Consider the following 72,089-nt stretch of genomic DNA (forward strand, 5'->3'; position numbering starts at 1 on the left):
AATGGGCAAAGGATCTGACTAGGCATTTTTCAAAGAAAGCATGTGTTGCTAACAGATACAGGAAAAGGTGCAGCCCCAAGTTCATAGCACTATTTACAACAGCTGATGAGACATGAAAACATCCTAAATGTTCAACAACAGATGAATGGATAAATAAGTTGTGGTACTCACTGGTACACACACCCCTACACGATGGACTATTACTCAGCCATAAAAAAGGGAAACTCTATCATTTGTAATATGGGTGGACATTGAGGGCATCATGCTAATGGAAATAGTCAGCAGACAAATACTATATTATCTCACTTACTAAGTAGAATCAAAAAAAAATAAGAAAAAAAGAAAAAAATGCATAGAAAAGAGATCAGATTTGTGGTTGGCAGAGGATGGGGGGAATGGATAAAGGTGGATAAAAGGTACAAACTTACGGTTATATGGTAATGAAGTATGAAGGTCTAAAGTACTACACGATGACTACAGTTAACTTTCATATATGCCTTATAATAGTGTTGACAGTAAATCCTAAGAGTTCTCACCACAAAGGGGGAAAAAAAGGTGGGTTTTTTTTGTAGCTATATAAGATTATGGATGTTAACTAAACTTACTGTGGTATTCATTTTAAAATTTAAGTCCTTATCTTATTCTCCTTAAACTTACACTGTGCTGTATGTCAATTATATTTCAAAACTAGAAAAAGACTCTTTAATTAAGGACTAAATGCCTTTAAAAATTAAAGTTATAAATAGGTATAAAAACCCTGATATCACACACAAAAATAATCATATCATTTCACCATTTTAGTTCTCCTATGTAATCAGCTTTAACAATAACTAATTTATTTAATATTAAATTGCCAAGTGTGAAGCACAGTGTCAAGTGAACATTACTAACTACATTCTAGAGATTAAGACACTAACGAGTTATTTTTCCATACTCATACAACTAACAAGTGGCAGAGTCTAAATTCACGCCACTCTTCTCCACACGCAAAGCATCTTAACCACAAAACGTCAGCACCTCTTAGAACCACATCACCCTCCATGGATGACTGGAGTGTTAAATCTAGCTCAGGGTCCTGCCAAAAATAGATCCCCATCTATGTGACCCACCACACACACACACACACACACACACACACAGCTGCCCATCTGCCGGACACACCGTCAGTTCATCATGGGAAAGCAGCAGCATTGTGTAATCGGTGTCAGCAGTCCGTGCCTTACTGCCACTTGAAGGCTGGCTTTCTCCCACAAGAAAGCACATTCCTTCAACTTGGAAATGTGGCTACCTAGAATGTCTTCAAAAGAAAGAAACAGGAGCTACAGAGCATTTTGGAGGATAGGGTGAAAATAATACCTTATTTCACAATTTTGCTATAAACCAGTCCAACTTTGGAAGGCAAGGAAAGGAATGCAGTTTCCCCAAGCCCCAGAGTTCCCTACTCAAGAGTCTTGGCTTCCTTCCTAACCTCTCTTTACCAGCCTCTCAAGTCCTGGAGCCTGACCAGTCTCACCCTTAGCTGATGGCCTCGCTGGAGACATTAGTCCACTTGTGATCATAAAATTTATCATGCAGATGAGGACACTTAGAATCAAGGGGCATAAATATGCTGGAACATCATATATAAAACTATCCTAGATCCCCTCAATGAATGGTCAGACTATCCATCTCCCAGTTGCCCTCCCTGCAAGACAGGTTTTTAATGGGCTGTGGAGACAGTGGCCCATCCGCAGAAGCAGTGCGGTGCAGGGCAAAGTCAGTGAGGACTCTGTCCACAGTTCGTTCTTCGGTGGCACCTCCCTAGGTGTCTGCTATCCCTAGCACACAGAACATACAACTGGCAAGGCAGGCTGGCTCATTTTCAATCAGATTTGATTCCTTCTACCAAAATCTAATTCCCCTCTGAAAGGGTAATTAATTGAGGATAATTTTTATGGAGGTGACTTTCTTAGTAAACTAGATCCAAAAGGCATCAAATGGGAAAGGCAGGACTCATGTAAGCCCCTAGAATTTGGCTGACATTTTCATTCCACCCAGGAGAGGAGCAAAAGCTAAGGTTTGCTGCCACCTGCTGGTGACAGTGAGTCCCTGCTAACAGGAGGACAGCAGCGGGGCTCAAGACACTGGATTGCTTCAGGATGTCTCCAGGAGCGCAGACTCAACTAACTCAGAGCAGAGGTGATCCACAGGGCTAGCATCTTAAGCATTTATTCAACAACTATTTGCTGTGAACCTGCTGCACCCTAAGCCAGAAGGGAGAGAGAAAGATGATCAAAATGAGACTCCTTCCCTTGATGAGATTAACTCTATTTCACTGAGGGACTAGAAGCAAACATTATCTCGAACATCTTCGTAGCTTCAACAAGACTTTTTTTAAAAGATACTGCAAATAAAATTAAAACAATTTTAAAAATATTAAAAATAAGCATTTCCCAAGGAAGATGCATATTCTAGTAACTTCTCTGTCCATTCTGATTACAAAACAATGAATGCGGCACAGAGGAAATCATCCTAGAAACATATAGAAAGTAGGGCTTATCGTTACTCCTACTTCTTGCTTCAACTTTCCTTATGAGCTATACCTTTTCTACTATTTCTATCATATCTACCTACGCCATGGCCTCAGAATAAGAGGGTGAAATTGAACTTCTAAAGTTACTTCTAAGTTCCAGTATCAAGTTCTTTCCAAGTGTGTTTATATTAAAGGACTTAGAGGAAGAAAGAAAACAACCAGAAGTACAAAATGAACACAACATTTATGAACTAGTTAAACAGACAAATGAGGTATCAAATAAGGTAACTGGTTTTGGGGGGTTGTTGGTGGTTTTGTTTTGTTTTTTACCTCAACTGTTGATGCCAGGGTAAAATCGGGCTTCCCAAATCTCCCTATCTTCCAGTTACCCTCCCTGCAAGATAGGTTTTTAATGGGCAGTGGAGGCACTGTAGATGATCAGTGTAGTCTTTTAGGCAGGAACTTGAATTTGACTATTTGAGCTTTACCTTTTAATAATTATGTAGCTTTGGGCAAATGATTTAACTTTTCTGTGCCTGTTTCTTCCTTTGTTATAAAATTATAACATAACCTACCTCATTGTGAAGGACATTTTGGAAGTAAGTGTAGGGGTATGGGATGACTGGGTGGCTGGTTAAGCATATGAATCTTGATTTCAGCTACGGTCATGATTTCAAGGTCGTGAGATCAAGCCCCACATCTGGCTCTGCAATGGGCACAGAGCCTACTTGAGATTCTCTCCTCCTCTCTCTCTGGCTCTCCCTCCTCCCCAAGAAAAAAGCAAAGGAGGCTGAATTAGTATTGTTATTATTCTAAAGGAAGTAATCAGAATTAGAGAAATTCAAATAGATCAAGCAGTTAGAACAGTGTCTGGAACACAGTAAGCACTCAGAGTGTGCACATAGATGCCTCTATGCTTGTGTTTACATTACACCCATTCTGTCACGTACCTATCGTCACATAACCAAGGAAGAAACCACAACTTCTACTGAGGGTTCAAGGACTTTATCTTAACCAATGCACAGGTGGAGGAGGCTGGAACCCACAAGAGCTGTCAGAGTAGCACAGTCCACAGACTAACTCCCACGCTACTGCTCACCACGTTCCTCTTAGCAGGTCTTCATCTGGAGAGGTGGTGAGTACCAAACAAAGGATACATAAACAAGTAAAAGAGCAAAACCCTATGAACTAGCAAATGATTCACTTTAACTACTGGTGTCAGTTGGAGAAACCGATAGAGTGAAACAAAGCCAGTGTCAGGCTTTCAGCAGTGGCAAGAGATCATTTGAGAGGTACTCGGGCTGAAAGACATTTCCTCCTTTTCCAAAAGAAAAAAGAACAAAAAACAGAGGCCTATAAAGCCTGTCCACTTCTGTAACATATGTATTTTATAAGCAGTAGCAGCTACCACCAGCCTTTTATATAATCAGAGAGGAGGTACCTTGAAATCCCCAGCTTTATGTCCTAATACTGAATTTAAAGTTTAAGCCTTGAACATCTGCAGAAAGAGAAACTAAGGACACTCTGGAATTGGCAAGCTGCAGTGATCCCAGCAGGTGACCTGTTGAATGTGAGTGATCACGGATTGGAAGGCAAAGCAGGAGAGAATCAGGGCAGCAACAGAATGGCCATGACATGAAAGGAAGAGGATACACATGGAACCAGGAATGAGACATGTCCTTCGGGCAAGGATTTTCCCAGAGCTTAACGAGGAAGGATCATATTGCAGTTGTAGCTGTGTGATTTATAAGGTCTCTTCTGAGTGCCTTCTTAGCGCAGTAGGCAGCGCATCAGTCTCATAAGGTCTCTTCTGGGGGTATTTCAACCTGCTAAGCAAAATGAACACTAATCTTTCCAAGGTCTCTTCAATTTCAAACCATCTCTTACTTGGTCTTCATAAAATGCCAAGTTTAAAATAATCTTTAAAAAGATACCTAGGGATGCCTGAGTGGCTCAGTTGCTTAAGCAGCTGCCTTCAGCTTGGGTCATGATCCCAGCATCCTGGGATAGAGCCCCATGACTGGCCCCCTGCTCAGCAGGGAACCTGCTTCTTCTTCTCTCCCTCCCTCTGCCTGACACTCTGCCTATTTGTGCGCTCTCTCTCTCTGTCAAATAAATAAATAAAATCTTTAAAAATAAATAAATAAAAATAAAAAGATACCCAAAACAAGTCCATTCCTGTTTGAGTATGTGGTTTGTTACACTTGCCTTTTGTTGGCTATTTTTATGCCCCAAATAAGGCTATGAGATGATAAACCTTAATGACCCTGTAAGAAATGGTGGAATTCTAAGCCCGTGAGCATCCTAGAAATTGATCAGAATGACATGAGATTAAAAGTGGTGCCTAAAAACATCAACTCCATAGTTTCAGACTCCATATTAATGGCTTGACATACTGCTTTTGATACAAAATAAAGGCATAAGCCCCTTCTCAGCACACTGGAAATAGGATGACCAAGTTTTCGTTACTAATTACATTGATGTTACCCACGTAATAGTTGTTAGAGTCACCTACCACTGTATTGCCTTCATCCTGAATTCTGATTATTTAATTTTATATCAGAATATATTTTTTATGGCCCTAGCGATGTTTCCAATGAAGGCAATTACTAGAAATGGGGGTGAGGGGAATGCCAGAGTCTGAGTTAGCATACAGAGAGACTGATGTGGCATTGAGAGGACAGGTCATCCTACTTCATGTTAATTTAAATTAATGCAGAAAAAGGAAATATCTGGTATATCAGTTTTGACTGAGCAAGAATTTCAATTTGATAGTATAAGGTTGACAGTGTCCACTAATGAACTGCTCACATTTGGCTGGTGAATACTCTTGACCTGTGACAGGACCAAAGAAATCTCAGGCTAGCATTTCTTTACTGACCTACATAGCCTAGTCACTCACCTGAATGACTGTCCTGCACATCACAGATGAAGGACTCGGAAGCTGTCCTTCAGCACCTATACATCAGTGATGAGACACCACATGTCACCGTGTGGGTGTTAAAGTTAAGACAAAGAGACACTCAGAATCTCAGATCCAACACTGTGTTCTTTCCGATAACACAGAAGATGGGAGGAGAAAAATATTTCAGTGGAAGAAGAACTTTGTTAACTTCTCTCTCCATCGCATTAATTAGTAGAGACATTACCTCTATTAGTAAAGTCCTTATCTCCTGCCAGGCTTCCTACTGTGACACCATAGTGATGGCCAGGGGAGATGTGACTCTGTTAAGTCCCCTGAGGTTTCTTCTACTTGAATCCATTTTTTAAAAAGTCTTTCCATTGAACTGTTCTTTCTCATCTTCCAGTTACTGCTTTTTATAGAAAAATTTAGAGTAGGGATAATCTAACCACATGAGAGATTAGAGGAAGGATATGCACTGATTTTCCTTTGAAACCATACAATTCAAGGGCCTGAAAGGTCAGCCTAAGTTGCTCCTTCTCCTAGTGAGCGTGTGTTTAATAGAAGGAAAAGAATATGCATATAGCTATTACAGGAGCCTAAAAGTGGAATTAAAGGAGTGCAAGAAAGCAGGTAAGAACTTTTCTGCTCTCTTCAACAGTTGGTGGTAAATGAATTCTACAATGAGGTGGCATTTCAAAGTTCACAGTGACATTAATGCAGTCAACCAACCGGGGAGGTCGCTGATTACTGAGGGACAAACTAGCTGTTTGGTATCTTGTTTATGTGAACCACTAGAGAAAAGATTCCCATTCCAATCCAGAGAACAAGTGTCAAAAGCCTGCAAGCCCTCCTTCCTGAGATAGGAAGAATTTATTGATGGCATATCCAGTTTATGTGCATTCGTAACTAAGCCACATGCCCTATATTTTTATCTTGAGGTGGCTATTTTTGCCTAAATATCTGCTCAGTCCTAGTATTCTGAACTTTTATCTATTCTTACATTTATTCAGTCAACCAATGACTGTACAGGTTACCAGAACACACTCTTAAGTAGTTCATAATCTAATGCACACTTCACAGGTAAGAGCTCATGTGTGTGTGTGTGTGTAGGGGGAGAGGGAGGGGGGTATAACCAAGAACACAGGCAAGTGCCTCTGTCAGCCTGGGAAATGAAAAAGGTGTCACGCAGAGGAAGGAATGTCTGGATAAAACTACATAACGGTATCTTCTCACCTTCACTAACAGAATGGGCCAGGAGAGCCGTATTCAGCAATGTGAAGGAATAAGAGAGCAGAACTCTTCAGGCAACTACAAATTCTGCGACCATCTTCAATACTTTCCTATTTCTTCTTGGGTTGAATCTTGATGGACAACTATCAGTTTCCTAGAATTCACCAACTGAATTCACCTGGTGTGAAGGAGTAAAACCCTTAGACTTAGAAGGCACTTTTCATGACTGCTATTGGTGGTGATTGGTGGTGGGTTCAGAGAGCTGATCTGAGGAACAGTAGCCCTGACCAAACCAAACACCTGTGCCATTGGAAGGGGACATGGGCCAGAAGCAAGGAAGGAGGGCTCTGGAGTGGCGATGCCTAGAAGCACAATGCAGGACGATGACACTATATTTAACATAATGTGTGGCACATAAGAAACTCTTAACTATCGGATGCTTTTACTATATTATTAAAATTATCACTTGGAAGTTTATAGGTATACTGTAATATTTATGAATCTTGGGCTCCTTTAAAGACATTTAAATCTACAGGTCAAGAGTAGGAGTTAACAAGATGAGAAATATGAAACTACCTGACAATGTTTCAAAAGAACTTGAATCTACACATCTCTGAAAATTGTCTGGACATTAACAGACCATAAATTATATATTTTATAAAATTCATATTCATATATATTTCTATCTGCAGCAATTATTAACATAAAAGAAATGGGGAATAAATGATGTGTGTGATTCTTGTTAAGTGACAGATACTTGTGAACAGATTTTTAAAAATATTTTATTTATTTATTAGAGAGAGACTGTGCAAGGGGGTAGGGGAAGAGGGAGAAGCAGACTCCCCAGCGAGCAGGGATCCCAGTGTGGGGCTCAATCCTAGGACTCTGGGATCATGACCTGAGCCAAATGTTTAATCAACTAAGCCACCCAGGAGGCACCCAGGAGCCCCAGATATCTTTTTAAAATGTTGCTTCCTAAGGAATGTTCACTTTTTACATTTCCTTATTGACATTTTACATTTCCTTATTTACATTTCCTTATTGACAATGTCTACCACGGAAAGATATTCCATATCAACCTGTGTATTTGTCCTCTCTTTATGGTAAATGAGTGTTACTATTTGGTTGTCTCACTTGTAAAAAAAAAAAATCTGAAGAGGTCAGATACTTTAAAGCTAAAACAAAATTCTGAAGAAGTCAGATACTTTAAAGCTAAAACAAAGTTACATTTTTAAGTGTGGGTGCACCATTAGCTCTAAGAAACAAAAGAAAACCACATGAATATAAATGAATTTTAAGTTGCCCAATAACTTAAAAATATGTGAGTCAAGAATTATACTGACTCAATCAACTAAGTCTCAGAAAGTGGAGAAAATACCATATTTTCCCCCATTTTAACATGAGTTGATAAATACTAACTCACTAACATCAATGAACAATGGACTGAAACTGATGATTAGCCTATAGCAATGAAAACATAGTATCGTATTTAGAAGAAACAGTTGTGATGAAAGGGGTGGGAAGGCACACTACATCTCTGTTGGCATCAAAGAGTGACAAGAGTTTGTTCAACAATTACTTTTGGAGCCCATGCTCCAGGCCAGGCAATGTTCCACGAGCTAGGAAGAGAGCAATGCACAAAAGGGACAGAAATTATTGCCCTCATGTTGCTTACATCCCAAGGTTTTTTCATCCCAGTTTAAGCTTGTTTACCTTGACAGTTAGTATATATGGTATATACAGTGGAGTATCATTCAGCCACATCCTGTCCAACCAAATGGACATAGAGAGGGTATTATGCTAAATGAAATATCCGCAGATTTCACTTACATGTGAAATCTAAATCAAAACAATCAAACAAACAAAACAGACTTGGATCAGGTAATAAATTTGTTTACCAGAGGGGCAGGGAATATGGGGGCAAAAGTAGGTGAAGGGGTAAAAGGCACAAACTTCCAGTTTTAAAGTAAATAAGTCATGGGACATAATGCATAGCATAGAGAATATATGTCAAAATATAGTCGATAATATTTGGATAACTTTGTAAGGTGACAGATGGTAGCTAGATTGATCATGGGGATCATTTCACAATGTATAAAAATACCAAACTATGATGTACACCTGAAAGTCATAGGATACTGTATGTCAACTATATATCAATTAAAAAAAAAAAAAGAATGAAAGGATGGATGGTCAAAGTGTCCAAACTTTCACTTAATGAGTAAGTTCTAGGGACCTAATGTTCAGCATGATGATTATAGTAAATAATACTGTATTATATACCTGAAATTTGCTAAGAGATCTTAAATGTTCTCACCACAAAAAAATAAATGGTAGCTATGTGACGTGATGGAGGCATCAGTTAATGCTCTGGTAGTAATCATTTTGCAATATCTCAGTGTATCAAATTAACACACCACATACTTTAAACTTTCACAATGTTGTATGCTGATTATAATTCAAAGCTGAAAACAAATAATGGACTTATTCTCCAGCTGCTGTGATTGCAGCTGTCAATACTCCGGAGATTTGAACTGGCTGAATGAAACTGCTTTCACCTAAAATCAGACCTCCTTCTGGGCTAGCCAAAAGACTAATGAACTACAACTTAGGACAAGGGACACGTCAGCCTCGGAGGTCCCTGTGGGGTCAGCAGAGGTTTTTATTGGCTCTATATTGAGGCTTAACTTCCCTTTCTGCTTCCTTTCCGGGGAAAGGAAGGGCAATGCAAGAGCATTATCAAGAACAATCTCCACCAAGCTTCCCAATGCCTCTCTCTATTTTACAGGTGGCTTCCCAGGAACCCAAATGGAAGGACTGTGTATCAAGAGAAAACAAATGTCAAGATGAGATTTTCAAACTGGATCAATGCCCACCCGCTGGCAATGAGGACCAATCTCTAATGACAGGAAGAGCACAGATAGTCCCTGGCACGTGGTAACAGTGCAACTTTGAAACTTTTACAGGTGATAAACAAGAACTGGTAGAAAGAAGGGAATGCATTAGCTCAACCGCAAGGGAAAATAGAAGACTTAGTAACTGTTAGGACAGTGGAAAACGGATGCTGCTGCCACCTGTTGATGCTCTGAATAAGGAAAACAAAATGCAGAGATTAATAAACTGGCAAGTAAAAGGCAGAGTACTTCCTTGGTAGGGAATAAAGTGGTTCTTAGCTCCTCAGTAGGAGGGAAGATAAAGCTGGGAACACTTCCTGGGAACAAGGTTTCATAGCTTACACTCCCAACCAAGAAAGACCAACTGTGCCAGCAGAGCTCTGATGTGAAAAGAACAGGATGTTGACATATGGGCTGCAGACATCTAGGTTGATGGACTCAAAAATCCTGAATCACCAGACTGCCTAAACTCTCTAAGCTTGTGGAAATAGTCCAATCCTCCCAGTGAAGGGTTAACCCTGTTCTTCTGCTTGAAGATGATGCAGCGAGCTCTTCCATACAAAGGAACGTGTGGCCCACTCAGTGTCCGCTCTCCTACATGGTCACTTGACCAATTAAAGTTAAAGTACAACGTAACTCATTCAGAGACATGCTAGGAGGAACGTTATCCCCAAGGGACTGCATGGTGCATCCAGAGAGTGTAAGAAAGACTGGATTCTGAGAGTGCTGGACCCAGGTGGGTACCTCTTATGATGCAGCATTAACACTCTGACAAACACCTTTGAGAGTGGTACACACAGCTAAGATGGACTCCAGAAGCATGAAAAGGATGATGGCCCATACTAAGTGAAGTAGAAATAGCAGAGGTCCTGTGCCAGACAACGGAACAAGGGGTTAAGAGATGCAGAGAAACGATTATGTCCATAGGTATATACTAGGGAAAGCCAGAAAAGCCATCAGATCACTTTGCTTCACAGGAGAGCTAGAGGATATACCATTTACCAAAGCAATGAGAACTGTCTGGTGAGAGGGGTAAAAACATCATGAAGTCGTTTGGTGGTGGCTCTCCTGCATATGCCAGTGCAGATGAGAGATGCAGAAACAGTGTCACGCCTGATAACGATGGGCATGGTAAATCTCCAACACCATCAAGGCCCTATGTTAGCACTTAACCAGAAGCCAGATGGACGAACTATGGTAATGAGTAGCAAGGTCAAAGTGTCAGCAAAAGGACACTTGACCAGCGGGGGGTTATAGAGATGGTTGATAGAAAAAAGCTTCTTCAGGGCTGAAATAGATGGGTAATCAACAAAGGTGCTTTTAATCTATATTAAAGAAATCCAAGATTGCTAGTGAAGAATCTGAAGGCAGTTACCCTGATATGAAGTCATGATTCCTTTTTTTTTTTTTAAGATTTTATTTATCTATTTGACAGAGAGAGATCACAAGAAGGCAGAGAGGCAGGCAGAGAGAGAGGAGGAAGCAGGCTCCCTGCTGAGCAGAGAGCCCGATGCGGGACTTGATCCCAGGACCCTGAGATCATGACCTGAGCCGAAGGCAGCAGCCTAACCCACTGAGCCACCCAGGCACCCCTGAAGTCATGATTCCTTTATCAGTCTCCGTATCTGGGCCATGTTTCAGACTCAGAACCCATTGAATGAAAAAGCCAGGTGTCGAGGAGGAAAAACCCAGCAATATCAAGGCAAGTATACAAGGAATGATCCCCCCAATACTTCCCCCAAAGAGATGTCATTTCTTTGTTCAAGAAACTGTACACTTGAGGGACGCCTGGGTGGCGCAGTTGGTTAAACGACTGCCTCCGGCTCAGGGCGTGATCCTGGAGTCCCGGGATCGAGTCCCACATCAGGCTCCCAGCTCCATGGGGAGTCTGCTTCGCTCTCTGACCTTCTCCTCGCTCATTCTCTCTCTCACTGTCTCTCTCTCTCAAATAAATAAAATAAAATCTTTAAAAAAAAAAAAAAAAGAAACTGTACACTTGAGAAAGGGATATCCAAACACTGAAAGGTTTGTTGAGAAAGGGTCTGAGTTCCCAGTGACCTTTGGATACTCAGAGTCTACATTCAATGGCTGAACATCTCAGGGCTACAGAAGGCCCAGATCCCTTACCCCAAACCCGGGACATTTCTGAAGTGCCACCCAGGCCCCATGTCTAGCTGAGGCTTTCTTCAGAACTGCACCGTGCTTCATCTCCCCTCTGCCCCTCCCCCATGGAGGCTGATTAAAAAAACAAAACAAAACAAAAACAAAGCCAAACAAAACAAAAACATTCATACTGAATATCCGGCCAGCCACTTTATTGAGTCAATTCTCAGCTTAACCAATCCACAACACTGGATGAACCTGAGAAACTGGTGGGAAGTGAGGCTCCTTCTGTGGAGTACTTTCCATTTGTTCATCCAAGTCTTTTTTTTCCACCTCTTCCAGCCCTATTCCCTGGTTGTATGGACCATATCACCCAAGTCCTTTGCCCACTAATTCCCCAAAGGAGCCAACAGGAGACTAAAGAGTGGAAAAAGAAAGCAATCAGAATATCTGTCACCCAGCTCTCTCCAGGTTCCCCTAATTGTCTCCCATCTCCTCACTTGATCCTTGCCCCTTTAAATCTAGGGGTATAAATGACTCTTGTCTCTTGCTAGCTTCCTGGTACCTCATTTACCTATTTTTGGTTTTCTTTAATCCTGCTCACGCCTTTGTGAAGGGCCTCCTTATAAAACTCTGCTTAATTACTCAACTTCACGATGCAGTTTTTTTTTTAAGATTTTATTTATTCACTTGACAGAGAGAGATTACAAGTAGGCAGAGAGGCAGGCAGAGAGAGAGAGGAGGAAGCAGGCTCCCTGCTGAGCAGAGAGCCCGATGCGGGACTCGATCCCAGGACCCCAAGACCATGACCTGAGCCGAAGGCAGCGGCTTAACCCACTGAGCCACCCAGGCGCCCGACGATGCAGTTTTCTGCTGTGTGTCTGGTAAACAGAGACCAGCTGGAACCACACTGCACGGGAGCTTATAAATCTAACAGGCCTGGGTTCAAATATCTAGCTCCAAGACCAAAGACAAGTGAGTCCACCTCTGGGTCTCCGTTTCCTTATCTAGTAGTCAAGAGAGCAACGACACCTACCTGCTGTGGAATACCTTCAGCTCTAAGCAACAGAAAACCACCAGAACCACAGAGGTTGAATTAATAATCTCATGTACCTCCTGTAGCAGGAAAGTCACAGGTTTCGCGAACAGAGAACAAAGTACAGCCAGGGCTTCGGCACGATTTCTCCACAGTTTTCTTGTTCTTCCCTTCTTTGTGCGTTGGCTTTGCCTTCTGGCTGGCTGACTACACTATTGAAAGAAGACCATGGACAGCTACATCGGCAACACACACCCGGCTCCGTGCAGGGAAAGACCATGAAGGTCATGCGCCTGGACAGCGAAGTTAAAGCCTTTTGTTCCATCTGATTGGATCAACTCAGTTTGCTTGTCCAAACCTTTACCAGCAAAAATTGCTCTGATTGACCAAGGCCTAGGTACCGAACCAATCATTGGCAAGAAGAATGAGATCACTGTGATTAACTTAAGCCAATGAGTATCCACCCCTGGAGCTGAATTCCGTCAGGCTGCCTGAGTTTTATAGGCTGCGTGGACCGAGGGTCGGTACCGCCCAGGCACTGGGCTCAGGTGATCACCATCTCACGGAGAGCGGGCTCCGGCGGCTGTAGTTGTACGCGGAGCACAGCTGTGCTCCCGGGAAAGGCGATCGTTCCCTATCGTTTTCCATGTCTATGATAAAAAACAATTCAGTCTGGTAGAGTGATCGATGTTAACCAGACTTACTATGTCGATCACTTCACAATATACACAAATAATGAATCTATCTGTACACCTGAAATTAATATAATGCTATATGTCAATTAGATCTCAGTAACTTTTTTCCTAATAATAATTGAATTTCCTAATAATTGGTCACCAACTTTGTCTGATTGTTATATAATTGTGATTTATGCATTTTTCTATATGTATGCTAAAACACAATTAAAAAAAAACCCTCACATTCCCCATTAACTATTACCCATCTTTCATTTCCTGTTCTAAAGCAAGCTTATCAAAGAGTAATGGGCCACCCCCACTTTTCCATCTTCCACTCATTCCTTAACCCACATTTATCAGGCTACTCACCCCACCATTCTCTCATAATTGTTCCAGGTACAACCACCAGTGAGATTCATGCTGTTAAACAAATGGACCCATTTCAGTCTTCACTTTGGCTTCTGAGAAGCACTCCACAGAGCTGACCTCTCCTTCATTTCACGTCTGACTCCATACTTCCCCAGTTTTCTTGCCACAACTTTCATCATTCCTTGGGGTCCTCTGCTTACTCATCCTCCTCTACAAAACTTCTAAATGTTGGAGATATATCCTAGCAGTTCTCAAACTTCAGCTGAATCAGAATCACCTGAGGATCTTGTTAAAACAAATTTCTGGACCCCAGTCCCAGATTTTCTGATTCACTAGGTTCAGAACAGAGTGTAAGAATTTGCATTTCTAATAAGTTTCCAGGTGATGTTGCTGTCTAGAGATCATACTCTGAAGATCACTGAACTACCTGACTCTCTTCTGAACCCCAGATCTATATATGTGACAATACTACTTGGATACTTCTTAGGCGTTATAGATGCTACTTGTTTAAAGCTGACCTCATAACCTTGTGTCCACATCTGTTTGTCTTTCAGTTATCCACATTTTAATAAACTCAGCTACTTGTTGAAGCCAGACATTGGGACACCATCCTTGATTATCCCCTCCCCCTCACTTCCCATATAATGAGTTACTAATTCCTGGTTCTTCCACCGCCTGTATCTTTCTCAAATCCATCCTCTTCATCTCCACCACCAAACCTTTTGGCTGGAAGACGATTCCCAAATATGCTCCCAGCAACCATGCACTGGGTCATTCTCCATATATCTGCCGGTGATCTTCTCTAAATCAAGCTGGATACCATTACTTACTATTTTCTCATCTGAAACTTTTACATAGATTTCTAGATGTTTTTATTTATTTTTTATGTAAATTCAATTAGCCAACATATAGTAAGTACATCATTAGTTTTTGATGTAGTGTTCAATGATTCATTAGTTGCATGTAACACCCAGTGCTCATCACACACCATGGCCTCCTGAATACCCATCCCCCGAACACCTCAACCCCCACCCACCTCCCTTTCCACGACCTTCAGTTTGTTTCCTGGAGTCAAGTGTCTCTCATGGTTTGTCTCCCTCTCTGATTTCTTACCATTCGGTTTTCTCTCCCCTCCCCTATGATCCTCTGCACTATTCCTTATATTCCACATGTGAGTGAAACCACATCCGGATTGACTTATTTCCCTTAGTATAATACCCTCCACCCATGTCCAAATGCTTTGAGATACATTCAGAGTCCACAGCATGGCCTATAAGCTGTGGAAGAGCCTCTCCGTCTTCATCTCTTGCCACTCTCCACCAGGCATCAGCTATCCCGGACACACCCTCAGCTCCTTATCCATATTACGTCCCTCCCTGCAGGGTTCTGTGCACCGCTTCCTTCCTGCCTGGTTCCCTCAGCCTTCTCCCTTCACTAAACTAACTCCTAGTCTTCCTTGGCTTCCCAAAATAGAGTGTTTTAAATTCTGTAAGATTATACTTGTAATTCTTAGGAGAAATGTATTTGTCCTTTATGATACTTTTGAAAATATTATTAATCATTACATGATATTTCATTTACTACTGAGCTCTGAAAAGAAGAAACCCTGTGTGTCTTATTTGTCATGAACCTCAAGTGTAGTTAGCACTCAATAAACATTTTTGAAAGAAGAATGAATGGATGTGTTTGGGAGCACAAAGGGAGTAGCTACTCTCTCTGGGCCTAGAGGGACCAAGAGACACTTGTGCAGAGAATGAGATATTTGAGTAGAGTCATGTATTGGAAGATGCACAGGAGTTTACTAAGTGAACAAGGACTAACATAAGAACAAGTACTAGACCAAGGACCGCATGATTGTCACATAGAGTGACAAGATTCTTACACATCTCTCCCATCCAACGCATTTTTTCAATAACTATAAAGAGGCCTCAGGCTGTCTTGGAAGAGGACCATTCATCCAGAAAAGCATGTGCTAAAATTCGAGTTCTGTTTATGCAGGAGATAGGCTGGCCACAGAGAGGCAAGAGAGAAACAGGTGCATAAGTGACTTGCAGGACACACAACCATTCTTGTCCTCAGAAAAGTGAAGATTTTCATGCCTGCAGATCAGGAAGAACCTAGAGATAGAAGATCTACTAGAGAATCATAATTGGGCATAAGGAGAAAATTTTCAGATGGTCCACTGCCACGTTGTCTTGAGAAACAGACAGAAAATGTGCTAGAAAAAGCATTAAAACAAAAACTTAGTGAAGGGAAGTATATTTTTATCTTTTTAAGTTGTAAGATCTGCAACCTCACCCTTGTAAATATCCACCCATTTCTTTAGAGGCATGTCACAAACAGCTAATGCCAAGAAAGAACTTGTAGCTTCTTGGCTTTGGATAAACAATGCTTTATAGGCAAAAGTTATGAAATCACTTCTCCATTGTTATCTCTTTTGTTTTAGTAGATCCACCCACAATTGTGAAAACAGTCCCTATCCATGCCAGGCCTGTGGCAGAGCAGGCTCTTTTAACATGATGCAACATCGCCATCTAGGGGAGAAGAGCATTGCTGCAGCTTGTCACACAAAAGATCACCTGCCCCTGGAATCTTAGAATCACAGTTCACTAGCCTGCAGGGAGCAAAGTGGCAGTGACCCAGTGGAGTAACATGAACAGCCTTATCATTTTGGATACCCTTTGAGCTGGCAATTCCCCCTTTCAGGTATTTACTCAAAGGAATTTATTCTCAAGCTGATGTCAACAAACCATCAGAAATCATGAGGGGGGGTGCACCTGGGTGGCTCAGTGGGTTAAGCCTCTGCCTTCAGCTCGGGTCATGATCTCAGGGTCCTGGGATCGAGCCCCACATCAGGCTCTCTGCTCAGCGGGGAGCCTGCTATCCCCCCCATCTCTGCCTGCTGCTCTGTCTACTTGTGACCTCTCTCTCTGTGTCAAATAAATAAATGAAATCTTTTTAAAAAGGAAATCATGAGGGGTATTTCAGGCCTATAAATTCTAAAGTTTGTGAAATGATCTTAAATGTTAAGTAATGGATGCATCCAAAGATTTATTCATTTCTTATTAGAGGGATGTGTGTAACAGCAAAAGTCCTGATGTAATAACAATGTCCGGCAATTGAGGTGTCATTAAATAAACTGTAGAGTATATTTCATTCACTAAAAATAACATTATGGAAAAATATTCAATGACTTAAAAACGTTTTCCCAGAACACAATGTGTGTATAAGCTAGTGTGTGTCTATGTGTAAAAGCCAGGTTAAAAGAAATCTGGATGTCCAGATGGATATCCATATCATCCTACTCTTGGAAGTGAGGGACAGAGAAGAGGAAAAACAGAGACAGAGAAGAAGAAGTGAGAGACAATGTATCAGTATACAGAGTAATTATCTCCAACTGGTGGATTAAAAGTTTTTTTATTTATTCTTTTATCTTTATAATTTTCAGGTTTTCTTTTCTTTTTTTTTAATTTTTTTAAAGATTTTATTCATTTATTTGACAGACAGAGATCACAAGTAGGCAGAGAGGCAGGCAGAGAGAGAGAGAGAGAGAGGAGGAAGCAGGCTCCCCGCCAAGCAGGGAGCCCAATGCTGGACTCGATCCCAGGACCCCGAGATCATGACCTGAGCTGAAGGCAGCGGCTTAACCCACTGAGCCACCCAGGCGCCCCAATTTTCAGGTTTTCTATCATAAACATCAACGTTATCACTGAGGGGTTTTTGTTTTTCTAACAAAAACAAAACTGCTACTCTGACAAAGAGTTTATGAATGCAAACAAGTTCACAACTCTAAATATTCATCTATACCAAAAATGACACTATAGGGAGAAGAATTCAATCTCTGTCATCAGTGGAAACACACACACACACACACACACAGAGTTGTACCAGAGTAGTCCTGGGTCTAGCAGTAACAAGACGTGAGGATACCCACTCTGGTTACAGCAGAGATGAGCATCATCCCAGCCTGGGTAACCCCTCCAGACCCAGCAGTTGCAAGCTGTGGCAATATTTGGTCGCCAAAGGCTCCCTCCCCATGGTGGCCATCTTGACTCCAACACACTATACCCAAACACTGTGCACCTGACTACCCTTTTCTGAGTTATATAGGCCTCTATTCCCCTTCCAAGTTCAAGAAACCTCTCCTCACCACAGCTTTCTGAACATTTGTCCACCACTTTATCCTAACTGAATATATGGATTGGAGATATTTATGCTTCCCTATTCTTCTATGCCAGACATATTGGCTGCATACACGTGGAAAGGCCAACAGAGCAGGGAACCTGGGCCATCATTTCTCTCACGTTACATGCTGCCTGCAGTTGTTTCATATTTCTACTAGGAAGTGACCATTGTGTGCCTATCTCACTTTGAGATGAAAAATAAAAAAGTTTCAAAATTCCTGAATAGCCCCATCATGCTTACTAAACGAGAAAGTATAAGAAGTCTGCATGGTAAAGAAGGAAACCCAAAAAAGATATGAAAGAAATCAAAAGAAAGTCACACAGAAAACTTGCACCTACCAGACTCCCTCTGTGGAGTTCCTTTTCCACACTCAGTAACAGATAGGCAAACACACTCTTACCACACTTATGCACTTGTGTGCATATTCCAATGATGCTTTTAATAGTGGTAACTTATTATGCCATCTTTCATAGAAAGATCTAGAAACAGTGTTGCTGAGCTGTTGTGATCTGAGTACTCTCAGATGCTACAATATAACTATTCTGAAAAATAATTTGAGGATACATATGAAGAGTCTTAAAAATATCAACTTAATTTAGATGTAGTGATTCCACTCCTGGAAATCTACTATAAGAAAACTGGAAAAGGCTTTACATATGATCTTGATGATATCACCATTTATAAAATCAAAAAGTTAAAATAATTTAAATTTCTAACAAATAGGTAACATTATTGTTCTTCTAACTGAATAAGTATTTTATATCAAAGCATGCTTATCAAAAATCAGTAATCACAGAAGAACACATTTTGGTATAAGGATAAGCGAAAAGAGCAGGAAACAAATTTGCATGTATACCATAATCTCAACCCTGGAAAACAAACTATGTTCATTTCAATTTCTTTGTTGTTCACCTCTTAATTTGTAGGAATAAATGAGAAATTGATTAAATGTATTTCCCAGTGAGACTAATCTTAGCTTTCCAGTATGATCAAAGCAGTCAGCTCAATTTTCTCCTCAGTGTTCTGGATGCTCAATGTGGTCAGCTGCCCTGGGTGATTTTGTTCATGTCAGAAGCCCTGATAGCTTAAAACTGATCAGCTAACCAGACAGGTCTCCTAGATCTGAGCTGGGCTGCCCACTGTGAGCTGAGCAGTTGTTGATAATCGATACAATTTCTGTTAACAATATGGTCACATGCACTGCTTATTGCTTGTAGTTCATAGCTCACACTTTCATGTCTACCTTTCTAACTGCATTGTAGATATGTGTTGGCAAGAATCTCCATTACTTATATATTCAAGCAAAAGTTACAATAATCCTACTTAAAAATACATTTTCTTTCTCCCAGGACGTAAAAAATATAATTCACTTGGCATTTTGCCCAGATATCTGGTCTATGCAAAACAAAACAAAACAAAACAAACAAACAAAGAACCACAAGACCATTTACTGTTAAGAGAAGAAAACCATTCCAGAATTTGGAAGAAAACAAACAAACAGGTGATCAATTCAGCTCCCTGGTGTGTAAGAAGTCATTAGTGAAAGATTTATTCCAGGATATCACTTCAGAGGGTGGTGTTCTGTTACCTGCTGGAAAATGGGGAGGGAATAATCAAGTTAAGAGAACATTCCACAAAGATAAATTTTCATCTGAAGGAGGGAAACATAGTGTAGGCCTCTATTATACCTAGTAGAAAAACAGTAATAACAACAACAACAATAGGGAAATGCCTTAAAAGCTTAAAGATCTCTCATAGGGGTATCTGGGTAGTTCAGTTAGTTAAGTGTCTGATTCTTGATTTTGGCTCAGGTCATGATCTCAGGGTTGTGAGATCAAGGCCCACATCAGGATTCATGCTAAGTATTGAGTCTGCTTGTCCCTTTCCCTCTGCTCCTTACCCTGCTTGCTCTCTCTCTAACGAATTAAATATTCTTTAAAAAAGAAAAAGAAGAAAACTGTTAAATCTCTCATAAATGCCTGAGTACAATCACCAAAAGCCTAAATCTAAAGACACATGAGGCTCTGCAGCCAATTAAGCCGACTGTGCTCTTTGTCTATGGGGGCCCAGTGTGCCATGGCTGCAAACTGTAGCCTCCTCGGTAGTGTATGCAGCCTGTTGATTGTATGGGTTGCCCTAAGGGACCTTGGAGACAGCCCTTTTGGTGGATGCTGGGGTCTGACCTCATGGCTATCTCCAATTTAGGCTGCAGACAGGAATGCGGGGTGCCTTTGGAAAGCCCCAGGGCACAGTAGCCAGGGTCCACATTGGCCAAGTCATCATGTCCATCCGTACCAAGCTGCAGAACAAGGAGCATGTGATTGAGGCCCTACACAGGGCTAAGTTCAAGTTCCCTGGCCGCCAGAAGATCCACATCTCCAAGAAGTGGGGCTTTACTAAGTTCAATGCGGATGAATTTGAAGACATGGTGGCTGAAAAGCGGCTTATCCCAGATGGCTGTGGGGTCAAATACATCCCTAACCGTGGTCCCTTGGACAAATGGAGGGCTCTGCACTCATGAGAACCTTAGCACTACCCCTTCCCGTCATATTCATGCCCACCAATAAATCCAACTTCCTGTCAAAAAAAAAAAAAAAATAAAGACACATGAGGTCACACTGGTGGTGTGACCTCATGGAGGTCACAAGGAGGTCAGGAGCAATCACAAAGGCACACATATCCTGCCCTTGGCTGTTGTTCCTCATGTTTCTCAAACACCAGACAAAGCTAGTTACCACAAAATCCAGAGGGCAGAGAGTCTGGTCATTAAGCTGGTCCCAGCCAGCCTGAACAGCAGCCCCATCGCTGTGTGGGGGTCAGTAGTATGGAGAGTCACAACATCTCAGATCTGGCATTTTATGCCACAAAATACCACACCTTTGGGGACATTTAGAATCTTTCCACTAATCTATAAGATGTTTCTATTTCAATATCTCTCCTTTAGTGTCAAACTCACAGACTCAAGATATCCTAGGATGGGAAGAAATCCTGAGAGCATTCCATCCCATTCACAAGGTGGAGGATGGGGAGAGAAAAGGTGGTAAGGCAGTGATACTTACAAATGTAGGAGTGGTGATACCTCAGGGGCACTTGGCTTCCTCAAAAGTCAAGATCCCTCATAAATCCACCCACCGGGTCTTACCTGGGACATGTGAACTGCTAAGCAGGACAGCTGAGCACACAGACCCAATTGGTCATCATCTAATATACATAATGAATTTTCTTTTTTATTTACAACTGATTTTATATTTTGAGGGAATTTTTCTTTCAGTAAAATTCCTATATATGATCCAACCACAGTAAGAGCTCTTCTCCAGAACTCTGCCTATTACTTTGGCCTCCCCAGCTTCCCCTCTTCTGGGTAATGGAAGCTTCTCTTCATTTTGAAAAGCTGCATCTTCTCCACTTTCAATCTGTAGGATCTGGAAAACCCTCTTCTTTATTGGTTCTCCAAATCTACCCTTGTTCTGGTCTTGCAGCAATTTTGGAGCCATTCTAGATTCTCATTGTTTCTTGAAACCCAACCAATTACTTACCCAGTGGTTGCTTCCTCTGCAAAGCACCCCTCCTGGCCTTGTGCCTTTCCCTCCCTTCCCCTTAGCACCCAACTCTGGGATTGTTAAGAGTGCCTTTTGTTTCCCTCACCAATGTTTTTCTTCATCCCCATACATATTGCAGATTATTGTCAGACTAAGCACCCTTAAAAAATCATTTTTATTCTGTTCGCCTCAAGAAGCTACAGTGACTTTCTGCCATCTGCCACAGCAAAGCATAAACTCCTCTCCGTTGCTTTTAAGAACCTCAAAAAAAAAAAATCTGTCCAAGTTTATTTCCTTTGGCTCCTTGCAACAATGAACTTTTCACTGCTCTTGAACTCACTCTGCTCTTTGACAACCCGTGTGTACACACAATTCTCCCTCTTGTTGAAACCACCCCCTCCCCCATCTCCCAGCACTTTTTCCCCTCATATCACAAGATCCAAGTCAAAAGTCACCTCCAAATCAGGTAGTCGTTGAACTTCCACAAAGTGCCAACATTATAATATTCTTTACAAAGAAATGAACATACCCATCTTCCCAACTGAATTCGGAAGGACTGCATCTCTTTAGTTCCCATATCTACCCCATAGGAGGTGCTTAATAATAGTAATAATAATAATAGTAATGTTAATAATAATATATAATATTATATGAAATATATAATACTAATGCACATTATTAACTAATATTTATATATAGAACTCACTATTTCCCAGGCATTTTCTAAGGAATATATTTATATTGCTAAAAGACTTTTAAAAGTACATTTTGGCCATAAGAGACTCTTAATCTCAGGAAACAAACTGAGGGTTGCTGGAGGGGAGGGGGGTGGAAGGGATGGAGTGGCTGAGGGATGGACACTGGGGAGGGTGTGTGCTATGGGGAGTGCTGTGAATTGTGTAAGCCTGATGATTCACAGACCTGTACCCCTGAAACAAATAATACATTATATGTTCATTTTTTTAAAAGTACGTTTTGGGCTCTGGTTCAAAGTGGCAACTTAAGAGGATCCTAAAATTTGTGGATAGGGAGGAGCTTGGGGGGATGGGGTAAATGGGTGATAGGCATTAAGGAGGGCACAGGATGTGATAAGCACTGCATGTTATGCACAACTAAGAATCATTGAACATTGTTTCAAAAACTAATGATGTATAATATGTTGGCTAATTAAATTTAAATTTAAAAAAAAAAAGAGGATCTTAAATTCACCTCCTCCCATGAGCACATGATATCAACAGTTATATGTGGAATAGCTTCCCCTGGGGAAAAAACAAAAAACAAAACAAAACAAAAAATCCTAGAAACTGGCTAAGTGGCTCCCAGGCATCACACAAGATGAAGATTAGACAATCCACATAGAAATGGGTAGGAACAGCCAGGACACAATCTCGCCATAAATCTCAGGCCCAGTGCAGCAACCTCACCGTCAAAAAGAAACTCAAAACCCAGGGCTTCTCCCTGAGGAACTTCTAGTTTGAACCCCAACTATTAAGACCTGTACCTGAGAGATGAGCCCCAGAAACATCTCGCTTTGAAAATCAAGGGGCTCCAGCCCTGAGACCCACATGATCCAAGCCTCTGAGAAAGAGCTCTTACAGGACTCAGGCTGGGACGCACCTGTCCCAGGAACCAGGGTAAAGGCAGCAGTCCTTGGAAGCCTGACTTTCTGTGGGACAGGCTCGTTTGTTCATCTTGGAACCTCAGCCTGAGAGGCAGACCTCAAGTCTCATGCACATTTGGGGGCCTCTGTGGCACTCCACGGGAACGGACACCAGGGGCGCATGGGTGGCTCAGTCGCTTAAGCCATCAGTTCCTGGTTTCCGCTCAGGTCATGACCTTAGGGTCCTGAGATTGTGCCCTGTGATGGGTTCCAAGTTCAGCACGCAGCCTGCTGGGATTCCTTCTCTACCGATGCCCCCCCCACACACAATAAATAAATTTAAAAAAAAAAAAGAAAAAAGAGAAGTACAGAGACTGGCAGGCACCATCGTTCGCTCCCTCCCTTTCTTAGGCTGGTGGGCACTATCTTTCTTTTTTTTCTTCCTCCGTTTAACTCTAGGCTTTCTCCCCCATCTCCGGGCAAGCACCATCTCCACACCCACCCTCTGCCTCCCTGAGAGCGGACGCCATCTTTGCGCCGCCCCTCCCCAGCCACGCAGGACCAGCCACCTGGAGCGGAGCTTTTGCGCATGTGTGATGCTCTAGTCTCATGTCTGGTGCCCAGTTTTTGTGGCTTCCCCAGAAGACACCTCTACATCACCTGGCTGTGGAGGCCTGTGGGGCTTACACTCGTGCGTCCCATAGGGCTATAACGGATGGAGAAAGAGTCCTTAAACGGCGACCACAGACAGAGCACAGCAAGAGGCAGCAGACCCAGGAGCTCATTCTGCAGAAGAAGCGTATTTTCTTATCATCACACCTGCAGCCAGAGGGGCAGCCTTTTAATGATACTCACTTCTAGGCTGACTGTCATCCTTTCCAGAACCGCAGCAGGTCGGTGCTATCTTCACGCGCTCCCTCTACCTCACTCCACTGTGACAGTATCTCTCAGAGGAAGCCTATACAGTCATCTGGAGCCCTGGTTTCTCGACAGCCACCCAGGGAACACTTCTAGATCACCTGCCCCTGGGGGCCAGAGGGGTTTACACTTGCCATCCCACAGGACCACGTGTATTTCACTGTATATATTTGCATATTTTAAAAGCTGCTGCCCAAGAGTCTAGATTCTAATCAGCCTGAATCTAGGTGCTGAGATTCTCCTCTTTGGGATGGTGACAGGTCTCGGCACATACTGGAAGCTATTAAAAATAAAACAGGTGGGTGGCTTAGTGAGTTAAGCATCTTGCCTTCAGCTCAGGTCATGATCCCAGGGTCCTGGGATCGAGTCCCACACTGGGCTTCTTGCTCGTTGGAGAGCCTGCTTTCCCCTTTCCCTCTGCCTATAGCGCCTCTTGTTTGTGCTCTCTCTCATGCGCTCTCTGTCAAATTAATTTTTTAAAATTTAAAAAATAAAATAAAATAGGCCACTTGGACAATCACAAAGGTTTGAGAGCAACCAAGAGCCAGGGCAGGGTTGAATAATAGGTTTCATTTTTCACGCAAGGTCATTCTTTCAGGACTGAGAGAGGTGGCTGTTTTATTTAATGCAGAGAAACCAACACAAAGAATCAAGCAAAGTGCAGAAATAGAGGAATATGTTCTAAATGAAATAATAAGATAAAACCTTAGAGAAAAATGTTAATGAGACAGAGGTAAGTAATTTACCTGATAAAGAATTCAAAGTAGTGGTCATAAATACGGTCATGACAATGAAAACACTAGTTTGAAAAGATGTACGCACCCCCATGATCGTTGTGGTATTATTTACAACAGGCAAGAAATGAAAGAAGCCTATCTATTGATGGATGGATGTTTAAAGAAAATGTGGTATATATACATAATAGTTTATTATTCAGCCATGAAAAGAATGAAATTTTGTCACTTGCCACGTCGGACCTTGAGGGTATTATGCTAAAGTAAAGTAAGTGGACAGAGAAAGAAAGATACCATATGATCTCACTTACATGTAGAATCTAAGAAAGAAAAAACTGAACACATAGATACCAGGGAACAGACTGGTAGTTTCTAGAGATGGGAGGAATGGAAGAATAAGGTCAAAACATACAGAATTCCAGTGACAAAATAAATAAATCATGAGGATGTAATATACAGCATGGTTATTATAGTTAATAACCCTGCATTGTATATTTGAAGGTTGCTAGGACAGTAGACCTCAAAAATTCTCAACATAAGAAAAACATTTTGTAACTATGTATGATGATCAGATGTTATTGTGATGATGGTTTTGCAACATGTGTGCATAATCTGCATAATGCAAATATCCAATCATTATGTTGTACACCTAAAAAGTATAATGCTATATGTCACTTATGCCTTAATTTAAAAGAAAGAAGAATTGACTAGAATTAAATCTGAAGTTTTTCTGAAAACTTTTTTCTGAAGTTCAGGCTGCTAATTGGATATGGGGAATATTTTATCTCTATTCGTGCTCAAGATGCTCTGCTCTTAAGTGTATAAGACAATCTTCTCTGTGGAAATAAACAGCAAAAGGAAGGCATGGTGCTATGTCATAGCAGGTATGGAGCTTGTAGAATACATGTTAGTGATTGTTATTAAGTGCAATGTACTTACAGTCTCCAATAATCCTACAAACATGAATAAAATCATTTTCCCTATGAATCTGAATAAAAGTAAATAAAAAATAAATAATCTGAATTTAAAAAAATTAAAAGGTAGGTTTTTACTAAAATTATATTTAAAAATACATAAAAATAAAATTATATTAAACATATAAATTAATTTTGGAAAAACTGATGTTTATGGTATTCATGAACCTTCATTCAAAAATGTGGCTTAGCTCTCTTGCATCTCTTATTTGTATTATGATAACTCCATTACATAAGATACACTCAATAACTTAAACTATCTTAGATATTTGTGCTTTAGTGTTATTCTGAACTATATCTTTATTCCATTGTTGTTGGATTTTTGCTAGTAGGTAGTTAATAATTAATATGAGAGCTATTTTCTTCTCTTTATTTTTTAACAGGTACTTAATTACTTTTTTTACTACTACCAACTGTTTGTATTATGTCTAAGAAAAAAACACCATCTAAAAATAATAATGTCTATTTTTTCCTGTACCTATACCTAGAAAATCTAGGGCAACATCAAGTAAAAGTAATTAATAATAGACATTCTTAGCTCACTCCCGATTATAGTGAAAATGCTTCTGATATTTCATTAAGTACATATGTAGACTTTTGATAGACTAATATTCATTGTCATCTTCTAAAAACTTCTATCAGTAACCTAAAATATTCCATTTTCTTCCTTTAATATATTAATGTAATATAACTGAATCAATCATCCTTATATCCCCAAAATAAAAATGAGTTGTTCTTGCACAGTATTCTCTTAGTTTACTTCTGAATTTGGTATTTTGGCACCTACATGTATAAGTTGTTCTCTTTTTCCTTTCTGTTACATTTGACTGGATTTGTTATCAGGGTTTCCTAGATTCAAAAGTGAACTGGAGAGTTTTTCATTTCTTTCTATGTTTTATGACAGCTGATATAATGTTTTCAAAGCTTGAAATAATTCAAGTTGGGAAGAACATCTAGACCCACAGCTTTTTGGTTCTTGTCAATTATTTGTACTGTCCAAAGGTTTTTTTAAATATTTATTTCTTCAGCTTATCAACTTAACCTTGATTTTGGTTATTTACAGTTTCTCAGAAAAGTATCTACTTTAATTAGATTTTCAAATTCATGGCCATCCATAGCTCTTTTCTCTAATTTTAAAAATCATTGATTTATGGTGTCATAGCACTCTTTTTAATTCTTTTTGTCTACTTTTCTGGATTCAACTTGGCAATGATGTTTCTATTTTATGATTTTGTTTTTCTGAGAGCTAATTCTTGAATTTACTTAACAATGCTGCAGATGTTTCTGTTTTATAATTCATTAACTTCTGAATTCGTATTTATTACTGTTCTTTTTTGTGTGTTTGTTTTGTTATAAAAAGAACAAATATGACTATGTATTTTTCTCTGAATGTATACCCCATCATAATACATAACTTTATGTATATAATGAAATATATAACATATACTATATATATTTATTAAATATATAATGTATATTTTATATTAATAAATATGTGTGTACATAAATATATAAATATAAAAATAAATATATACACATACATATAGTGTGTGTTATTTTCAAATAATCTTTATCTTTTCCCTATAATAAAATCATCTGCTTATTATGTCAAGTTCATATTGGTTATTTCAGCCATAACATGTTATGCTTTCAGATTCTGTTTTCTTACTTATTTTATAAATGTGTGTTGGCTAAATGGAGTGTATTTCCTTTGCTTTTATCTCTTTCAGTGTAAGATTCCATGCCACCATAACCTTGATATCAACATGGAAGAAAAAGATCTCATTATAAATAGAGACATAGTATTAGAAGTCCTAGCAACAGCAATCAGACAACAAAGAGAAATAAAAGGTATCCAAACTGGCAATGAAGAAGTCAAACTCTCTCTCTTCACAGATGACATGATTCTTTATATGGAAAACCCAAAAGACTCCACCCCCAAACTACTAGAGCTCATACAGCAATTCAGTAACGTGGCAGGATACAAAGTCAATGTACAGAAATCAGTGGCTTTCTTATATACTAACAATGAAAATACAGAAAGGGGAATTAGAGAATCTATTCCATTTACTATAGCACCAAGAACCATAAGATACCTGGGAATAAACCTAACCAAAGAGGTAAAGGATCTGTACTCGAGGAACTACAGAACATTCATGAAAGAAATTGAAGAAGACACAAAAAGATGGAAGACCATTCCATGCTCTTGGATTGGAAGAATAAACATTGTTAAAATGTCTATACTGCCTAGAGCAATCTATACCTTCAATGCCATTCTGATCAAAATTCCACCGGTATTTTTCAAAGAGCTGGAGAAAATAATCCAGAAATTTGTATGGAACCAGAAGAGACCCCGAATCGCTAAGAAAATGTTGAAAAACAAAAATAAAACTGGGGGCATCACGTTACCTGATTTCAAGCTTTACTAGAGAAACAAAATTTTTAAAGAAGTCTTCAACAAATCAAATTCACAAGAAAATTAAAAGAATAGTATATTATCACCAAATAGCGTCTATCTTAGGAATGTTATTGTTTATCATTAAGAAATCTATTAAATAAAAGGTTATAAACAATCAAAGCATCTTGACAACAGATGCCAAAAAAATAAATAAAATTCCACACATTTCCCATGAAAACCTTCAATAAGCTAACAGTGGAATAAAATTGAATTTAATAAAGGCCATTAACAAGAAACTTACATAAACCTTATATTTAGTTGTGGAATATGAAAGTTATCTCCACTAAGTCAGGAAAAAGATAAGGATGCCCATTAGTGCTGTTATCAGTCAGCATGACAACGCAGGTCCAAGGGAAAATCAATAAATAAGTGTTAAAATGATCAGAACAAAAACAATGAAACTGCCATCTCTGAAGATAATCTTATGCCTAGGTAAGCCAGGTAAATCAAATCTAAAACTTTTAGAGTCAGTGAAATAGCCAGGTAAGCTCAGCAACAACAAAATGAACAGATTTCCCATAACCCAGCCATGATGGATTAGCAAATTTAGTTTTTTAAAATAGATTCAATTCACTATAGCAACAGAGCCCATGAACTAATTAGGAATAATGTCAACACAAATGTGCAAAACCTTAGAGAAATAAGCTGTAAAACCTCACTAGAGAATATAAAAGAAAACTTGAATAAACAGAAAGACATGATGTGTTTCTTGATTTGCAAATGGTCCCCTGTGCATGGAGGACAAGGAGAAACTAAACAAAGAAGCAGACCACTCCATGTTAGTAGGTGGCAGATTTCAAAAGTTAGGATACTTACGTATGAGGCTTGTCTTAGGCAGCCATAGACCAGTAAATCTCCACACCCACCCGCCAGAATCCTCAGAGATCTTACTTAACTGGGTTCAACCATCAGTCAGTCCAGATGGTCTCAACAACACCTCACTCTCTCAAAGCTATGTCCTTGAAACAACTCCTAGTTTTGGAATGGTGGGTGGAACACACATTCCAAAGAGGGATGGAAATAAGAAGTCTACTTGCTGACGTCCAGCTTGAGGGTCAGCTGGTGGTCACATCCTCCTGAAAACCTCCTCCAACAGTGTCCCTGTATGGAAAGATTCACTATTGTAACATGGTAACTTCTCCGCAGTTAGTCAACACTTATCACTGAGCTTAACAGTTGATTCCCAAGTATATGAGCAGAAACATATAGAATGTTTTTTAAAATGTGAAAAAGAACAAGTGGTGAATTACCCTGCAGAATACCTAAATTTCCTTTAAAGCTCTGATAAAATGGTGGAGCAATGGCACAGCATAGGGAAGATCATCATTGAGACAGAAGAGATTTCAGGAACATACTCTGTATATATGGTAATTCGGTAAATGTTATATTTCAAACAATAGAATTAGAGTGCCTTCAGCAGCTTCTAGTGAAAATGCAGACTAATCGAAGGAAGGGAAACTCACCACCACTACACACCTTACTCCCAACAATTAGAATACCCAGATTTTTTGTAGTTTATTCTGCATAGCTCAACTCAAAAGCAGAAAAAGACTATCTTCCAGAGCCAGAAATAAAGAACTTTATTGAGTTGGAGTTGAAGCTGTATGACGCAGAGAAATAATTGGATTTGATACGTATTCAGGAATTTATATTCTAATATTTGTATCTGCTTTATGTTAAGAAACAGGAAAGGGTGGTCCCATCAGGAAAATACTTCCTGCCACTGCAAGATTGCAACTCAAAAACCTCATGGTTATTGGTGAAAACAGTAGACCTAGCAGCCCTTCCATCTGTAACATTTTCCCACTGACAAGGAAGATGGGGCAGAAACTGGTCCTGTGAACACTACACTACTGGTGATTTAATAATTGATTTTTTTTCTAGATTTTATTCATTTATTTGAGAGATTAAGAGAAAGCATGAACAAGGGAAGGGGCAGTGGGAGACAAAGACTCCCCACTGAGCAAGGAGCCTGACACAGGATTGGATCCCAGAACCCTGAGATCATGACCTGAGCCAAAAGCAGACATTTAACCGACTGAGCCACCCAGGCGCCCTACCATCGATACTATTCTTGGGTGAATTCAAAAGCTCTCTAACTAGGTACAAGTCTACACAGCTTATTGGTTTTCCAATAGAAGCGATAGATCTAGGTCTAATAATGGTATTGACAATGATGAAGTCAAAGCAGGAATTTTCTATTTCTTAGTCCTTGAGGCTACCATAGATGTAATCAAGGCCTATCCGTCATTATCACCACCCTCGAGCTCTCTAATCATGCTGCTGTGGTTGACCAGAAGGTTATCTATGAGATTAATTGAAACCTCAATACTGAGAGTCCGCATGACACTGTTCCTAACCAGAAGAATGGATGAAAACCTTGTGAGCACACCTCAGACTCCTCAGACTTTGTTTTCTTTATTCTAAAGGTGCTGTTTGCCTTCTTAAAGCTTATTCACTTCATGTGATCTATTTCTGGACTCCGATGAAATGACATGCAGTAGGAATGGCATCTAAGCTTCCTGAGTACCTACAGCAGGATGAATCCCAGAAACATGGGTGAAACTTAGCTAGTGGGAAACAGGGAATGGGAGAGAGTTGGACAGATAGATTCCCCCTCCTTTCTTCCTCAATGAATTTTCGAAAACTCAGCTTCTCTTTTCTTTTTTTTTTTCAATTTATTTATTTTCAGAAAAACAGTATTCATTATTTTTTCACCACACCCAGTGCTCCATGCAAGCCGTGCCCTCTATAATACCCACCACCTGGTACCCCAACCTCCCACCCCCCCGCCACTTCAAACCCCTCAGATTGTTTTTCAGAGTCCATAGTCTCTCATGGTTCACCTCCCCTTCCAATTTACCCAAATTCCCTACTCCTCTCTAACACCCCTTTTCTTCCATGCTATTTGTTATGCTCCACAAATAAGTGAAACCATATGATAATTGACTCTCTCTGCTTGACTTATTTCACTCAGCATAATCTCTTCCAGTCCCGTCCATATTGCTACAAAAGTTGGGTATTCATCCTTTCTGATGGAGGCATAATACTCCATAGTGTATATGGACCACATCTTCCTTATCAGCTTCTCTTTTCTTACCTTTCAGACCTGTGTGCTGAGTAAACACCTTTACTCCGTGACCTGCCAAGTCTCATCTTACTTTTTGTGAAGCTGTACCTACTGTTTCACTTTGCTTCTTTCCTTGCCTTATTTGACTTTTTCCTCAGTCTCACTACCCTTGGTTTGTGTTTTCCAAATACAGAAGTAGTACTTTCAATCCTAGCTCACTCTCCTTTCTTATCAGGCCCAGACTAATTAGCAAGATTTTGTATTCTTTCACTTAATTCCTCAAATTTCGATAATGCCCTGAATATTGGACTGACAGAATTCCAAGCCCATACCACCTTCCATCTGGCCATGTATGCTACCATCACAACTCCTGGGCAATTATATCATAAATGATTGACTATAACGGAGTACACTGACAGATATTCATTCTGTTGGTCCCCTGTCACCCTCTTCATGGTAAACATACTGCTGTCTGCTGTGCTGGATTATCTGGGTCTCAATCATGTCCATGTTGCCCATTCCACATCAAGACCAACTGAAGCATGCAAAATATAGGTTGGTACCCCACTGACTTCAAAGTTTTCTTCAATTACCAGCCTGTCATTATCATTCTCTGTGGTGATCTAGTCAAAACTACTGGGAGCTATGTGCGTACTGAGCCACGCCTCACCTGTGGCTGAGGACTTGTCTGGACCACACTAGACCCGATGTATATGAAACACACCGTTTCTCACTGGTGAGACTCAGAAAGTCTTGTGTGCTTGACTCTTGGAGCTCTGAAACGACCACTTGAGTAAGCCGGGAGTAGCCTGCCAAATGACAAAACGTGCATGGCTCCCTCAGACAACCATTACCACCTGTGTGTGAGGCTATCCTAACCCTCTGCCAACTCATTAGCTGACTGCAGATGCATTAGAAGGCTAACCAAAACACACACAGAGAAGCCCTGCTCTATAGAACTACCCAGCTGAACTATAAACTTATAAGCAATAATAAATGTTTGAGTCTTTAAGGCACCAAATTTTAGGGTGATTTAAAAGGCATCGGTCACTAACTGATACAAAATTTAGTAGGGTGACATTTTCTAAGACTTTACATACCGTGGAAAATGTTTATACCTCTCTCTTACCATCTACCTAACCCACATTTAAAATTCTTGACTTACGGAGTTCTTTTCTAGATACTCCTATACATTGCTTTACTATCTTCTAGCATTATACTTTGCTGACTTGTAGTCCTTTGTCTTTAGATTTCATGTCCAAATGCTTATGATATTTTTATTCATCTTTATAGTGAGACATATTTCCATGATTTGGAATTTTGTCAACTTTTCTTCAAACATAATGAGCCCTTTTAATCTGTATGCTGGGGAGTATTTTTTTCAGTGACATCTTTTAGTATCACTTCTGTTTCAACTGTTAAATACCTACAACTTAAAATCTTTCTCTTTATTGTATGTCCTTTATAAAGAGTCTTTTTCACAGTATTTAACATTCTTTGATTTTAAAGTTATTCCTATTCCCATGATTGATTTTGTATCAACATTCTGCTTTTTCCAATATTGATTTTAATCTTCTCTGAATTTTCCATTGTTGTGTGATCTTTTCTCCTTAAATCCAGTTTCATCTTCACCGCTGTTGACTTGTAAGTTCATCTGATACCTTCTCTTTATAACTTGTTCTCTTTCTATATCTTTCTGTGCCTATTTTATAGATGCCACGCCTTTTTTTTTTAACAGATGTATTTATTTGGTTGAAAGAGTGGAAGAGAGAGACAGCTGCTGGTGGAGAGGGGCAGAATGAGAGAGAGAGAATTTCAAGCAGACTCCATGCTGAGGGTGAAGCACAATGCAGGGCTCAATCCCATGACCCTGAGATCATGACCTGAGCCGAAACCAAGTGTCAGATGCTTAACTGACTGAGCCACTCAGGCACCCCAGATGCCACATCTTTATATATGTTATTGTAGATACTACTTTTTTCTAACCTTTTTCCTAACTCAAGGGTTAATCATTTAAAGATATTTCTATTCCTCTGAGTTATAATAGTCACATAACACTACTTTTATTCTGAAATAGTTTTGCATATTGAGCAACACTCCAGCTGTCATTGAGGTCTGTTCTTGTTTTTCAATTTACTCCTCATGAAATGAAGAAAGATACATCTAGACCCAGTGTTTGCCAATACATTGGGATTGTGATTTAGCTTTAGTACAGTTTATTACAATTGGAAGGCATATCATTATATGCATTTAACTCAATTTCCAGGGCTTGGAGATATTCTTCTATTATGCCTTTCACGATTTCAGTGAAAGCATTAATCACTTTCTATTAATGCTACTTGATTCTTTGATATTGTGAGCCATCGGGGTATTAGGGTCATTCTTATTTTTGCTCTCCCCCTTTAAAATCTTTTTATATATTGGGACTATATCTCCAGTAATACAAAGCAGAATTCTGTTGCCTCCCTATACCCAAATGCTCATCTCTTCCCTGTTGTTTTCTGGAAGTCTTAGCATTCAATTAATGTGTAAAAACAAGTACTAATGAGGCAGGTGGACATACCTGCAACATATTCAGAAGTATAAGGACCACAATTAGAAAGAATAGAAATATCTTTATTATCTCAGTCAGTTAAGCATCTGACACTTGGTTTCGGCTCAGGTCATGATCTCAGGGTCATGGGATTGAGCCCTGCATTGTGCTTCACCCTCAGCATGGAGTCTGCTTGAAATTCTCTCTCTCTCTCTCATTCTGCCCCTCTCCACCAGAAAGGCAGACAGTGATACAGGGATGATGATAGGCTTGGTTAAGTTCCAGATAGCAAAATAGATGTCAACGGTCGCTTCAGCTCCATTTGTCTTACATAATAGAAAAATTTCCCAGAAGCTGGAAACAGATATGCCTCAGCTTACTTCTAAGGGTATTTTCAGTTCTTGGTCTTTGCGTGTGTAGTGGTGAGGTGGGGTGTGTGTAGAGAAGAGGGACATTGTAGGGAGATGGGGAGTAACTGGGCCTTTAGAGTGGGCATTGTAGAGGAAGGTAGGGACTAAGTCAAGGAATTCTTGACATATACATTTCAACCCAGCAGCTACTACCCTACCATGTTTCCTCAAAATTCAGTTTTATCATTTAGATAGGCTTGTATAAATCTGTCAAGTAATTTTTGAGATTACTATTATCGAAAAACTCTTGAAGTTGACAGTTACTTGATATGTCCCAAAGAAAAATATAGGTAATTTCAACCTCAACTAGGATGAAGAGAGATTTGATATTTTATTTTTATATTAAAAGTTTTTAAAAGATTTATTTATTTATTTCAGAGAGAGACGGGGGAAGAGGACACACATGTGCAGGGGGGAAAGGCAGAGGGAGAGGCAGTGAGAATCTTAAGCAGATTCCACACTGAGTACAGAGCCCCATATGGGGTTCAGTCTTACAACATGGAGATCATGCTCTGAGCCTGAATTGAGAGTCAGACATGCAACTGACTGTGTCACACAGGAACCCCATTAAAAAAAAATACTTTTAAAGATTTTATTTTTTACCCAATCTCTACACCCATCGTGCAGAGATTCAAACTCATAACCTCAAAATCAAGAGTCACTTGCTCCACCAACAGAGCCAGCATTTGGTATTTCAAATACACATAAATACTATGAATGTATGTTGAAGTTACTGAAATTACTCTATGAATAATATGAATCGCTGCTAGCAAAACATTTCTGTTTCATTTGGGCTTGCAAATCAGCAGAAACCCAAGTCTGTTAAAAATTAGTATAATAGCATATTTCTGAAATATTACCAGATGTATTTTTTTATTTTCAGAAATTCTTGCTCCAAACACTGAAGCTGAGGCATCTAGTGCTTCAGAAATAAAAGATAGATAGAGCCAAGAACAATGAAGGAATTGTCCAACATTGACTTTCAAAGCAAACTTTCTCAAAAAGCACAAGTAGAAACAGTACTCCTCTGTTGCCAGAATCAGTGATGAAGGAAGAGGAGCTCTCTAAATCCAACTGTGTCCCTCTAAATATGCTGAATTAGACCTGGCTGAGGCTTTTTCCCTGTTGCCTAAACTAGTTGGGTTTCTGTCATGTGAGGGAAAATAATCCTTTACCTATATATTGCTTTTATTTAATGTGCTAAACACTAGCCTTAAAAGTCAAGTGTACAATATCAGAGTCTAATTGTAAGGTCAGTGAACTGAGTCCTGGGTTTGAAATTCAGAACCCCAAACTGTATATTTATTTACAACTGACTTTTTTTTTTTTTTACCTTGGAACTTTTTATTGGCCTCCTGCTCCCCAAAGTGTACCCTGCTTCTGCTCCCTCAACGCCTCAGAACTTTGGTATCATTGGTCTCAGACACGACCTTGCCGTCCACAATCCTGCAGGTAGTGGTTTTCTGGATGGTCTGCATGGAGCTGCTGCTGTCCAGGGCGTCACTGAGATTGAAGTCCTCTCCATCTTCCAGCAGACGACGGTAGGTGGCGATCTCAGCCTCCAGCTTGACCTTGACATTCAACAGGGCTTCCTACTCCTGGGCCTGGCGCTGCCCCTCTGCCCGGGTCTGGGACAGTTCAGACTCCAGGTGCAGCAGGACCCCGTTGAGCTGCTCCATCTGCATGGCGTAGCGGGTTTCGACCTCCCTGAGGCTGTTCTCTAAGCTGGCCTTCAGGTTTCTCATCGAATCCAGGTTGATCTCCAAGGACTGGGCGGTACGTCTCAGCTCCGTGAGGGTCATCTCAGCCTCTCCTATCTCTGAGGTCTGTGTGGTGATCACTGTGGTGCTTTCCTCAATCTGCTGGGACCAGTATTTGTCCAGCTCCTCTCGGTTCTTCCGAGCCAGCTCATCATACTGGGCCCGGATGTCTGCCATGATCTTGCTGAGGTCCTGAGACTTGGGGGCATCCAACTCCACGGTCAACCCGGAGTTGGCAATTTGGTTCTGTAGACCCTTTACTTCCTCCTCATGGTTCTTCTTCATAAAGAGCAACTCCTCCTTGAGAGCCTCAATCTCTGTCTCCAGCTGCAGCCTAGTGACATTGGTGTCATCGATGACCTTGCGGAGCCCGTGGATGTCACTCTCCACGGACTGGCGCATGGCCAGTTCCGTCTCATACTTGAGTCTGAAGTCATCAGCAGCAAGACGGGCATTGTCAATCTGCAGAACGATGCGGGCATTGTCCACAGAACTTGCAAAAATCTGAGACCTCAGCTCCTCGATGGTCTTGAAGTAATGCCCCCAGTCTCTGACCTGGGGTCCCTTCTTCTCCAGGTTCCCGGATTCTCACCTCCAGTCTCTGATTATCTGCCTCCAGCCTCCTCACGCTCTCCAGGTAGGAGGCCAGGCTGTCATTCAGGTCTTGCATGGTCTCCTTCTCGCCCTGCATGCCCCCTATGCCGGCCAGACCCCTGGCCATCCCGGCAGCCAACCCCGTGGCCAGGCCCCTGGACCCCCGGAAGCTGGTGGAGCGGGATACGGAGATCCGGGAGCCTGAGCCTCTGGCGCCTGCATAGACGCTGGTCGCGCTGCTGACAGGCCAGACCCGGTGGCTGGGCGACTGCATGGAGCCCAGGGACTGATAGTTGGAAGAGAAGGTGGAGTGGGTGGTGAAGCTCATGCTGTTCGGAGAGTAAGATGAGAGGCCAGGACTCGAGCGCGGGCCAGGAAGCGTGCCAGGTCCGCGACTTACAACTGACTTTTAATTTAAGATTGAGCAATCCATCATTTTGCTACTTCTAGTTTAATGGATTGAACCTAAAACACTTCTCTTGGAAGTTTTTCCTAGCCCTAGATAAAAGCACAGTCTTAATACTCCTATCAACATGATTTTTTTGCGACACACTCAAAAGTTAGCATATAATGCTCTCACCTCCTTTACTCATTTGTTCGTGGCATAATACATCTCCCATTTTCCTTCTTGAAGATTTGCTCTGACCACACTGACACCAGCTGTTCTCCAGGGGGTGCCCACAGAGATTAGGGATTGGATCTGTTTATCTTGCTCTGAAAGCCCCTTCTTTGGCAGAGTATGCATTGTCATTGTGTTCCATTTTAGTTTCCACGTTTGTTGAGTGGATCTTCTACTTGGTATTTTCACTTGCATGTTAGTTTTTCATTTGCGATATTCATTCCCTTTAATTGCAAGTTTAGTGTTTTGTTCCAAGGACCTGCTTTCCCTATCATGCTCATGGTTAAGTGTAGACCTAACTGAGTGTCAGCAAAGTGCTCTGCAAAGGAAATTTCACAGACAGATGCATATTTGATGAAGAAAAAAACAAAAGACGGTCTTTCTCTTGGGTACTTCACAGTATAGAGAAGGAGAAAGACAAAAATCATTGATGACAGCAAAGAGCATCATGGTTACAAAATAAACAGTATTGAAGCTTAATCCTTAAATTCTTTAGCATTCATTAATGATAGTGTTAACAGCAAAATAGAGGACTATAATTTTGAAAAATATTCAGATCTGGTAAGGAGTTGCAATTTCTGGCTTCAAATCCCATTTCAATACTGTATCATTTCAATACTGTATCATTTAACTTCTTGGGTTCTGTTCTCTCTATAAAATGAGCAACCCAAGCAAGATGGCCTCCAGCATTCTATCTGGCTACGACATGCCACAAATCCTGATTCTCAAGGCTGTAGAAAATGTTCTCCTTCTAGTAACTCCTACTAGTTATCTAACTATAACCTGTCAATAATGTACTTTTAAATACATGGCTTTGAAGATCTCACTGCCAACTTGCCTAGCTGTGTTTATTTCCTCTCAAGCTGAACTATCAAAGTGAGAATTAAAAATTGGACATATTATTGGTGATCATAGAAAATTCCTGTGAATCAGACCAGTAGCCATCTGGGTCTTGAGTGTGTTTGAAAACACTGCCAAGCTTGGGGAAGGTCCCTTATTCAGGCTTCTGGCTACAGGTACTGAGTCAGATTCCATCTCCGATTGAAATCCTCGTTGGGAGGAGGCTTTGTGCTTGGAGAGCCTGTTGTTGTAGCTGTGTGGTTGTGGATGTCACTTTGCTCATGGGAACATGGCCTATGAAAGACACAGGGGGAGTACTGCAGCCATACTTTACTTCTAGTTCCCTAGCATTGGTTACTCTCAATTCCTTTGTGGTGTGGATATGTACATTTCTCAGATTTCCTCAGCATGTCTTTGGAAGGCTAGAAGGCCTGCTCTTATTTGAAGAGTTCTTATTTGAACACCCCTTTCCCCCACAGATAATTAATATATGCACACTGGTGTAAAACAAAGCATCATTCATGGAGAAGAAATACCTCATGCTTTGAGAACTCTCATTAGAAGCATCAGAATTATTCATTTGGAACCATTTTATACTAAACCATTCTGGAAGAAGTGGGAAACCCAGGATAACTGGAAAACCAAAGATGTCTTATTATCTCTGAATTAGTAACAGATTTACTTAATTGTGTTAATGAATTGGCAATTTTGTCTTGCATTTTACATAGCTAAAATTTCTTGGGCACAGACATTAAGTCTGGATATGCACTAATTCACATGATTCGTGTAATAAACCTCAGAGTTATGTGAAATCATTTCTCCTATTCTAGATATAAGAAAACCAAAGTTAAGGGGGGCCTGGGTGGCTCAGATAGTTAAGTGTCCAGCTCTTGGTTTATGTTCAGGACATGATCTCAAGATTAAGAGATTGAGCCCCATGGGCAACACGCTCAACGGGGAGACACCTTAACCTTTTTTCCCCTCTGCCTCTCTCCTGACTCGTGTTCACTTTCTCTCTCACTCTCTAGAATAAATAAATAAATCTTTAAGAAAAAATAAAGAAAACCAAAATTGATGGAAGCTTGGAGAGGAACTTCCTCAAAGCTTTGCAGCTGTAACTAGTTGAAATAGGACTTGGCTTTGTGTCTGCCTGACTCTGAAAAATATTTTCCTAAGAACTATCATACACCATCCCTCCTGTTGAAATCTCTCGAGTCAGACCATAGGAGTTTCTCAACTAGCTCTTGCTCCTCTTCTCTCAGTGTCTATTAATGGTCCACCATTTTCCTACTTCTCTAGAACCTAAACAAGCACTACCCAGTAGAAATATAATATGACCCCTGAAACAAATAATACACTATATGTTAATTTAAAAAGAGAGAATAAAAAAAAGAAATACAATGTGAGCTGCGTATGTAATTTTACATGTTCTAGTAGCTACATTAAAAGTTTTAAACATGTTAATTTTTAAATATTGTATTTACACTAAAATATACAAAATATCAGCATTTCAACATGTAATCAATATTAAATCAATGAGATAGTTACATTCTTTGATGAAAAATTATTAGAAATCCAGAGTATATTTTATACTTACACTGCATCTCAGTTTAGACTAGCCACAGTTCAGCTGATTAATAACCACATGTGACTGTGGCTACCACATTGGATAATGCAGGTCTAGACCTTACGGTTACCTTTCACTCATTCTCTCACTCTCCATATCAAACACTTACCATGTCCCTTAAGACCACATTATTTCTTTATCTACCAAACACCTTAATTACCTCAAAAGTCCCCCATCTGTCTGTTTCCTTGTTCCAATCCATCAAATAAACTACTACAACACTAACTTTCCCAAAGTGCTACGAAAAAAAAAAAGTCAATTGTTCCCCATTCTTACCAAACAGCATTCAAATGCCTCAACCTGACACTCAAAACCCTCCATAAAATGCCCCCTCATTATTTTACAGTCTCGTGTTTCATTGCTTCCCTTGATTCAGCTAATCCAGTCTATGGATTTCCCCCCAATCATACCCCTACATTACCAAATCTGTGCCTTTGGTCATTGACCTCCACTCTTCTGCTGATTAACATTTTACCTTTCCTTCAGAGTTGTGGTTGAGCTCTACTTTTTCAGTAATAGTTGCCTGTTCTTCCCAACTGGATGGGATGTCCTCATTTTTTCACAGCACAATCCTGTATTTTTTATGCAATTTAGGCAAACCCATTTCAACTTAGAATTTTGCATAAGAATTTTCTTATCCCTTCTATAGTTTAACCTGTTGGCCTGTATAGTATCTTTAAATCTTAATATCACAGGTAGATCTCAACTGGTTTCATTAATCTCTAGGTAGATAAGAGAAGCAAATCTCTGAGCTCCACTGGTGGCAGTAAGCAAAAATATGAAAAACAAAATTTTTGAAATAGTTTCTCATTATTCAGGCAACAGAAGATACCCACAAAACAACATATTTAATGTGATAGAGTTTTCCTATAAAGTTGGACTAGGTAGCTAAGATTAAAAGTCAATAATGAGCCTATAAACTTTCTAACAGGAATGTATTTTACAAGCAGACTTGTGGAAAGTACCGGATGTGAGAGGAAAGATGGAACCATTATTAAACTGCTGTCATATTGTAATTTATATATAAAATGTACATTTCCTCACCTTGTCTGGGAGCATTTTTCCAATACTGTAATCTTCATTTTGGCTTCTCCTAGTCATCAAATTCTATATCCAGAACCAGTAAGCTTAGGATTTTATTCATTTTTGTAAGACACAAGTTGATAAAGCAGCAGACCAGTAGTATGTAAAGAAATATAAAGTTTCTTCAAAATAAGTCAAATCAATGGGAATAAATTGTTAAGTACATAAATGAGAGCAGCAATCGCTTCAGCCCATTTGTCTGAAAGGCACCCACCCCCTTAGAGCATATTCAAAGAAAGAAAAACAGCACTAAGTTTTTGGACCCGTGCCCAGGATCCTTTTCTTCTAAATATGGGAATAGATATTTAAGTCCCGGTACCGTCATATCCACTCTTCGGGTTGCTTCTGTGATTCTGCTTCCCCACAAAATGACTGGTTCTTGTCCCCCGCCGACTGCATCAATTCGATTCCATTCACTTATGCAGGGATCCAGGAAAGTGGACATAATTCAAACCAGAGACAGTGAACTACTTAGTGTTTGAGATTTTTTTTTCCCCCCAGTTCCTAATAGCCTATCAGCTACAGCAGAAAGAAGAGTTTTTAGAGTTGGCTTATTTTGAAAGCTAACCAGAGATACCCATTGCTGGCTTATTTAGTCTCTTATTTAATATTGATGGTGGTAATTTCCTTGGAGAGTTTGACCTGGGGAGGAGTTTAACCCATGTGTCTTTTATAAAACTAGGGCAGTCAGGTTAAGATTCTGTCTTAAGGAGACAGTTTCCATATTCACGATAACCACAAACCCAGGTTGTCCCGATTTCCACAGTGACACCACATTGATGCTTGGCTCAATATAGCCTCTGGTGGCAAAGTAGGCCACTCTAAGGGGTCCCCCTGTCTCCCAACAGGCCCCAGTTGGCTGGTGACCGGTGCAAATGGCCTGAAGCCCCTTGGGATGGATTTTCCCAGGAGAAAGACCGGCATCTCCTCCCAATGAGGTCAAGTGAGGATGAGATCGTCGCGTTTTGATAATTAAAAAATTGTAAACTAATTTGTATCACCAGCTGATGAGAAGGGAACATGAGACATATATATGTATATAAAAACTTCTGTATTTGGCTTCCTCATAAGCTACAGAAGTAACTACAGCCACAATCGGTCGAAGCGGTTCTAGATTTTACTTGTCCATGGGAATGAATAATAGTTTGATATATCTTCTTTTCAAGGCAATTCAGTATAATTTGTGTTTACACAGCACTGTTTACAAATATTCTAACTGTAAAATCCATGTGGCAATAATAGAAATATCTTCCAGATCAGTGAATGTTTGGGAGTGTGTCTCACACTATGGAATATATTTAACTCAGAGGACTCACAGCAGAGAATTTTAAGAAAACTGCTGCAATATGAAGAAATGGCAGGGATGATTTAAACAAGGCTTCATAAAAATTTGTCCTGGTTGAGCTTGCCATGCATATTAATTCACTCCAGTGATAGCAATCAGGTCACAAATAGAGGGTGTGGGCCAGGGTAGCACAGAATGATGAGGGCTGGTAGTACCGGGAACAGAAGCAGAACAACAACAAAAAAAAGGTGATAAAATCCTTCTTTGTGGTGGATCTTTGCTTTGAGGTTAAAGTCGTCCTTATTACCATCAACTCAACAACTCTACTATATTTATGCTTCTCAATATGGCTTGAAACTCTTGTGGAAATTCCAAGCTTCCTGAAAGAAACATTCTGGGTTACCCTATCTTTTAGTTTGAATAATAATGGGTTTTTCAAAGCCCATCCACCTGCAATCTGTGGTTTGTGTTTGTGTATGTGTGTGTTCTGTGAACACTCAAATAAGAAAGCAAAGCATAACCACCTACTTTGGGACTCACAAACAGAGTGCAAATGGGAAAAAATGCATTTATTTGTAAAAGAAAAATTAAGAGTCACTTGGAATACATGATTTATTACCACCAAATACATACTGGGCACTGTCTAAAGCACTTATAAAAGATTGTTTTTTGACTCCTGGAAGGGATCAATTGGCTCTTCATGTATGTAAGTGTCTCTCACACACCAAAGTGTCTTTTATTTATTTGAGGCAGTTGTTCCTGGGTTCCTCAAATAACTACACTTCATCAATCCATTGTCTTGCGGGGTATACATGGAAAAATATTGTGTTCTTGGAAATACCTTACACTTGGGTTGATGTCCCATGTAAGTCAATGCATAATAAGGGACTTCACAATCACAGGTTTGCAAAATTGATAATAAATATTAGCTCCCAGCAGCAAAAGAAGAAATCTACATTCCTGTTGTGTTCCCCTTGTCCTTCCCCAAACAAATCTAGAGAACCAATGGGGACATCTGCTGCTACTCTATTCTAATGGGAAATTATCTTCGACTCTGAGATTTATACTTGAGTGTTGGAATAAGACCTAAACTAGAATGAGTTCTGTCATGCATTCTTTTTTTTTTTCAAAGATTTTATTTATTTATTTATTTGACAGACAGAGATCACAAGTAGGCAGAGAGGCAGGCAGAGAGAGAGAAAGGGAAGTAGACTCCCCACTGAGCAGAAAGCCTCATGCGGGGCTCGATCCCAAGACCCTGGGACCACGACCCGAACCAAAGGCAGAGACCCTAGCCACCCCAAGAGAGGGGTGGAGACCCTGAGCCACCCAGGCGCCCCTCTATCATGTATTCTTATGGCTTATGCTACCTAAAAACCGTTTCTAGGTCAATTTCAGTGAAGAAAACCTGCCAGGAGATTGGGAATGTCTTCCAAATACTTAAGCAAATTTTGTATTGAAAGTGAACTGCTGGGTGCCTGGGTGGCTCCCAGCTCAGGTCATGATCCCAGGGTCCTGGGATTGAGTCCCGCATCGGACTGTCTGCTAAGCTGGGGTCTGCTTCTCCCTCTCCCTCCACCCCTACCCCCTACTCATGCTCACTGCTCTCTTTTTCTCTCTCTCTCTCAAATAAAAAAATAAAATCTTAAACCAACAACAACAACAAAAAAAGAAAGTTAACTGCTGAAAGGATATAACTATATGCTTTTTAAATGAGACCTCTGGAATCAAGGGACATAAAGCAACTGCGAAATGTTCATGACCCTCCTCCCCTGCTTAATAAAGGCACCTTTATTTCACCAGAAATAAAATTTTATTAGTAACATGTCAAATATGTTTTAAAATACAGTTACCTTTCTTCTTCCTCTCAGTTTAAAAAACAATCCAATAAAAACTCTAAATCATGACCCAAATATTTTTAAATGTGAAAATGACATATTTTAGATTATGTAACAGATACACAGTTTCCCAAATAAATGTTGTAGAACACCATCTGCTTGATATTTGGGTGCATTCCCACAGAACTAAATTTCTGCTTTTTTTCCCCTTCATTAATGGCTTATGACAAATTTTTGACACTATATTCACAATAGCTATATCAACAATTTATGACCAAAGGAGAGCTTGACAAAAATCACTTGGCATGCTCAAATTAGACAATTTGTGCAACTCCCTCATTTACACCAATCGTCCATCCCTCATTTAGACACTGACTACTATAGAGAAACAATGAGTCCATAGCAAGGGGAGGGTTTCTCATGGACTAAAGCTCAAGAAAGAGTTCAAAACAACAAGTTGAAGATCCAGGTGCTGTTTTTTCAGCTTATGTTTATGCAATTGTTCAGCCCATGTATTCACTGACAAGTCTGAATTTAACATTGAAAGTTTTTAGAAGGTCTTCTCAGGTTTGGCCAAGCAAGAACATGCCAAATTCTTCTTAACTATGAACAAAATTTCACCTTTGCTCTAGGGTTAACAAATAGAGCTCACTTATCTGGGTATAATCAAGAGAAAGCAACATAGAAGAAAATTTACCCTGTGTCATTTCCTGACTGATAAGAACGGTACATGACTACATCTATGTTCCCTTTTTGCACTTGATGTAGATAAAATTTGCATGAGAAATCATTTTGTGTGTATTTTGGTATATAAAATATTATAATATTTGTGGCCAATTTGGAAATTTTATCTTTCATTTCTTTAGATTAAAAAATTCTATAGAAAACAGGTACAAACTCATATTCTTTGAAAGGAATCAGAATATAGGTTTGTATGTATATTCAGATTTTCAAAATGATTGAGAGCTTTATTACCCAAAGTGTGGTTGGTAGACTGCAGCACCCATGTCACCTAAGAGATGTGAGAAATGCATATTCCCAGGCCCCATCCCAGACCTACTAAAAGGAATTTGTATTTTGACAAGATCTCCAGTGACTCATACGCACAAGAAGTTTTGAGAAGTGTTAATGTAGAGGAATGTTCTTTATCTACCCAACTATAGAATAATTCTTGGGGAAAGATAGAACTATGCTAATAGGAAAATTTTGTTCAAAGTGTTCAACCATGAATGTAACAACTTTTAGACATGATCCACTTAATAACAAAAAACAAAACACCTGGAACATGTCACATTGCTGATGTATAAAATGAAGTTTGAGAATGGGAAAATGTAAATTAAAATTCTATATTAGATAATAATCATGAACTGCTTGTATTAATTGTATATAATCTTTCACTTTTTCCAATCTAAGATATTTTCTTCAGCAAAACATACGCAAGTGATAACTTTTACACTGAACCCTAGAAATATGAAGATTATCTTAGTAGTCAATTATTTAATGACTATTACAATAGTTTTTAAAAGAATTATATCAAAAACTAATGAATTCTACTTTGACACACTTTGGAAACCTTTTGTCAAAGGGGAGTTCAACCAGTACTGCAAATTGTTGCTTTCTTCCAAGTATCTTTGAGCAATTCAATATCAATGCTGGGGGAAGTAGGAAGGTGAAGAATTAGAACCCAAACCTCCCCTTACAGCAGACTGCAAGGTCTGGGGTTGGACTGTGATTCAGAGCGGAGGGAAGGAAGAGCTGGTTCCAGAGCTGATGTAAAGAAATCCCTAGGTTCATTCAAGCAGCTCACTACACAAGGCAAATTAAAGAAAGTTGTCCTTCTAACCTTGACCACACTATATACAGCTCAAACGCTGTGATTTCCTGATTTTGCGTCTCCTTCAAGGCTCTCCTTCACAGTAGTATTAGCCTGATTTCCCCTACAAATGAACATGAAAGCTGGAGAATTGGGAGAGAAGGAATTCTTCTGTACTTGCACTTGTCACCCTATCTCCCCTACAATCTCTGTGCCCCAGGAATGAGCTAAAGCCAGCCACATTTGCTGTCTACAATAGTGGCTTTCTATTATGCTTCCAAGTGGAAAATAGGTTGCAAAGCAGAAGGTACATTGCTTTCCTTCTAAGATCTTGTGCATCTTCTTAGCTATAAACACTTTTGGAGACACATGTTTGATAACCATCCCATAGTTTAGAAAAGAAAAATGCAAGTACTACTCTCAATACTTTAAAAACAAAACCAAACATCTTTGAGTTCCTCTCTCATCAGTGAACTTCTTGAGCAAAGGGACTGTGTATCATTCACCTCCGTATCCCCAACCCTGGCACAGCGTCTGACTCATAGTGGTTGCTTAATAAGTGATGGAAAATTAGACTTATTTCCAACTCCTCTAGCACTGAATTATTAAATCTTGGATTGTACATTGAAATCTGATCATATGTTTGAGCTGATCCATTTATATTAGACCATTAAGTCTTTCTCCTAACTTAATTAATTTCTATTTTTTTTCCTTTATTCATCTAGCCAGGGAGTTCACTTTGGGGAATATGTCACAGTAACATCACATTTCAAATAATACATATGTTGAATAAAATCCGGTCTTATGCATCACTGATGAATGAAAGAAAATATCAGTAGGTTATGGATGTCAGGTTTGGGAGTGTACAGCAGACATGAAAAGTCAAAAAGTGTAGCAAGTAAGCAATCTGCCCTCACAATGAAAAAGCTTTCTCTTTCACTTCCTAATACTGTTTTTAATTTGTCTGCACCCCTCCAACACACTTTTTTCCTTCCTCATCTCTTCATTTTCCTCTTATCTCTTTTTTGAAATTTCTTCTTTACTAGGCCTTCAGGCTGAGGACCCTTATGTAAGAGTGATCAAGATTACCAAAGGCATTCAGATTTCCCATCCTGTCTTTCTTACTCTGATGGCTTTTGTTACCAAAGAAAGGACGTCCACATTCAAGAAAGTTGTAACTGGTCTCCTACCTTTCACTTCTCCCCTAATAGAGCATGTGGGATGGGGTCAGCAAAGCAGGTCTCTATGGAGTCCTTCTATGTATCAGTTTGCCACGGTAGAATGACAGCAATCTTATTGATTCAGAGAAGTTTACATCATTTAAATACAAATTACTGTTTTTTAAAAAGTCAAGATAACATTAGTCCACTCCTTACCAATGATTGCTTATTGGAAAAGAAATTAAATGCTTTAAAAGATATTTTTAAATAACTTGATTTGAAATCATTTTTTTGAAAGAAAAGCATATTCACAAATACCACTGGTTTCTAAGACAGTTCCTTCTCTACATATGTATATATAGCTCAGAGAGCTCAGTTAATGACATCATCAAATAAAACAGACTTTACCTCTGTTGCTGGTTCACTGCCCAAGAGTTGTTACTCTAAGATTTCTGACATACCCTAACTATTAAAATTTCATACTTTCTTGGTAATTTTTCTCTCCCTCTCTATTCTATTCCAAAGTTACATTTCTATCCTCAAACAATTTAGATGTATGGCAGTTTTGTGAGTTGTATCAGTTTGCACTGGTGTGTTTTTCTTACAGATATTGTCTTAAACCAAACCAGGTGTTTCTCTCAGGTTAAAAAAACAAATAAGTTAAAACTATTAGAGAACTAATTCTATTTTAAAATTATATGTAGTATAATTATCCTATCTAATTTGGAATCTATTCAATTAATACCCTCATTGTTTAAGAAATCTACTTTTTAAAAGAAGTGTTCTTAAAATAAGATATTTTATAGCAGTGAAACAAAGTTTTTGAACTTTGGTGCCAAATTTTGCCCTTAAATTAATTTTTAAATATTTATATTTATTTCAAAGCTATCTCACCATTCAAACAAAATTGCCTTTAAAAATTAGCCCCAGTTATAATTTTTCCATTTGTTGTAAAGTATTTTTTAATAATTCTGATTGAGCAACTAAGCACAAACCTGGTACTTTTATCAATTATAGATCTATATAATCTTCAACAACAACACATGCTAATTAGGGCACCAATATTTATATCAAAAACATCCACATGACTCACCTGATGATTCAGTAAAGGGGACAAATAGTGAATTGGAATTAAAACAATATTCTCTTGAATAAAAAAAAAAAAGACTTCTTGGTCACAAGATGGCATTCAACTAGGGAAGGTACAATGTTGACAATCACCATATTTAGATTTGTGAAAGCATATGATCGCCGAAGTCCTGTAATACCTTCACGTAAAGCAGTGTCCTTGATTTTTCTGAAAGCACATTAGTAAGCAAATTGTTTCCAAAACCCTTTAACAATGTTCTTCTGTGTCCTGTGCAATCTTTATTTTAGATTCTTATCTTCATTATCATAGTCTCTCTAACACTCATCTTGGGTCTTTGGTATTTCTTGAATATACCTTTGGCACCTAGTTTTCCCAATCTGTTTTATCAGTTAATGACAATTCTTTAAATGATATGCTCCATAGAACATAACTTCAGACACTGAAATCAGACATCTCACTCAAACCTCAAAGAACATTAGGAACCACTTCAAATAATTTCAGGAATCAATCCAACTTGTTAAATAACTATCTTTCAAATTGCAAAATATAGGGACTTATCTAAACTTCACCACCAAAAGCATTCTGAAACATTTTGTCAAATAGTGAATGGTCAACTACTGTACAAAAATCAGTGCAAAGTTTCATCTAGGCAACCCTAAATGTACTCTTTGATGAAGAAATAACATCATGTAGAACTTCTGTTGTTTTCACCAATTTTTGCAGATAAGACTTTTTAAAATTATCAACCTATTAAAAACAAATTTGACCTGCCTACCCTTTTCCTGAGCTTCACAGCCTGTAAAAATGACATTATAAATAAAATGTAAACTCTTAACTGAAGGCCCACCACAAACTTTACTGACCTCTAGAGCTTACAGATAAGGCTTATCTGCAAGGTTCATTCTATTAAATTCTACTTTTAAGAGAAATGTCTATCAAGCCAAAAATAAAATAAAATAAAATGGATCAGTTCGGAGTAATCTGGTTGTTACATTCAGCAGTTAAGTTGCAATATGTTTGCCCCATCTTGAATTGCCACTAACGGTAAGACGAAAATGGTGTCAAACAATTATTTGGCGCAATGTTTGACAAGCCAAAGCTTTTTCAGAAAGAACCTATCTTCCCCTCATTGTTTACAGAAAACAAAATTTGTTCCACACTTAATATTTAAGGACACCACATTATCAGTTCAATGTCACTTTTTGTTATTTGCCACTAAGAGTGGCAGAATTTGGGAACAGGGGGCTTAAAAGTTTAAATCGGTAGAAGAACTTAACCTAGGTCTCCTTGTACACATCATCTTATCTTAAAAAGAGCATAAAAACCTTTGCCTGTAAAGCACTTATTTGCTGTTTTATAGTATGTGGACATATTTTCAATGTGGATGATACTAAGGACCGCTGAGTAATAACCAGGGTTCTCTCCACTCAGTTCAGCATGCATGTCAACTTTGATCTCAAGTGCACTGGTAATTAGTGCCTTATTTTAACATCTTCACTATAAACAGTTCAGGCATTTAGAAACAAAGTATTGATGAACTTAACGGTTACTTTAATTCATTTTATAAATAAGCAACTGAGAATTCTGCTCCAAATGGCTGCTAGTGTAGCCCATTCCATAAATGGCATTCTCCGAAGCGTAAGGCACAATATGATATGAATGCAGCTCTTCATAATAAAGAGATTGAGAACAGCATTCCTGTACCATGAACTTCAGCCGTTTTCTTGTATCAGAATAAGCAGTCTTATAACAGGGAGCTTCTTTAAAGTATTCATAGCTCTCTTTCTCCGTCTCTAGATGTATCTTCCTCAGCAAATTGTTAATTAACACAGACCTTCTTAGGTAGGTTTCTGGGTCTTCAAGAAACCTGAGCTTCTCCAGAGAAAGTTTGAGAATGCAAGTCCTGTCCTCAGGCAATATCAGGTGCTGGAAAGCAAATACATCAGATCTACGTATTAGAAAATGAAAACCAGAGCTTTCGCATTGGACAAGACTCATAAAAAAAGAAAAGATAGTGATAAGTAAACCCTTACTTTTGGAAAATACCCATGGTAATCTTGATGTAAATCTTCTTCTTCTGCATATTTTCTCTTAAAGTAGGCTACTTTCGACGTTGTTAATGTATATGTTAATACTTTTGTTGGATAAGCTAAACAAAATAAAATAATTGGAGAAAAGTCAGATTTTATTGCGGCAAAGAGTATTTTATCATATAAGTTCTACTTATAAAAAGAAATTGTTGACCCTGTAAAATAAAATTCTATCTTCGTTCATTGAGCAACGTGTTCAAGTAGTCTGGAGCAGTTCTCTGGTGACCGAAAAGCCTCTTTGCAGGCAAAAGCCACTATTCAGACCCAAAATAGATGTTTCAGGTTGGAGAATTATATTCATTTCCTTATATAGCTCCTCAGAAATAAAATACTTACCAATTCTATGCCATTTAATGTCAAAATATGCCAAAATTTGAAATTGATTCACAAAATTAATGGAAAGAGGTAAGTTAGTTTTTGTCACTCTTTGAGTTAACTACCTGATTTACAAAGAAAATTTAATGTTTCTAGGTTAATCAAACTTATGTAAAAAGGTTGGCAATGCAATTACAGTCTAAAGAAATAATTATGAGTGTCTATATACAATCCCCTATGATATGATCATGGTATAACCATCCTCACAACATAGAGGTTAATCATATGGAAGTGAAAGGTTTAAATAACACTCTAACTAGAAAACTTGACCTTGATATATAATATTATAATGTGAAAATCTTTGTTCTCTCCTTTAAATTCTATTGCTATTAAGAATTCTGACTTGCTTAAGGAAGGACATTAGTGTCCTGAAAGCCTATTTGCAGAAATTATTTGGCTTAAAGGGAGTTCCTAGTGCATCCTATAGGTGGTGCTCTTATCACAGAAAACAGGCAAGTTCAAGCTTAAAAGTAAAGGAATCCTGGTTAGTACATACTCCTTCAACCTCAGAGGACTGAATCAAAATAAATACTCATATTTATACATCATCAATTTTACTTTTAATCCACATATTCAAATACTTCTACATGTTGAAACTATTTGATTCACAAAATGAGTAGTTTATTAACATGTTAAATTTACGATGAAGACATTTGATGTTTTTCTTCTGTCTTAATTTTAAAAATCTTAAATGTTAAAAATGTGCACTTCAAGAACTTGCTTGTTCTAGTTTTTCTTCCAATTCAGAGACATCTGTATAACACTTCCTGCAGCTTGTAGTAGCTGGATGGTTTTCGTAAACCACTAGGAAAATCTATATAAATCACACCTAAAACATTCCAAATTTTCATTGACACCAGTATGGACTGTAAACCCAAAGGAGTCTTCAGTTAGAATTGGCATGATTTGCAAGGGCAGTAAGAATTTTAAAGCACTGGTTGGTCTGACCTAAAAAGAGACAAATGTACAATGATCATTCACAACTGAATCGAAGACAATAGTTGCTACGGTATGTATGCAGTCTCTGAGTTCAACAAGAAGAATTCGATTTATATGGAGATTTCACAGACTTCAAAAAAAGTTGGGGGGAAAAGAGAACAAAATGGAGAATATTGAAAACAAAGAAAATATTACTGAATCCAGTTTTCTCAAGATCTGTTTTGGGTTGTTTTTTTGTTTTTGTTTTTCGGTTTTCTGGAGCTTTTTTGTAAACTGAATTTTCTTATACATATTTTTAAAGAATTCAATCAAATAATTGGTTGCAGCTTTGTGTTATTCTGTGATGACCATTCATTATTGTGACTGAACTCTTTTTTAACTCTTTGGTTGATGCCACAGTGGTTTTCAAATGTTGGAGAGCATCGGGCTCATCTGAAGGGCTCCTAAGAACACAAATTGCTGGGTACCGCCCCCCAGAATTTCTAATTCAGTAGCCCTGAACTAGGAGCAGAAAATCTGCATTTGTAACAAGTTTCCAGGTGATGCTGAGGCTGGGGGCGTGGGGACTGAATTTCAAGAGCCTCTATATTAGAGACCTCGACAGGGAGGGTAGTTGCACTACAACACCTGTAGAAAAGCAGAATATTCAGCCCATCCATGATTGCTTTATCATCAGAATGCCAAGCAATCAGCATGATTGATTTTTTTGGTAGCTGCTGCTATTCAGCCTTGGCTATGTTGGCTTCGATGCTCTAGCATCATGAATAAAGCCAGACTGCCTTTTAACTAAGTAGTGAAGGAAGAATGAGGTCACTTTTCAACATAAATTCTGGGTTCCCATTAAGAAGTATCAATGACTCTTATTAGCATTATAGCTGGACAAGTCACTGCTTTTTTTTTTTTTTTTTTTTTTTTTTTTTTTTTTTAAATAAGGTCCAGTGGCTTATCACAGTAGGAAAGGATTGATGAAAGGCTTGGAAAGAAGAATGACTTTACCATAGCAAACATTTCATCTATACATATTTTGTTCTTCTAACTTGTGCTCATTTTATTTTCCAAAGGAATGCCATGTCTATAGCATTGAAGACCAAATTAAAACCTTCCAGTGAATGAGACAAGGCGGGACAGGTGGCAGCTTGGAGAACTGAATGTCAAAGAAACCAAGTGGAGCTCTGGGGAAGGTGTTTTTTTTTTTTTTTTTTTAAAGATTTTATTTGTTTATTTGACAGACAGAGATCACATCACAAGTAGACAGAGAGGCAGGCAGAGAGAGAGAGAAGCAGGCTCCCTGCTGAGCATAGAGCCCGATGCGGGACTCGATCCCAGGACCCTGAGATCATGACCTGAGCCGAAGGCAGCGGCTTAACCCACTGAGCCACCCAGGCGCCCGGAAGGTGTTTTTAATTCATAGATCAAGACCAAAAAATTATCCTTAATGTCTCCAAGGTTCAGTAATTAAGATTGTGTTTGACTGTATTGGAGCCATTGGCCTCAGATACAGAATGTATCAGACCCTGAAAACACAGTAAATACTCAGGTGTCCAGATTTGTGTCTCAGCTCCATGGGCAACACACTTAGCCACTTAGTTTATTGCTCTTAAAAAACACCCCCAAGTGTTGTTGAAATGCTGAAAAGCTTTCACAGCTGGTACTGGTTTGACAATTACCTCCTTGCAGGCTGTTTAGCTATTTGCAATGTTTTTGGCATAAATGTTTTTAGAGGATGCTTTTAGCCACTTTGAGGCTAAAATATATAGCAAACATAAGTTCCTGCATCTGTTTTCTTGGCTGGATTGAAACTCAAAAAATTCAGAGCTGGAAACTAATTTATTGACTACCTGAGTCATCCACCAAAGTATACAGATGAGGAACCTGTGGCTCAGAAGGGCTCCATGATTTACAATAGTTGTGTGGCTACAGGTTTGGGTTTTGAAGTCAGGTGGTTGAAGTGGGTTTGGATTACCAGCTCTGCTGTTTCCTAGTTGTGTAACCTTGAGAAAATTACATAGGCTCTTTACAAGTCTTATTTGTGAAGTGAGGCTAGAAATAACACTGGCTCATAGGACCATTGAAATAATTCATGGAAAATGACTGGCACCATTCCTAGCATATAGTCAGAGGTCACTCAAATCCAAGCTCTTATTAGTGTCAATAGGCCCAGACCTACCCCAAAGACACAAATCCCAGCCTGGCCTCCTATCTCAGACCCTGAGACTCCTTTCCATCGCCCACCCTCCCAGAGATACTAGATTGCAACTGGAGAGTTAAAAGACTACAAAAGAATATTTCAAATGGTCAAGAAAAAAATATATAAAACAGGTGCTGCGGTAACTCCAACAAAATGTTTCTGGATTTATGGCCACTGGTCACACATTTGGAGTGAGGGAAATGTAAATTGTTTTTGAAACATCCTGATAATCACTTGGAGAATTAAAGTTACTCTAGATTTTCCAAAGAAATTTGCCTGTTATGATCCAGTAAACAGGGGCAAATCTGTTTATATTGTTCTCCCATAAGTAAAGAGCTAACCTCAACCCAGCCTTGACATAGACAAGAAAAAATAAAATGACTTTATGTGTTCATTTTCAGTGTCCTAAGTTCTGAGAGCAGGATATAAATTAGAGAACTGAGTTAGGCTGAGCCTATATTTATCTCAAAAGGTGGCTTGGATATTCAAATAGCTTTTAATGCCGTAACCCCCCAGGGGCATATAAAATATCTGTGCCCAGCTTAATGTATTTCATACATAAAACTCCAAGAAGCAACAAATGAGAAGTTACAGAACAGAGTGACCACCTCTGTCATTAGAGTTCCAGCAGAACGATTTATACACATTTTTTAAATAAATGTTTCAAATGTAATTACAAATGATTGCTCAAGCGCTCTTCCTATTGTTCCGCTCCTGCCTCCAGACAACTGAAATCCTATTATTACGCAAGTGATTTCATTAGGTACACGGCCCAGGGGCAGTACATTAAGGAAAGATCATCAGCAAATTAATTTACAAACACTTGGAGAGAACAGACCATAATAAAAGAACAAGCGCTGTCATAGCAATCCAGTCTTTGTCTGAGGTTGAGAAGCCCAGGGAGACGGTGAAGAAGTGATGGGTTTTAACGTATCTTCATTGGAGTAACCTTTCTATTCCTTTCCCCACAATACTTTGAACTCCAAAAACTGAGCTGAGATCCTCCTAGGAGATGTGCCCATCGGTAGCCGTAGACAACAGAGGAGTCTGACGATCGATGGGGAGAAGAAGGTGGGGTCTAGTCTCAGATGCACAACTCACATGTTTGGTGGACAAATCATGGGCCCTGACTTCCACACTCTCACTGGTTTCCCTTTGCATGGTGTTAGCCTGGCGTGAGCCTTAAAAAGTACATGTCCCTACCTGACTAAATCATGTTTTGCTAGTCGCAAAGCTTACGGACATCCTCCCTTCAGGGCCACTTTTGTTTAGAAAGAGGGATCCCATCGGTCACCATTAGCTGCATTCTTCAGTCTTGCCACGTGGCTTAAAATACCTCAACAGGATTTTCTAGTGCTGTTCCACAGCACTAGTTCAAATGCCAGCTCTACAAGTTATTGGCTTAGTGACACTGGGCAAAGTATTTAACTTCAAAGAGCCTGAGTTTCCTCATCAATTAAATGGTGGAACAATCTCAAAGTCATTGGCTGTATGTAAATTAAGTGAGATGCTGTTTTAAAACACTCAGTGCCTGTCACATTTCCATGTATTTTCTACTCTACAATGAGAGTTAGGTGTTGTGAGGGCAGTGATCTCATTTTTGAAATCATAGATAAAAGTGTCCTATTAAGCGGCACTGTGTTTGCTATAGCAAGACATCTGTCCTCTTTTCTGTGTCAAGCGCAGGACCGTGAAACATTCACCAGTGCACTCAAGAAGGCAGACGGAAGCAAGTTCAAGGCTGCAAAGCTGCTCCTTCCATAGACCGTTAGTTCTGTGATAGCAAGATTCCATCAATTTTATCCCTCAAAACCCCTTGCCTGGCACCGTTCTAGATAACATATTCTATGGAGCAGAACTCAGTGCCAGTTTTTAGCTCCAAATCAACGGAACAATCTGTTTCTTCAGATTTATCCTCCACTCCAAGCAAAAGATTGACTCTGCAGGCCGTTTAGAATTACCAACAAGTTGTAGCTCCTGGAAACACTTCTTGGGAACTTGCAGGGATACGGACAGGAAAGGAGGTAGAAGAGTTTCCCCCAGACCAGCAGCATTGTCTGGAACTGGATTCCATGTCCCTCTGGATAGAACCCAAGCATAGGCCTGGACTAGTAAATAAAATAACACCCTTCCACAGCCTGCCTGTCTTGTTCCACTGCTGATGGCCTCTGCACCAAAGAGAACATTATTAAGTGGGATATGACCAGCCGTGTTATCATGAAGTTACTTGAGTTGCTGCACCAAGGCCTAACTTCTGCTATGGTCTGGCCCTGTTAACAATGGAGACCGAGTGCAGTAATTTTCATGGGGAAACTTTGTGCTTTACCTCTCCTCAGAAGCACGTTTCTTTTTTGAAAGACAATGCTCCCTTTCCCTACATCTTTCACCTTAGAAAGTGAGAACGAATCAGAAAGAAAAATGGAGAAGCAATCATATTGCAGATGCAGGTTCCAAGAAATATCTTACTGATAATGTCTAGGGAGATGTTACAACTTCCTACTCAGGTCTGTTGCTCAGAGAGGACGGTTTTTCAGTTCCTTGTAAGTAGACTGCAGAGATCTTTTAAAAAATATACTTTCAGGTTAGGGTGTATTGCTGAAAACATTTAGCCTGATGTACTAGAACGGTTGTAGAAAAACATAAGATGGGCTAATCATTAACTTTACTCACCAAGAATATAGGAGAATTTGCCCTGGAGTTGGGGATTCTCTGTCCTCACTCATTGGCCTAATTTGTGTCACCACGCAGAGTTGCTCTAGTGGTAAAATGTCCTTCATTCACAGGGTACCTTCCTTCTAAAGACTATAGGTGTTTCATTAAATTGCACTGTGCTCAAATCAAACACTCCTCTTTGGTTAACAGCTGGTTTTATCCCACACAGCAGATATGGAACAATGAGCCAGACAGCAGTAAACAAGCAGCACATGCAGACAGAATTAAGACTCTAGGCTCTTGAGTTGTGATTCTCTTTGCAATATCCCCAACTTCTCTTGATATTCATAACCCATGCTCCTTTTTAATAATCATTTAAAAAATAACACAGACTCCAAAACACCACCACGGAGATTTCCTTCAAACCTTCTAAGCATCACTGATGTTTAGAAGACTTTTGCATTTCTCCCTGCCAAGAAGACTCTTTGTTGCACTTTATGATATGAAAAAAAAAAAAAAGCTTTACAAATTCTAGTTTTTTAAAGCTATATTATAACCTTGAACATAACATTAGCAAGCCCTCAGTGCTTTTTATTAATGTCCCCTTACTCTCCACACTGAGAAATATCACAGTGAACTAGATGGCTCTGTTATTAGCTTGTTAACATAAAAGTAACCTGGAAAATGTCTAAAAATAATTATGTTAGACTAAATAGGGGAAACATCAAAGTAATGTATTGACACGAGTTAAACAACTTATTAGTTGGGTGGGGGTGGGGAGGGAGGCAGTGGTTGACAAGGATCAGCTCCTCTCCAAAATGGCAGGTGTCTTAGTGGTGAATGTCCATGGTCAGTTTACCCCTCTGCTTCTGAAATCATTATTTTATTTCCCTTTCTCTAGGTTTCTGAAGCATATTGCTCTGACAGAGCAGTCGGAACTGGTTATGCCTCAGCTTTAGAGCTATTGTAAGGGTGTCGGTGTTTTGACAGCTAAAGCCAGCTGGCGTGAATCCTCAGTGCAGAGCCCAGGGCTTTGGCATCTTGATCAAACCTTTCAACATTTCTCCATGTTTCAAAGCATCTTCTAAATCCCAGGAAAGCAGCACGACATAAAATTAAACACGGAATGTTCATAGACACATAAACACTTCCAAATAGAATATATAAGGAAAAACTGAAATTAGAACTTGATTTCAGTTTTAACCTGCTTGATCTCAGCCTTATGTAAGCCTTACAGCCCCAAGTACAGCCCTGTTTATGACTCGAGGTATGTACAAGTACAGCCGGGGTTCCCATTGACAAGAGCAACTAAATCCTTAACCACAAATCGGTGGAATTTTTTTTCACACTCTTCCTTAGGATCTACCAATGTCTCTAGAATTAAATGCTTATTTTATAATGATACCATTTGATTTATTTTTATTTATTGAAAGCTAACTGCCCCATAACATTTTCTGATGAATGACTTGAAACAGATACGTTCATAAAAATTACACAGTATAGGGGCGCCTGGGTGGATCAGTGGGTTAAAGCCTTTGCCTTCAGCTCAGGTCATGATGCCAAGGTCCTGGGATCAAGCCGCACATCAGGTTCTCTGTCCAGCAGGGAGCCTGCTTCCCCCTCTCTCTCTGCCTGCCTCTGCCTACTTGTGATCTCTGTCAAATAAATAAATAAATAAATAAAATCTTCTTTAAAAATTGCACAGTATACATTCTGCACATTATACATTCATGATAGAATCAAAATTAAAATTTAAAAATGCTTTTCACTTGACCTTCTTGATTGCAATAGTGGTCTCAATGAAAGGGCAGACCTGTTCATGTAAATTAAAGGGCACTGAATGATTTTTAAACTCTTATGCATATTACATAAGAGATGGGATGCATATAAATTACTAATGCACAAGACTAATGCATATACATGAACCAAGACCTGTAGCTGCTTTTTTCAAACTTGCCTTGGATTGATAGTATGATTAGAACTCCACATACCTCTCACGGAAGATGAAAATCAATCTTATTGGTCTCCTTGGATTTGTTTCTTATCATAAAATATAATAGTTGTAATGGAGGAAGGAAAAAGAGGGGATGGTGTTAGAGGCTAATGATGGCTTAAATAGTCATAGCTAATGCTTCAAGTCATTAAACTAAACATATTGTGGCTATGGAGACCAGTACTTTTAGAACTATACAACTAGACCAGAATAAATTTTCAAATAGGTTTCTAAATAAAATGGTTCAATTATTTATTTTTACAAAGAGAGGTAAAGTCAGAGAACAAATGCAGCAGGCTCTATTTTCATGAATTTGATGGTAATTTTGCTAGGCTGCTTACCTACAGGAACTGCACACGGATAACTTAGTGCATGTGAAAGTTAAACACAGTACTGGAGGGCTGAGCACTCATTAAATGACTGTATTCTGTCTTGAAAACTTGGTTTGGTTTAAGATGCTTCACACTCGTGAGTTTCTATCATCATGGCTGAACGCAAATTAAATTTTTGAAAAACACCATGGTCTCCTTTTGCAACTTGGAGAATTCTCTTCATTTCCTTCATTCAGACATGCACCCGTTTGCTTATCGGGCTTCCACTTGACATGTTCCCCAAGGCAGGCTACCCAATTTGGCCCAGTCTATTCACATGGGTCTTAGAGAGGAAAATCTGCCAGCCCACAAATGTCCTTCCTACAGAAAACCTCTATTGACTTCTACTCAGCAACCATGTAGATAAACAACTCCTTATATTGATTGTGTAAGTTATGGTAAGGCTACATTAGCATTTATTTCTCTGGATACATATTTAGACAGTAATTTCTTTTAAGCTAGTGATTATCTGGTAAAGTTGCATCAATCTGAAAAGTATATTTCTAGGACAGCTTCAGAAAATCTGGTAAGAGTTCCCCTTTGCACAGCGAGCATTTCTCACAGCCTCAGGCTCATGAATAGCTATCTGAGGTTTTGAAACACGGAGACAGATGCAAAGAACATCGCAAGAGTCAGGACTGCATTGACTTGAACTGGTTATCAAGTCAGGAGAATGCACACAGGAGGAGGACCCTATCGAAGATGCTCGAGGTGGGGCTCTTCTGGACCAGACAGATAAATAGATAAGCCTTCGAGCACACACAGTTACTTCGGTGTTCTCCAGATTGAATTTAAGCATAAGGAATCTTAATTATCCTAAGACATTTGGAAATAACTGAGTAACTAAGTTCAACAATTATTTACGAGGAGATTATCTTGGGGAGATCATCAGCAGGTTGGTCTAAAAAAAAAATCAGAGTCAGATATACTGAATTTGCTTTTAAATGCCAGATTTTGTATAATTTCAAGAAATATTCTCTCTAAAGTAACAATCCAGCAGTTAACTCCAAACAGTAACTCAATCATTTTCCTTAAGATACATAACTTCTCACAGGATTTGAAAGAGCCAAATGGTACTTTTTCTTTGAAGAGAGTTTTCTTTAAAGGGCCATGCTGAACTGCACCTTTTCTACATGGATGTATGCTTACAGATCTCATCATCTTCTATATTTAGAGAGATGAGCTTTCCAAAGGAAGATAGGCAGCCAATGAGGAGGATCCCATCAAAAGAGAGGTGAGTTACTATGGTTACTTTTCAGGAGATTGAGTAACAGTGAACGGCTGCTCCCGGCCAAATGGACCCTTTCCAGAGCAGGACCTAAAAAGATTGTTGCTCCCCATACGTGTTGATTCAATTAGTCCAGACTACACGATGTCATCTGAGCCTTAACCACAGGCTTTCCATGGGTGCTTACTGCTTCCAGCTCTCCTAGCCACACACAGGCAGCGAAGTCAAAGGAAAAACACGGAGGAATGAAAACTTCCAAACACACACCTAATAACGACGGGCAGGGGAATCCTCGGGAACCAATGTCATGATTTAAAAAAAATGAAATCAGGTTATTCGGGACCACCACCTGGCCGTTTTTCAATCACTGAGGGCGCAGTAGGATCCCAAAACAGTCCCTATCCTCACCCTCAATGAAACGGGTCTGTTCTGAGCCTCGGGGGAGGGCACATTGCTGGAGGAGTCCAGACGTACCTTGCGAGCTGGGTCCACTGACCGGGAGATCGGCGCATGCACCTGTTTCGTAGAGGCGCGGGGCTCGGTGCTCCCTCCCGCTTTTGCGGAGCTGTCACTCTTCAGAGGGGCGCTGACAGCGGCGGCGGCGGTGGCAGCGCGACAGCGACAGCGGCAGCAGCGGCAACTGCAGCTCGGCGGGCAGCCCTGGCTCCTGCAGGTCCGTCCCTCCAGTCTCTGAAGTGCCTCTCGCTCCGGGTTCGGAACGCGAGGCGGGCGCGCAGCTGCTCTCCGCTCGCATTGGACCAGAGGGAGCAGATGTTACCCGGTTGCTAGGAGCGTTGCTAGGAGGCAATGACGCCCCTCCACAGCTCGGGAGCAACTTTCCTGCAGGTCGGGTGCGCCGGCGGGGGCTGCTGGGAGCTAGGTTTGAGAACTGGAACGAGGAGGGGCAACAAAGAGCCCCAAAGAGGAGGGTCCTTTCCTCGCCTAAGTTAGGTCCGGAGAGCTGGGGAGCTGCGGGTGGGTGAGGGGCGCAGCTCGGTGCGCGGGCCTTCAGGCCCTGCTCCCGTGGACCTGGGCGGGTGATGGGGGCCGCTCCCAACCCAGTCAGGATCACTCGCTGCAGGCCGGGCGTAGCGGGGTGTCCCCTGGGATGACTGGGTTTAGGCATGGGAGTGGGACGGCACTTTGAGCGGCTGAGGAAGCAGCAGAATCTGATCAGCGCGTTTTCAACACTGAGATCCACTGGGATGCTCTGTGCCTTGGGGCAGGACCCTAGCAATGGGAGAGAGGGAGGAGTGTGTGTGTGACCTGGGGTGAGGCTTGTGGGATGAAGACTACAGGAACTTTTGTCTTTTGGGACTCTCCTCCCCAGCGTGTTCCTGTTTGTGTCTTCAGGTTTGCACAGCTGATAGATTTTGAAGAGGGACGAACTAATCGATGAAAATCAGACCAGAGTCTCATCCCTTTACTGGCTATCGGTGCCAGTACAGTGCCAAAGATTTCAGAAAAATGACCCTATGGGCCCAGATACTCCCTTTATGGTGTGGGAAGTCTTTAATTTGATCCAATGGCTATTTGAAACTTCAGGTTAATATGTAAACTTCTTTAAACTAAGATATACAAAACAGAAAGTACTTTTTTTTTTTAAAGATTTTATTTATTTGACAGAAATCACAAGTAGGCTGGGGGGGGGTGCGGGCGGAGCAGGCTCCCTGCTGAGCAGAGAGCCCAATGCGGGGCTCAATCCCAGGACCCTGGGACCATGACCTGAGCCGAAGGCAGAGGCTTTAACCCACTGAGCCACCCAGGTGCCCCAACAGAAAGTCCTTTTTTTTTTTTAATTAAAAGATTTTTATTTATTTATTTATTTGACAGACAGATCACAAGTAGGCAGAGAGGCAAGCAGAGAGAGAGGAGGAAGCAGGCTTCCCGCTGAGCAGAGAGCCCGATGCAGGACTCGATCCCAGGACCCTGAGATCATGACCTGAGCCGAAGGCAGAGGCTTTAACCCACTGAGCCACCCAGGCGCCCCACAGAAGGGGTGCCTGGGTGGCTCAGTGGCTTGGGCCGCTGCCTTCGGCTCAGGTCATGATCTCAGGGTCCTGGGATCAAGTCCCGCATCGGGCTTTCTGTTTGGCGGGGAGCCTGCTTCCCTCTCTCTCTCTGCCTGCCTCTCCATCTACTTGTGATTTCTCTCTGTCAAATAAATAAATAAAATCTTTAAAAAAAAAAAAAAAAAAAGAAAGTACTTTTGACAAAGAAGGTCATTCTCACAAACTGGAGAAAGTAGGCCTGTTTTGATTACACTTGAGTGTAAATTCACCCAAAGGATTGATTGGATTTTTTCTGATATCTCACTCAAGGCATGTTTGGTGTTTGTTTTTTGTTGTTTGTTTTGTTTTGTTTTGTTTGTTTGTTTTTTATCATTGCCTTTTGCTGTTCGTGTTCAATGGGGTTGTCATTCTTAGAGGGGAGGGATGATGAGAAGATCAAAGTGCTCCAGGTAGCCAGTGAGCCAAATCAAAGCAAGATAAAACGACAAACCTAGCAGAAGAGGCTTGTCCAAGCCAGAGAGGGAATCCCTCAGAGAGGGAATCTCATTGAAGACGGATATACACCACTTCCCTTGTTCCCTATAGGGTCAGACCAGGGCCTGGAAGGAAGAGAGTACCACTGGGAATCAATTAAAAAGAACAGTTGCTGTCTTTGGAGCCAGGCCAGGGCTGCCGTGCAGTGTCATGTTGACTCCTGCAAAGGCAGACATTTTGCAGGGCTGAAGGGGCCCCACAAAGTAGCCCTACAAAGGCCATTGGCCGCTGCTCCTTCAGGCACCCAGTACCAGCGTAACACCTCTGACCAAACTTGGAGTTAACAATTTGTTTGCCTGAAGATATAAAAAGCTGATAACCTTCTGCTAATAACGAATTTGATTATAGGAATCTTTTAGCAATGTAGATCAAACCATCATAGGTTCACTTGAAATATCTTATACTTTTATTTGTCACTTATACCTCAAGGGTGGTCCAGTCATGTAGCTTTTCTTTTCCTTGAATGGGGAAGGTTCTCACTTGCCTCAGGTATTTTGTTCAGGTTCTTTCTTCTTCCTTATGGTGCCTCCCTTTTACCTGGTTTACTCCTGCTCAGCTTTCATGTCACAGCTTAAATACCACTTCCCCATAGTGGCTTTCCCTCACAGCGTCCCACTGGCTAGATGAGCCTTCTAGTTACATTCCCAAATCATCCTACTGGTCCCATTTCACAATAGTCATCACACCAGCTTTCCAGCTAGTTCCACCTTGTTAACACTGTGTTTCTAGTGTGGAGCGCACAGGGCCTGGAACATAAATGGGATCATGGGCACTTGTGAATGGACGGAGTCACCCTGCCTGGCTCAGGGCCCCTTGTTTCTACCTGAGCTATGTAGCTCTTAAGTTATTGAACTTACACCAGCCATGAGGGCAGCCCACTGGTTGCTGTCCTTATTTTAAGTAGAGGGGGAAATTTTGTTACATAGAAAATTGTTTTCTGTCCTTAAGAAGACATTATCTTGATAGAGCAACTACTTTTTCTTCCTGAGGCATCTTATAAATGTCTCTACCTGGATTTTGCAGGCATTGAGAAATTACCTCAAAGTTCTTTATGTATTTTCCTAATTCTATTCTCTCTGTGTCCTCCAAAGTAAGTGTGATCCTCTGAACTGATTTGTTTCATCTTTCCTTAAAATACTCTTTTACCTGAGGTTAAAAAGTAGCCTCTATCATCACATGCTCTAGCTCTATGGAGCAAAAAGTTAAAGGTAAAAAAAATTTAAAACAAACAAAAATACACCAAAAAATAACCTCTTAGGAGAGCAGCTAGCTAACCTGACCAATATGGACAGTATAGTTAATCAGAAGAGACCAGGAAACCTCCTTCTCTGTAGTCAGTATAACTCACCAAGTAAGTGTCAAATCCCCTCTTCACTGGGGACTACCTCAAGGAAAAGTAATAGATGCTGGAAGACATGATGGAACGGTCAGGGTAATCTCAAGATCATAGAATGACTTGGTGGCAAAGCCAGAACTAGAGCACAGGTAGGAGTTTAATCTTTACTGGACTATTTATGTCTGCAATTGCTATTTTATAAATTCTTCAATTCTCCTGGCAAGTGATCAGAGCACATCTTCCACTAAATATTTTGGATTTTAAAATTAAATATTTAAATACCATATGGTCTAGCTCAGAATCCATCTGAATTGTAATCTTCTCACCTCAAGACAACCCTTGAATCTTGTCCCTCCTTGAGAAGACCACAGATGTAACGCTAACCGTCTCCTGCTCCTTATCTGCTTGCTAAAAAGAATGAGGTGTTCCATTACGTAGCAGAATGCACATTAAAATTCATCAGAGCTCCAAACTGTCACCCAAAATTCCTCTTGAACCATGTCTCTGAATCTCCCCAGAGAACCCTAGAGAAACTGTAAAGAAACTATGGAGTTTACAAGACATATACTGTGATTTGATTCATTGATAAAATGTCACTCAAGATATTTTCTAAAATATTACAAGGGACTTTAAGAACCATCGTCATGGATGACCATCTGAATTATATTAACATTTAAAGATGGGTAAATCTCTGTTGAAGGAATGTCAGAAATAACAATCGTTTGTCAAGTTTTTAGTTCTGCAGATGATTTACTTTAAAACTCTATTCCCTCTGCAATATTCTGCTCACAATTTCATATGACTTGCTTTGGTGCTTTTTTTTTAAGAATTTAGTTTTGTTTTGTTTTTTAATTTATTTATTTGACAGAGAGAGAGAGATCACAAGTAGGCAGACAGGCAGGCAGAGAAGCAGGCTCCCTGCTGAGCAGAGGGGCTCAATCCCAGGACCCTGGGATCATGACTTGAGCCGAAGGCAGAGGCTTTAACCCACTGAGCCACCCAGGCGCCCCTTGCTTTGGTGTTTTTAACAGGTTACATATGTATGTAGTGCACATACCCACGTAGAAATGCTCCTCCATACTCAAGCTCTACCCTGTGGCTCTGGAAATGTCAGTTCAAGCGATCTCTATTTGCAAAACTGCCCTTGAACAGTGTCAAAATGCTCTAGATGACTAGTGTGCACAACTAAAATCCTCAGCCAGCCCATAGTGCTCCAGAGCCACCATGGATTAGGAAGAGCTGAACAACAAATGAGCTGATGGTTAGCAGGTTTTCCTAGGATAATTGCCACTCCTACAACATTTGACATAAGACAGTTTTTTAAAAAGGAAAAAAAAAATGTGTGTGCTCATGTGTAGGAGTTTCCCACCAAAAGGATTCATTTCCCTGTACATACAGATAAACTACAATCCCCAGCCTTCCTAACCATAGGTGGACCCATGTGACTCATTCTGACCAAAGGAGTTTAGACAGATGTGGTGATCACTGCCTCGAACATGGGTCCCTTAACTGTACCTTTGATTCTCCTGCTTTTTCTTCCTCCTCCATTTGCCTGGCCATCTACTCCTTCAGAGGCCCCAAGGACTCTGGGATGACCCTCATCTCAGTCCCTGAGATGCTGCTAAGAGAGAAAGCTGCATGGGCACAAAAAAGTCTTGGTGAGAAATAAACTGGTCTTACACAGACTCACTGACACTAAGAGTTATTTATTATAACAAGTAGCATTAATTATGTCAACTAATACAACATGCAAGGATGATAAAAAGATTTTCCCGGAAACATCTAGAGACTTGTTTGTTTGTTTGGGGGATGTCAATGATGTGTTTACTGCAATGGAGGTCTGACCATGACAGCCCTGCCCTTGTATTTCTAGCTCGCTGCCTCAGAGCCTTGGAAACCTGTTCCAACTGGATATACACAGAGGGGCCAGGACTCCAGACAAAAGTCTCTCTGATGAACAAATACCTACCCCTTTGTACAGGAATACCTACATTTTTGCCTTCTCAGAATCCTCTTCAGATGCCATTTAATTATTTCAGGTAATCTTTATGTATATGTAACTCCTTACTTACCCAATATTCCACACTTTAACATTTGAGTTGAACCATGTTGATTCATGCATGGGTTCAACATAAGGGCCTTGAGCATCCTAAAACCAAAGTAAATTATAGGGGTCATAAATATAACACTCATCACCCTAATATACATATCTACAGTTGGCATGGTTTTGGAGTTAATGGTTTCTGTATATACTAAAAGAAGCAATATCATTCAGACCCATAAAATTTGCATGTTGATGCTGCAAAACTGTATCTTTTTTTAGCATAAAAAATTTCACACGTATACATGTAAGCCATCTGCTTAAACTTTATTGATAAAACCAGTAGCAGCAGTTTTACAAAATTAGAATGATTTTCAGATTTGAACTATCATTGAGTTCAGTTGCAGCAGACATTTTGTACAAACTGGGGCTAATACTTCTATGTTTCTGCTTTAAACAAAAAGCAATTCGAATTTATCCTCATGCATTTAAATATCTAATACAGAAATAGTTTTTAGGCTGCATAAAATATGCTTCCAACACCACTGTTAAGACAGAACATCTGCTTTAAGCATTATTTGTACAAGAAAAACAGTAATTCTTCTAGTCACAAACCTATTCTTTTATTACAGGTAAACAATTTTATATTTTCTAACATATTTTCAAGGGTGTTTCTATCCCAAGAGTATGGACATTAGTAAATATATCCCTGGCTTGCCCAGTTAGAGCACAAGACATAACAGTACAGTACATTAAAACCACTGTTATGAAATCATGAACATTACAAAAGGTAGAAAGGTACTCTAGTTTTTAAGTTTAACAATCAAAAAATTTCCAAACCTCTTCCTATGCACTAATTATTCATCAATAGAAGTAATTTTAGAAATGGGTGAGCCATTACATTCTATAGCTGTTTGTTTTGGTGACAGCTGGAGATACATTCATGCCTCCTAAATAGAAGACACTGTAAGTCAATAAGTCATACAGTGAGGAACACAGGGACACCTACATGGAATGTTCTGAAGATTTCAGGAGTTTCTAATAGGAGAGTTTGACTGTTTGGAGGAGAAAACACTTCTCGTTTCTCTCTTGAAATTCTGGACCACCCAGGGATTTCTTCTCTGCTAGAAAACTTTGGAGGAGAAAATATGACAGCAGCCAGATCTAGAATTGCCCATTAAGTAATGGGACCGGTTTGGGACAGCTCCTATCTTACAACTAACAAGTCTGCCCTGGAAGAATGAATTTGCCCATGGAAGCCTCCTTCTGCCTTCTAAATCTAAAGGAAGACCAGATTTTAAGCCACATTATGCTAAGTTGTCCCCACAAGTGAAAACCATAAAACTATTGACCGCCATTCACAACCACCGATAATTCAGGACAGTTGATTCCAGTTAACTCATTAAAGGAAACACGAGATAGAAAAGGCACATGCTAACAATATTAATACATCTCCAGCATCCAGCTGTGAGTTGAACAGAAGTACAAACTTCACTCCCTGCTGAGAACAGTGTGCTCCATGTAGGGTAAAATCTCCCCAAAATAGCTACGTATGTTCGAAATGAATGAATCATTCACATTTACTTTTTTTTTTTTTTGCATGCAAGTTCTTCAAGGACACCCATCAAAAGTTGAGATTTAAAGGAAAACCAATAAAATATTTTAAAACAACAGAGCTGCACACAGTATGCATATGGTGAAACATAAATGTGTGAATGTGAACAACTGTTTCGGATGCCATATGAAGACCAAAAAAAATCGAGAGTCAGATTTATCTCGCACTGTGAACACCAAATATTGCTATGAAATCTTGGATGTACCTTGAAAATGTTTTTTTTAAAATCCTTACATTTTTTTTTCCTGGGAGATGATAAATGGTATTTAGGAAGAAAATGATTATGTGGGTGAGGAAAGTCACTTCAGAGGGGAAAGCTGGAGAAGTCTAATTCTCCAAGAGAAATATAATAGACTGAAGGACCTTTTTTAGTGGGGGAAGCGTCTTTCCAAATACTGTATTCAAATTCTATTTTGTGAAAACAAATGCTATCCAACTTAATGCTTTCCCTGCACTCAAAGTTAAATTGTTCTAAAGAAGAAAGGTCCGCATTCAACTCAAAGATTGGCAAGCCTGCCAAAAAGATGGATTTGCAATTTGTTCTGTGGTCCGCATGTCTGAGCAGAAGAATCCGAACCTAATACTTTATTCCTAGCTTCTCAGAGACTGAATGGCTAAAGACTATTCTGACTGTAACTTTTAGTCAAATAACTGACATTCTACGAATATAGCTCAATGATTGGCAGAGATCTAAAAGTGTCAATTACTTTGATATATTGACATAAAGAGCTGATTTAACCTTAAAATAAAAATAAGAAACTATCTCATGGGCTTCAAAAACTCTCAGTTCTGCAAAGGGTGTTTCCATCTATTGCATGGTCATACCTGTGGTCCTTGTCCATAGTGGGAACTCTGAGTGTTTGTGGTATTAATGAAGGAATGAATGAATCTCATTCTTATCACAACATGGTGAAAACAAGTAAAATGAGTATTACTATTCCCAGCTGACAAATGCAAAATTGAAGGCTTAGAGAACTTGTGACTTGACATTCACTTTAGAGCTCATTAAGGGAAGACTTGGTATAGAACATAGGCTCATTAATTTTAATCTAATCTGATACTCTTTCCGCAACCACACTTTCCGCTCGACAGCAACACCCGGTCCCACAGGTTGCCGCAGCTACAAAGCAAAGGGCAGTCAGGGCACATGAAAATGTCAGAATGTTTCCTAGATATTGATCCTTAGTTGGGTCTTCCCATTCACCCAGTGGGATTGTCAGTGTTATCATTCTGACATTCACCACTCATTCATTCAGCCTCCGCATTCGCATGGGTCATCCTGTTCCTAATGTGGAGCTCCTGTGTGCTCCAGATGCTTCCGGACCACTCGCCGCCCATTTGCACAACTGACTACGACAGGACACAGTCATGGAGCTTCCCCTCTCTTGGCAGCAGTGGCCAATGTAAAGTCATATACACTAGTAACAGAAGGTGCTTTTCTGCCATGAATCAGTAATAACGTAATTAGCACTTTTTATCAATGTGTATTTAAATCAGTGCTCGACAACAGAGAATACCACGGAGTTGCTAAATTTGGGGATCCTATCCTCATTGCCTTCAGAACCTTCTCTGCTTAGATGCCAATTGTGAAATTACGTCATGTTTTCCACAAATCTTCTCCTCACAGGTGAAACAAGCCCAATACCACGGAGGTGAAATTCAAGCTGGATTGGAAGTCTCTACGTGTCAGTTGATGTATCGTATGGATTAACCCATCTGGTTTCCTCGAGAACATGCACATTAACAAAATGAACAATAGCAATCAGAACTAAAAATACAAGTAAATAATGAACAGACCAGTACTTCCAGACAATGGGATATTATTATTCAGTGCTAAAAAAAGAAATGAACTGTGAAGCCGTGAAAAGACGGGAAAGAAAGTTAAATGCATATTACTACATAAAACCAGCCAATCTGAAAAGACGACATACTGTATGATTCCAACCATACGACATTCTGGAAAAAGCAAAGCTACGGAGATAATAAAACAATCACTGGTTGCCAGAGGAGGGATGAATAGGCAGAACACAGGAAAATTTTAAGGTAGTGAAACCCCAGGAGTGAACCCTAATGTAAAACATGGAATTTGGGTGGCAATGATGTGCTGGGGTAAGCCCGTCACAGTAACAAGTGTACCCACTCTGGTGGGGGTGTGCCGTAGTGCGGGAGGCTGCGCAAGGATGGGGGCAGGGTGTGCACAGGTACTCTGTAGTTTCCACTCAAATTCACTCTCAACCTAAAATTGCTCAAAAAAGATCTATTAATTTTTTTTTAAAGCAAGTAGATCACAAAGACCGTTATGCCTTTTTCCGTGGAAATAGAGGTCAGATCTTATTTCAAAATACTATTAAAGAAATGTCTTTGTGACCGTCAAGTATACAAACACTAACTTCTTATTCACGAACTTAAAATCTGCCTTAAAATTAAATTTTTAATCCTGGAAAACATTTTGTTTTTCGTGACAACGAACTTTGAGCTACACCTGGGTTAGTATGGTGGCATAATAAAAGACCACTATACAATTTGGTGGTGTTGTGAATTAATGAAGATTATCATGGCCCATGGGGAAATGGCAAAATTAGTAAGATTTGCTCAAGGTGTCATCTATAAGGAACTTGATAAACTCTTTTTTTTTTTTTGATGGTTAGTTCTTTTTTTATTTTTATTTTTATTTTTATTTTTTCTTTTTTTTCCCAATTTATTTATTTTCAGAAAAACAGTATTCATTATTTTTTCACCACACCCAGTGCTCCATGCAAGCTGTGCCCTCTATAATACCCACCACCTGGTACCCCAACCTCCCACCCCCCCCCCCCCGCCACTTCAAACCCCTCAGACTGTTTTTCAGAGTCCATAGTCTCTCATGGTTCACCTCCCCTTCCAATTTACCCAAATTCCCTACTCCTCTCTAACGCCCCTTGTCCTCTGTGCTATTGGTTATGCTCCACAAATGAGTGAAACCATATGATAATTGACTCTCTCTGCTTGACTGATTTCACTCAGCATAATCTCTTCCAGTCCCGTCCATGTTGCTACAAAACTTGATAAACTCTTAAGAGAGAGTGGCGGCCCCAGAATGTGAACATAGTATACAGAATAGCTTGCATGGAAATATCATTCTTTTAGTGTACATCTTCCTCACCAATCAGAGTTTTCAGTGGCAGCCTTTTAATATCTTTTCCCACCAATCAAGGTCTTCATCAAATAAGAGCTGTTACCTTTTTTATTATGGACCATCAACTGGGCAACACAAAAAGACTTTCATCAGTAAGAATTTTTAGGCCATCCAAGATTCTGACCTGGAATCATGGGTTGAGACATAGTTAGGTGTTTTTTTTTTTTAATTTTTAATTTTTTTTATAAACATATAATGTATTTTTATCCCCAGGGGTACAGGTCTGTGAATCGCCAGGTTTATACACTTCACAGCACTCACCATAGCACATACCCTCCCCATATTTAGGTGATATTTAAGATAAGTTTCTATGAAGTTAAAAATTATAAACAATAAATCCATTGGAAAAACTCCTACTTTTCTTCTATTATAAAATTGAAAGTAAGAGTTAGATTGTTTGAGGCTGGTTCAACTGCCAAGGAAGGGACACTCCAAACATTGACCTTTACCCATTTTATAGGGTTGTCCCAATATATATTTTATATATAATATCTAAGACAAATGTTAATCAAAAGAAACAGATCGCTAAGCAAGGATCTTTTGTTTCACACCCTTACTCCTTTACCTGGCAGCTGCTGTTTCCAGTTCACTCTTTCAAAAACTAAAAGGTAGCAATGCCTTTCAGCTATTAAAACATGGAGCTTATAGGAACTGTATCACATTAGTTTGTATACACCTAGCATTCCAGGCTCTGACCCATTTACTGCTTTATTAAAGTTATTCAGTGTTCAATTATAAAAGTGATAAATAGTAAACATCCAACCTCTATTTCAAGCTATAACTCATTTCGTTAGTGGAATGGAATGCTGTACTTCTTCTCTCCGATGTAAAACATATCCATTTATTTTTAAGGGAAGCATAGACTGATAAACAGTACATTTATTTCTTAACCAGAAGCAGAGTAATAACTTCCACTTTCCTTAAATCCTTTCCCTTTCAACAGGGAGTAAAGAAGTCATTACAGAAATACATTTGACAAAAATTAAAGGGCCATAAAAGATCTTACTGTTTAGCTTTTAAAAAATGGCATATTTAGAAATAAAAGCAATTGTTGAATTCAAACTGTTCTACTCCTCTACCATTCTCCAGTCCCTAGTCCAGAGCCTGAGATAAATATACTCAATATCTTTTGAAGGAATACATTTTGTATAAAAATTTAAAAAATAGTAAATAGATATTTTGAGGGGAAAATGAAGTAGATGAAATAATACATTAATATGGCAGTACCAGTGGGCAGGCAGCCTTCTCCCACCCTCAAAGAAGAGTTGGTAGGTAGCATAGTTGCTCAAAGGCTTGAAGTAAAAACTCCCATGGAGACAGCTTAAGGTAGCATCAGTGACCAAGGGAGAGCAGGTAGCAACATTTCGGGGTGGTTTATTCTAGGACATGTCCACAGGCTTCCATGACTGCCTCTGAGCTTGTTCTAGAAAGCCTCAAGCTGTTTTACAGGTTCCACAGTGGCTATAAATACAGCAGATTATTGTCTGTGTCTAGGATACTGCTTTGAGACCCAGGGGAAACAAAAACACCACAGGAGAGGAAAATCACCCAGAGTCTGCAGGCATCCCCAAAGTCACCTAAACAAAGCCCAAATGGGAACTCCCCAGACAAGTCTTATATGGTGCAGAGAAAGATCACTGTGGAATCAGTGTCCAAAGGGCAAGAGGACAGGCCTAGAGTGTTG

The 72,089-nt window shown here is 39.8% G+C and overlaps 1 protein-coding gene, 1 long non-coding RNA gene, 1 other non-coding gene and 1 pseudogene across 3 annotated transcripts; 2 read left to right on the forward strand and 2 right to left on the reverse strand.

Annotated features, from left to right (window-relative positions):
• The first annotated feature begins 19,935 nt into the window (after positions 1-19,935).
• On the forward strand, positions 19,936-20,069 carry LOC122895174. The gene has a single exon (XR_006382152.1). It is a non-coding gene; the product is annotated as a small nucleolar RNA SNORA70 (small nucleolar RNA).
• A 12-nt stretch (positions 20,070-20,081) lies between these two features.
• On the forward strand, positions 20,082-20,509 carry LOC122893300 (60S ribosomal protein L10-like). Its single transcript, XM_044230221.1, has one exon. It carries the CDS (start codon positions 20,130-20,132, stop codon positions 20,430-20,432), a length of 303 nt encoding a protein of 100 aa, XP_044086156.1. The 5' UTR covers positions 20,082-20,129; the 3' UTR covers positions 20,433-20,509.
• Positions 20,510-35,478: 14,969 nt separating this feature from the next.
• Positions 35,479-36,856, reverse strand: LOC122893070 (annotated as a pseudogene).
• A 6,714-nt stretch (positions 36,857-43,570) lies between these two features.
• Positions 43,571-60,265, reverse strand: LOC122893917. The gene is made up of 3 exons (XR_006381719.1): positions 60,167-60,265; positions 49,890-50,005; positions 43,571-49,782 (listed from the first exon to the last, which is right to left on the reverse strand). It is a non-coding gene; the product is annotated as an uncharacterized LOC122893917 (long non-coding RNA).
• Positions 60,266-72,089: the final 11,824 nt, after the last annotated feature.

Source organism: Neovison vison, chromosome 13, assembly GCF_020171115.1.
Source record: "Neovison vison isolate M4711 chromosome 13, ASM_NN_V1, whole genome shotgun sequence".
Lineage (NCBI taxonomy): Eukaryota > Metazoa > Chordata > Mammalia > Carnivora > Mustelidae > Neogale > Neogale vison.

Coding starts and splice junctions, on each gene's coding strand:
- LOC122893300 (XM_044230221.1), top strand. CDS start 20,130: ATGCGGGGTGCCTTTGGAAAGCCCCAGGGCACAGTAGCCAGGGTCCAC.